Below are 72,089 nucleotides of genomic sequence, written 5' to 3'. Positions count from 1 at the left end.
GAAAATGCTTGTTTGATGTGCACAAGTGACACAAGGATGTAAGAATTGAACAAGAAGTTTTGATAATTTCAAATCGGATCTGAAAAATGTACCAAATTGACTTAGAAAAAACTGTATTTAAAGTGGGTGGGGGTACTTTTGGGGCAGTTTTGTTTCACCCAAGTGTCCCATTTCCACCCCTCTCAAACTGATGCATGGATGCATATAGCCAGAAACAATTCGTTTGATGCATGCAAAGAAGCAACACTGTGTGTCTCAAGAAGCATTTATTCATGATTACGTAGACATGCTAAAATTTCAAGGCCACACACTACACATTACACATGACATTACACATTTCATAAAATTTACATTTAGTCATTTAGCAGACGTTTTTATCCAAAGCGACTTACAGACGAGAAAACATTGGAAGCAATTATAGCAATATAGGCAACAAAATGCATAAGTTAATTAAATCCAGTCCATTAAAGCCTAGCACAGTATACAAAGCTAAGAATAGTGAGGTAACTAAAAAAAAAATTTTTAAGAAGACAGAAAAGAATTAGAGGTTAAAATCGGTCATCTACATTTTGACGGAAGATATGCATTTTCACACACTACACCGGCATGTAGTGTTCTAGCAGTGTAAGGTTGAGAGCGGGTTTCTTCAGAAGCGGTGTGATGCAGGCCTCTTTGAACGCAGTGGGAAATGTCCCAGTGGTGAGCAAAGAGTTGATGATGTGGGTCAGACCAGGCACAACTGCTGGAGAGATGGCATGGAGGAGATGGGTGGGGATGGAATCCAGTGGGCAGGTGGTAGAGTGGTTGGAACCAATGACCTTGGAAACATCATTTTCAGACAGAGGAGAAAAGGCGGGTGATGGTGGTGTAGAAATCTGGCTGTTGATGGCGGTAGTTTTCTTAACGAAGAACGATGCAAAATCATTAGCCGTTAACTCCGATGAAGGTGTGGGAGCAGGCAGACAGAGGAGAGCAGAGAAGGTTTTTAAGAGTGTGAGAGTCAGGAGAGTTGCTGATCTTCGAGTGGTTATAATCAGTTTTTGCAGAGGTGACGTCAACGGAGAAAGTAGAGAGAAGAGACTGGTAGAGAGAGAGGTCAGTATGGTCTTTTGACTTGGGCCATTTTCTCTCAGCTGACTGGAGGCTGGTGCGATGCTCACGTGGTACATCCGATAACCAGGGGGCAGACAGGGATGCACGGGCTGGTCCAGATGTAGGAGGGCATAGAATGTCCAAGCAGGATTTAAGCGTGGAACACAGAGTGTCTGTGGCACTGTTGGTATTCAAAAGAGAGAGCTCCTCAGAGGGGGGGAGTGCAGACAAGACAGCAGAGGAAAAGCAGGAGGGAGGGAATCCTGATAAGATCCCTGTAGAGAGTGCCAAAAGACTGTTTAGGTGTGAAAAGGGCCATCTGCAACACATTGAAGTTGTCTTGCAATCCTATGTTGAAAAAATTTAGTAATGCAAAACACTAAATTGATTAAAATAAAATGCCACTGTTTACTTAAAGTATACTTACTGTATAGTGTAAAACTAGTGCTTAAATGTCATGGGGGATTATACTATTCAACAGAGACCCATTATAATGCATTTTGATCAACATGACATAAGCAATTGATAATGTAGGAATCTGCACAGAATTGTGTCATATTCACTTGCATGGATGTACCAAAGCATTTGCAACTTGTTCAAAGAAATGAGAAAATGCTTGTTTGATGTGCACAAGTGACACAAGGATGTAAGGATTGAACAAGAAGTTTTAAGAATTTCAAATCGGATCTGAGAAATGTACCCAATTGACTTAGAAAAAACTGTATTTAAAGTGGGTGGGGGTACTTTTGGGGCAGTTTTGTTTCACCCAAGTGTCCCATTTCCACCCCTCTCAAACTGATGCATGGATGCATATAGCCAGAAACAATTTGTTTGATGCATGCAAAGAAGCAACACTGTGTGTCTCAAGAAGCATTTATTCAAGATTACGTAGACATGCTAAAATTTCAAGGCCACACACTACACATTACACATGACATTACACATTTCATAAAATTTACATTTAGTCATTTAGCAGATGTTTTTATCCAAAGCGACTTACAGACGAGGAAACATTGGAAGCAATTATAACAATATAGGCAACAAAATGCATAAGTTAATTAAATCCAGTCCATTAAAGCCTAGCACAGTATACAAAGCTAAGAATAGTGAGGTAAGTAAAAAAAATATTTTTTTAAGAAGACAGAAAAGAATTAGAGGTTAAAATCAGTCATCTACATTTTGACTGAAGATATGCATTTTCACACACTACACCTGCCTGTAGTGTTCTAGCAGTGTAAGGTTGAGAGTGGGTTTCTTCAGTAGCGGTGTGATGCAGGCCTCTTTGAACGCAGTGGGAAATGTCCCAGTGGTGAGCAAAGAGTTGATGATGTGGGTCAGACCAGGCACAACTGCTGGAGAGATGGCATGGAGGAGATGGGTGGGGATGGAATCCAGTGGGCAGGCGGTTGGGTGGTTGGAACCAATGACCTTGGAAACATCATTTCCAGACAGAGGAGAAAAGGCGGGTGATGGTGGTGTAGAAATCTGGCTGTTGATGGCGGTAGTTTTCTTTACGAAGAACGGTGCAAAATCATTAGCCGTTAACTCAGATGAAGGTGTGGGAGCAGGCGGACAGAGGAGAGCAGAGAAGGTTTTTAAGAGTGTGTGAGAGTCAGGAGAGAGGTCAGTATGGTCTTTTGACTTGGGCCATTTTCTCTCAACTGACTGGAGGCTGGTGCGATGCTCACGTGGTACATCCGATAACCAGGGGGCAGACAGGGATGCACGGGCTGGTCCAGATGTAGGAGGGCATAGGTTGTCCAAGCAGGATGTAAGCGTGGAACACAGAGTGTCTGTGGCACTGTTGGTATTCAAAAGAGAGCGCTCCTCAGAGGGGGGGAGTGCAGACAAGACAGCAGAGGAAAAGCAGGAGGGAGGGAATCCTGATAAGATCCCTGTAGAGAGTGCCAAAAGACTGTTTAGGTGTGAAAAGGGGCCGTCTGCAACATATTGAAGTTGTCTTGCAATCCTATGTGGAAAGAATTTAGTAATGCAAAACACTAAATTGAGTAAAATAAAATGCCACTGTTTACTTAAAGTATACTTACTGTATATTGTAAAACTAGTGCTTAAATGTCATGGGGGATTATACTATTCAACAGAGACCCATTATAATGCATTTTGATCAACATGACATAAGCAATTGATAATGTAGGAATCTGCACAGAATTGTGTCATATTCACTTGCATGGATGTACCAAAGCATTTGCAACTTGTTCAAAGAAATGAGAAAATGCTTGTTTGATGTGCACAAGTGACACAAGGATGTAAGGATTGAACAAGAAGTTTTGAGAATTTCAAATCGGATCTGAGAAATGTACCCAATTGACTTAGAAAAAACTGTATTTAAAAAGGGTGGGGGTACTTTTGGGGCAGTTTTGTTTCACCCAAGTGTCCCATTTCCACCCCTCTCAAACTGATGCATGGATGCATATAGCCAGAAACAATTTGTTTGATGCATGCAAAGAAGCAACACTGTGTGTCTCAAGAAGCATTTATTCAAGATTACGTAGACATGCTAAAATTTCAAGGCCACACACTACACATTACACATGACATTACACATTTCATAAAATTTACATTTAGTCATTTAGCAGACGTTTTTATCCAAAGCGACTTACAGACGAGGAAACATTGGAAGCAATGATAACAATATAGGCAACAAAATGCATAAGTTAATTAAATCCAGTCCATTAAAGCCTAGCACAGTATACAAAGCTAAGAATAGTGAGGTAAGTAAAAAAAATATTTTTTTAAGAAGACAGAAAAGAATTAGAGGTTAAAATCAGTCATCTACATTTTGACTGAAGATATGCATTTTCACACACTACACCTGCCTGTAGTGTTCTAGCAGTGTAAGGTTGAGAGTGGGTTTCTTCAGTAGCGGTGTGATGCAGGCCTCTTTGAACGCAGTGGGAAATGTCCCAGAGGTGAGCAAAGAGTTGATGATGTGGGTCAGACCAGGCACAACTGCTGGAGAGATGGCATGGAGGAGATGGGTGGGGATGGAATCCAGTGGGCAGGTGGTAGGGTGGTTGGAACCAATGACCTTGGAAACATCATTTTCAGACAGAGGAGAAAAGGCGGGTGATGGTGGTGTAGAAATCTGGCTGTTGATGGCGGTAGTTTTCTTTACGAAGAACGATGCAAAATCATTAGCCGTTAACTCCGATGAAGGTGTGGGAGCAGGTGGACAGAGGAGAGCAGAGAAGGTTTTTAAGAGTGTGTGAGAGTCGGGAGAGAGGTCAGTATGGTCTTTTGACTTGGGCCATTTTCTCTCAGCTGACTGGAGGCTGGTGCGATGCTCACGTGGTACATCCGATAACCAGGGGGCAGACAGGGATGCACGGGCTGGTCCAGATGTAGGAGGGCATAGGTTGTCCAAGCAGGATGTAAGCGTGGAACACAGAGTGTCTGTGGCACTGTTGGTATTCAAAAGAGAGAGCTCCTCAGAGGGGGGGAGTGCAGACAAGACAGCAGAGGAAAAGCAGGAGGGAGGGAATCCTGATGAGATTCCTGTAGAGAGTGCCAAAAGACTGTTTAGGTGTGAAAAGGGGCCGTCTGCAACACATTGAAGTTGTCTTGCAATCCTATGTGGAAAGAATTTAGTAATGCAAAACACTAAATTGAGTAAAATAAAATGCCACTGTTTACTTAAAGTATACTTACTGTATATTGTAAAACTAGTGCTTAAATGTCATGGGGGATTATACTATTCAACAGAGACACATTATAATGCATTTTGATCAACATGACATAGGCAATTGATAATGTAGGAAGCTGCACAGAATTGTGTCATATTCACTTGCATGGATGTACCAAAGCATTTGCAACTTGTTCAAAGAAATGAGAACATGCTTGTTTGATGTGCACAAGTGACACAAGGATGTAAGGATTGAACAAGAAGTTTTGATAATTTCAAATCGGATCTGAGAAATGTACCAAATTGACTTAGATAAAACTGTATTTAAAGTGGGTGGGGGTACTTTTGGGGCAGTTTTGTTTCACCCAAGTGTCCCATTTCCACCCCTCTCAAACTGATGCATGGATGCATATAGTCAGAAACAATTTGTTTGATGCATGCAAAGAAGCAACACTGTGTGTCTCAAGAAGCATTTATTCATGATTACGTAGACATGCTAAAATTTCAAGGCCACACACTACACATGATATTGAACATTTCATAAAATTTACATTTAGTCATTTAGCAGACGTTTTTATCCAAAGCGACTTACAGACGAGGAAACATTGGAAGCAATTATAACAATATAGGCAACAAAATGCATAAGTTAATTAAATCCAGTCCATTAAAGCCTAGCACAGTAGACAAAGCTAAGAATAGTGAGGTAAGTAAAAAAATATTTTTTTAAGAAGACAGAAAAGAATTAGAGGTTAAAATCAGTCATCTACATTTTGACAGAAGATATGCATTTTCACACACTACACCTGCCTGTAGTGTTCTAGCAGTGTAAGGTTGAGAGTGGGTTTCTTCAGTAGCGGTGTGATGCAGGCCTCTTTGAACGCAGTGGGAAATGTCCCAGTGGTGAGCAAAGAGTTGATGATGTGGGTCAGACCAGGCACAACTGCTGGAGAGATGGCATGGAGGAGATGGGTGGGGATGGAATCCAGTGGGCAGGTGGTAGGGTGGTTGGAACCAATGACCTTGGAAACATAATTTTCAGACAGAGGAGAAAAGGCGGGTGATGGTGGTGTAGAAATCTGGCTGTTGATGGCGGTAGTTTTCTTTACGAAGAACCATGCAAAATCATTAGCCGTTAACTCCGATGAAGGTGTGGGAGCAGGCAGACAGAGGAGAGCAGAGAAGGTTTTTAAGAGTGTGAGAGTCAGGAGAGTTGCTGATCTTCGAGTGGTTATAATCAGTTTTTGCAGAGGTGACGTCAACGGAGAAAGTAGAGAGAAGAGACTGGTAGAGAGAGAGGTCAGTATGGTCATTTGACTTGGGCCATTTTCTCTCAGCTGACTGGACGCTGGTGCGATGCTCACGTGGTACATCCGATAACCAGGGGGCAGACAGGGATGCACGGGCTGGTCCAGATGTAGGAGGGCATAGGTTGTCCAAGCAGGATGTAAGCGTGGACCACAGAGTGTCTGTGGCACTGTTGGTATTCAAAAGAGAGAGCTCCTCAGAGGGGGGGAGTGCAGACAAGACAGCAGAGGAAAAGCAGGAGGGAGGGAATCCTGATGAGATTCCTGTAGAGAGTGCCAAAAGACTGTTTAGGTGTGAAAAGGGGCCGTCTGCAACACATTGAAGTTGTCTTGCAATCCTATGTGGAAAGAATTTAGTAATGCAAAACACTAAATTGAGTAAAATAAAATGCCACTGTTTACTTAAAGTATACTTACTGTATATTGTAAAACTAGTGCTTAAATGTCATGGGGGATTATACTATTCAACAGAGACCCATTATAATGCATTTTGATCAACATGACATAAGCAATTGATAATGTAGGAATCTGCACAGAATTGTGTCATATTCACTTGCATGGATGTACCAAAGCATTTGCAACTTGTTCAAAGAAATTAGAAAATGCTTGTTTGATGTGCACAAGTGACACAAGGATGTAAGGATTGAACAATAAGTTTTGAGAATTTCAAATCGGATCTGAGAAATGTACCAAATTGACTTAGAAAAAACTGTATTTAAAGTGGGTGGGGGTACTTTTGGGGCAGTTTTGTTTCACCCAAGTGTCCCATTTCCACCCCTCTCAAACTGATGCATGGATGCATATAGCCAGAAACAATTTGTTTGATGCATGCAAAGAAGCAACACTGTGTGTCTCAAGAAGCATTTATTCAAGATTACGTAGACATGCTAAAATTTCAAGGCCACACACTACACATTACACATGACATTACACATTTCATAAAATTTACATTTAGTCATTTAGCAGACGTTTTTATCCAAAGCGACTTACAGACGAGGAAACATTGGAAGCAATTATAACAATATAGGCAACAAAATGCATAAGTTAATTAAATCCAGTCCATTAAAGCCTAGCACAGTATACAAAGCTAAGAATAGTGAGGTAAGTAAAAAAAATATTTTTTTAAGAAGACAGAAAAGAACTAGAGGTTAAAATCAGTCATCTACATTTTGACTGAAGATATGCATTTTCACACACTACACCTGCCTGTAGTGTTCTAGCAGTGTAAGGTTGAGAGTGGGTTTCTTCAGTAGCGGTGTGATGCAGGCCTCTTTGAACGCAGTGGGAAATGTCCCAGTGGTGAGCAAAGAGTTGATGATGTGGGTCAGACCAGGCACAACTGCTGGAGAGATGGCATGGAGGAGATGGGTGGGGATGGAATCCAGTGGGCAGGTGGTAGGGTGGTTGGAACCAATGACCTTGGAAACATCATTTTCAGACAGAGGAGAAAAGGCGGGTGATGGTGGTGTAGAAATCTGGCTGTTGATGGCGGTAGTTTTCTTTACGAAGAACGGTGCAAAATCATTAGCCGTTAACTCCGATGAAGGTGTGGGAGCAGGCGGACAGAGGAGAGCAGAGAAGGTTTTTAAGAGTGTGTGAGAGTCAGGAGAGAGGTCAGTATGGTCTTTTGACTTGGGCCATTTTCTCTCAACTGACTGGAGGCTGGTGCGATGCTCACGTGGTACATCCGATAACCAGGGGGCAGACAGGGATGCACGGGCTGGTCCAGATGTAGGAGGGCATAGGTTGTCCAAGCAGGATGTAAGCGTGGAACACAGAGTGTCTGTGGCACTGTTGGTATTCAAAAGAGAGAGCTCCTCAGAGGGGGGAGTGCAGACAAGACAGCAGAGGAAAAGCAGGAGGGAGGGAATCCTGATGAGATTCCTGTAGAGAGTGCCAAAAGACTGTTTAGGTGTGAGAAGGGGCCGTCTGCAACACATTGAAGTTGTCTTGCAATCCTATGTGGAAAGAATTTAGTAATGCAAAACACTAAATTGAGTAAAATAAAATGCCACTGTTTACTTAAAGTATACTTACTGTATATTGTAAAACTAGTGCTTAAATGTCATGGGGGATTATACTATTCAACAGAGACCCATTATAATGCATTTTGATCAACATGACATAAGCAATTGATAATGTAGGAATCTGCACAGAATTGTGTCAAATTCACTTGCATGGATGTACCAAAGCATTTGCAACTTGTTCAAAGAAATGAGAAAATGCTTGTTTGATGTGCACAAGTGACACAAGGATGTAAGGATTTAACAAGAAGTTTTGAGAATTTCAAATCGGATCTGAGAAATGTACCAAATTGACTTAGAAAAAACTGTATTTAAAGTGGGTGGGGGTACTTTTGGGGCAGTTTTGTTTCACCCAAGTGTCCCATTTCCACCCCTCTCAAACTGATGCATGGATGCATATAGCCAGAAACAATTTGTTTGATGCATGCAAAGAAGCAACACTGTGTGTCTCAAGAAGCATTTATTCATGATTACGTAGACATGCTAAAATTTCAAGGCCACACACTACACATGACATTACACATTTCATAAAATTTACATTTAGTCATTTAGCAGACGTTTTTATCCAAAGCGACTTACAGACGAGGAAACATTGGAAGCAATGATAACAATATAGGCAACAAAATGCATAAGTTAATTAAATCCAGTCCATTAAAGCCTAGCACAGAATACAAAGCTAAGAATAGTGAGGTAAGTAAAAAAAATATTTTTTTAAGAAGACAGAAAAGAATTAGAGGTTAAAATCAGTCATTTACATTTTGACTGAAGATATGCATTTTCACACACTACACCTGCCTGTAGTGTTCTAGCAGTGTAAGGTTGAGAGTGGGTTTCTTCAGTAGCGGTGTGATGCAGGCCTCTTTGAACGCAGTGGGAAATGTCCCAGAGGTGAGCAAAGAGTTGATGATGTGGGTCAGACCAGGCACAACTGCTGGAGAGATGGCATGGAGGAGATGGGTGGGGATGGAATCCAGTGGGCAGGTGGTAGGGTGGTTGGAACCAATGACCTTGGAAACATCATTTTCAGACAGAGGAGAAAAGGCGGGTGATGGTGGTGTAGAAATCTGGCTGTTGATGGCGGTAGTTTTCTTTACGAAGAACGATGCAAAATCATTAGCCGTTAACTCCGATGAAGGTGTGGGAGCAGGTGGACAGAGGAGAGCAGAGAAGGTTTTTAAGAGTGTGTGAGAGTCGGGAGAGAGGTCAGTATGGTCTTTTGACTTGGGCCATTTTCTCTCAGCTGACTGGAGGCTGGTGCGATGCTCACGTGGTACATCCGATAACCAGGGGGCAGACAGGGATGCACGGGCTGGTCCAGATGTAGGAGGGCATAGGTTGTCCAAGCAGGATGTAAGCGTGGAACACAGAGTGTCTGTGGCACTGTTGGTATTCAAAAGAGAGAGCTCCTCAGAGGAGGGAAGTGCAGACAAGACAGCAGAGGAAAAGCAGGAGGGAGGGAATCCTGATGAGATCCCTGTAGAGAGTGCCAAAAGACTGTTTAGGTGTGAAAAGGGGCCGTATGCAACACATTGAAGTTGTCTTGCAATCCTATGTGGAAAGAATTTAGTAATGCAAAACACTAAATTGATTAAAATAAAATGCCACTGTTTACTTAAAGTATACCTACTGTATATTGTAAAACTAGTGCTTAAATGTCATGGGGGATTATACTATTCAACAGAGACCCATTATAATGCATTTTGATCAACATGACATAGGCAATTGATAATGTAGGAAGCTGCACAGAATTGTGTCATATTCACTTGCATGGATGTACCAAAGCATTTGCAACTTGTTCAAAGAAATGAGAAAATGCTTGTTTGATGTGCACAAGTGACACAAGGATGTAAGAATTGAACAAGAAGTTTTGATAATTTCAAATCGGATCTGAAAAATGTACCAAATTGACTTAGAAAAAACTGTATTTAAAGTGGGTGGGGGTACTTTTGGGGCAGTTTTGTTTCACCCAAGTGTCCCATTTCCACCCCTCTCAAACTGATGCATGGATGCATATAGCCAGAAACAATTCGTTTGATGCATGCAAAGAAGCAACACTGTGTGTCTCAAGAAGCATTTATTCATGATTACGTAGACATGCTAAAATTTCAAGGCCACACACTACACATTACACATGACATTACACATTTCATAAAATTTACATTTAGTCATTTAGCAGACGTTTTTATCCAAAGCGACTTACAGACGAGAAAACATTGGAAGCAATTATAGCAATATAGGCAACAAAATGCATAAGTTAATTAAATCCAGTCCATTAAAGCCTAGCACAGTATACAAAGCTAAGAATAGTGAGGTAACTAAAAAAAAAATTTTTAAGAAGACAGAAAAGAATTAGAGGTTAAAATCGGTCATCTACATTTTGACGGAAGATATGCATTTTCACACACTACACCGGCATGTAGTGTTCTAGCAGTGTAAGGTTGAGAGCGGGTTTCTTCAGAAGCGGTGTGATGCAGGCCTCTTTGAACGCAGTGGGAAATGTCCCAGTGGTGAGCAAAGAGTTGATGATGTGGGTCAGACCAGGCACAACTGCTGGAGAGATGGCATGGAGGAGATGGGTGGGGATGGAATCCAGTGGGCAGGTGGTAGAGTGGTTGGAACCAATGACCTTGGAAACATCATTTTCAGACAGAGGAGAAAAGGCGGGTGATGGTGGTGTAGAAATCTGGCTGTTGATGGCGGTAGTTTTCTTAACGAAGAACGATGCAAAATCATTAGCCGTTAACTCCGATGAAGGTGTGGGAGCAGGCAGACAGAGGAGAGCAGAGAAGGTTTTTAAGAGTGTGAGAGTCAGGAGAGTTGCTGATCTTCGAGTGGTTATAATCAGTTTTTGCAGAGGTGACGTCAACGGAGAAAGTAGAGAGAAGAGACTGGTAGAGAGAGAGGTCAGTATGGTCTTTTGACTTGGGCCATTTTCTCTCAGCTGACTGGAGGCTGGTGCGATGCTCACGTGGTACATCCGATAACCAGGGGGCAGACAGGGATGCACGGGCTGGTCCAGATGTAGGAGGGCATAGAATGTCCAAGCAGGATTTAAGCGTGGAACACAGAGTGTCTGTGGCACTGTTGGTATTCAAAAGAGAGAGCTCCTCAGAGGGGGGGAGTGCAGACAAGACAGCAGAGGAAAAGCAGGAGGGAGGGAATCCTGATAAGATCCCTGTAGAGAGTGCCAAAAGACTGTTTAGGTGTGAAAAGGGCCATCTGCAACACATTGAAGTTGTCTTGCAATCCTATGTTGAAAAAATTTAGTAATGCAAAACACTAAATTGATTAAAATAAAATGCCACTGTTTACTTAAAGTATACTTACTGTATAGTGTAAAACTAGTGCTTAAATGTCATGGGGGATTATACTATTCAACAGAGACCCATTATAATGCATTTTGATCAACATGACATAAGCAATTGATAATGTAGGAATCTGCACAGAATTGTGTCATATTCACTTGCATGGATGTACCAAAGCATTTGCAACTTGTTCAAAGAAATGAGAAAATGCTTGTTTGATGTGCACAAGTGACACAAGGATGTAAGGATTGAACAAGAAGTTTTAAGAATTTCAAATCGGATCTGAGAAATGTACCCAATTGACTTAGAAAAAACTGTATTTAAAGTGGGTGGGGGTACTTTTGGGGCAGTTTTGTTTCACCCAAGTGTCCCATTTCCACCCCTCTCAAACTGATGCATGGATGCATATAGCCAGAAACAATTTGTTTGATGCATGCAAAGAAGCAACACTGTGTGTCTCAAGAAGCATTTATTCAAGATTACGTAGACATGCTAAAATTTCAAGGCCACACACTACACATTACACATGACATTACACATTTCATAAAATTTACATTTAGTCATTTAGCAGATGTTTTTATCCAAAGCGACTTACAGACGAGGAAACATTGGAAGCAATTATAACAATATAGGCAACAAAATGCATAAGTTAATTAAATCCAGTCCATTAAAGCCTAGCACAGTATACAAAGCTAAGAATAGTGAGGTAAGTAAAAAAAATATTTTTTTAAGAAGACAGAAAAGAATTAGAGGTTAAAATCAGTCATCTACATTTTGACTGAAGATATGCATTTTCACACACTACACCTGCCTGTAGTGTTCTAGCAGTGTAAGGTTGAGAGTGGGTTTCTTCAGTAGCGGTGTGATGCAGGCCTCTTTGAACGCAGTGGGAAATGTCCCAGTGGTGAGCAAAGAGTTGATGATGTGGGTCAGACCAGGCACAACTGCTGGAGAGATGGCATGGAGGAGATGGGTGGGGATGGAATCCAGTGGGCAGGCGGTTGGGTGGTTGGAACCAATGACCTTGGAAACATCATTTCCAGACAGAGGAGAAAAGGCGGGTGATGGTGGTGTAGAAATCTGGCTGTTGATGGCGGTAGTTTTCTTTACGAAGAACGGTGCAAAATCATTAGCCGTTAACTCAGATGAAGGTGTGGGAGCAGGCGGACAGAGGAGAGCAGAGAAGGTTTTTAAGAGTGTGTGAGAGTCAGGAGAGAGGTCAGTATGGTCTTTTGACTTGGGCCATTTTCTCTCAACTGACTGGAGGCTGGTGCGATGCTCACGTGGTACATCCGATAACCAGGGGGCAGACAGGGATGCACGGGCTGGTCCAGATGTAGGAGGGCATAGGTTGTCCAAGCAGCATGTAAGCGTGGAACACAGAGTGTCTGTGGCACTGTTGGTATTCAAAAGAGAGAGCTCCTCAGAGGGGGGAGTGCAGACAAGACAGCAGAGGAAAAGCAGGAGGGAGGGAATCCTGATGAGATTCCTGTAGAGAGTGCCAAAAGACTGTTTAGGTGTGAAAAGGGGCCGTCTGCAACACATTGAAGTTGTCTTGCAATCCTATGTGGAAAGAATTTAGTAATGCAAAACACTAAATTGAGTAAAATAAAATGCCACTGTTTACTTAAAGTATACTTACTGTATATTGTAAAACTAGTGCTTAAATGTCATGGGGGATTATACTATTCAACAGAGACCCATTATAATGCATTTTGATCAACATGACATAAGCAATTGATAATGTAGGAATCTGCACAGAATTGTGTCATATTCACTTGCATGGATGTACCAAAGCATTTGCAACTTGTTCAAAGAAATGAGAAAATGCTTGTTTGATGTGCACAAGTGACACAAGGATGTAAGGATTGAACAAGAAGTTTTGAGAATTTCAAATCGGATCTGAGAAATGTACTAAATTGACTTAGAAAAAACTGTATTTAAAGTGGGTGGGGGTACTTTTGGGGCAGTTTTGTTTCACCCAAGTGTCCCATTTCCACCCCTCTCAAACTGATGCTTGGATGCATATAGCCAGAAACAATTCGTTTGATGCATGCAAAGAAGCAACACTGTGTGTCTCAAGAAGCATTTATTCATGATTACGTAGACATGCTTAAATTTCAAGGCCACACACTACACATTACACATGACATTACACATTTCATTAAATTTACATTTAGTCATTTAGCAGACGTTTTTATCCAAAGCGACTTACAGACGAGGAAACACTGGAAGCAATTATAGCAATATAGGCAACAAAATGCATAAGTTAATTAAATCCAGTCCATTAAAGCCTAGCACAGTATACAAAGCTAAGAATAGTGAGGTAACTAAAAAAAATCTTTTTTAAGAAGACAGAAAAGAATTAGAGGTTAAAATCGGTCATCTACATTTTGACGGAAGATATGCATTTTCACACACTACACCGGCCTGTAGTGTTCTAGCAGTGTAAGGTTGAGAGCGGGTTTCTTCAGTAGCAGTGTGATGCAGGAATCTTTGAAGGCAGTGGGAAATGTCCCAGTGGTGAGCAAAGAGTTGATGATGTGGGTCAGACCAGGCACAACTGGTGGAGAGATGGCATGGAGGAGATGGGTGGGGATGGAATCCAGTGGGCAGGTGGTAGGCTGGTTGGAACCAGGGACCTTGGAAACATCATTTTCAGACAGAGGAGAAAAGGCAGGTGATGTTGGTGTAGAAATCTGGCTGTTGATGGCGGTATTTTCTTTACGAAGAACGATGCAAAATCATTAGCCGTTAACTCCGATGAAGGTGTGGGAGCAGGCGGACAGAGGAGAGCAGAGAATGTTTTTAAGAGTGTGTGAGAGTCAGGAGAGAGGTCAGTATGGTCTTTTGACTTGGGCCATTTTCTCTCAACTGACTGGAGGCTGGTGCGATGCTCACGTGGTACATCCGATAACCAGGGGGCAGACAGGGATGCACGGGCTGGTCCAGATGTAGGAGGGCATAGGTTGTCCAAGCAGGATGTAAGCGTGGAACACAGAGTGTCTGTGGCACTGTTGGTATTCAAAAGAGAGCGCTCCTCAGAGGGGGGGAGTGCAGACAAGACAGCAGAGGAAAAGCAGGAGGGAGGGAATCCTGATAAGATCCCTGTAGAGAGTGCCAAAAGACTGTTTAGGTGTGAAAAGGGGCCGTCTGCAACATATTGAAGTTGTCTTGCAATCCTATGTGGAAAGAATTTAGTAATGCAAAACACTAAATTGAGTAAAATAAAATGCCACTGTTTACTTAAAGTATACTTACTGTATATTGTAAAACTAGTGCTTAAATGTCATGGGGGATTATACTATTCAACAGAGACCCATTATAATGCATTTTGATCAACATGACATAAGCAATTGATAATGTAGGAATCTGCACAGAATTGTGTCATATTCACTTGCATGGATGTACCAAAGCATTTGCAACTTGTTCAAAGAAATGAGAAAATGCTTGTTTGATGTGCACAAGTGACACAAGGATGTAAGGATTGAACAAGAAGTTTTGAGAATTTCAAATCGGATCTGAGAAATGTACCCAATTGACTTAGAAAAAACTGTATTTAAAAAGGGTGGGGGTACTTTTGGGGCAGTTTTGTTTCACCCAAGTGTCCCATTTCCACCCCTCTCAAACTGATGCATGGATGCATATAGCCAGAAACAATTTGTTTGATGCATGCAAAGAAGCAACACTGTGTGTCTCAAGAAGCATTTATTCAAGATTACGTAGACATGCTAAAATTTCAAGGCCACACACTACACATTACACATGACATTACACATTTCATAAAATTTACATTTAGTCATTTAGCAGACGTTTTTATCCAAAGCGACTTACAGACGAGGAAACATTGGAAGCAATGATAACAATATAGGCAACAAAATGCATAAGTTAATTAAATCCAGTCCATTAAAGCCTAGCACAGTATACAAAGCTAAGAATAGTGAGGTAAGTAAAAAAAATATTTTTTTAAGAAGACAGAAAAGAATTAGAGGTTAAAATCAGTCATCTACATTTTGACTGAAGATATGCATTTTCACACACTACACCTGCCTGTAGTGTTCTAGCAGTGTAAGGTTGAGAGTGGGTTTCTTCAGTAGCGGTGTGATGCAGGCCTCTTTGAACGCAGTGGGAAATGTCCCAGAGGTGAGCAAAGAGTTGATGATGTGGGTCAGACCAGGCACAACTGCTGGAGAGATGGCATGGAGGAGATGGGTGGGGATGGAATCCAGTGGGCAGGTGGTAGGGTGGTTGGAACCAATGACCTTGGAAACATCATTTTCAGACAGAGGAGAAAAGGCGGGTGATGGTGGTGTAGAAATCTGGCTGTTGATGGCGGTAGTTTTCTTTACGAAGAACGATGCAAAATCATTAGCCGTTAACTCCGATGAAGGTGTGGGAGCAGGTGGACAGAGGAGAGCAGAGAAGGTTTTTAAGAGTGTGTGAGAGTCGGGAGAGAGGTCAGTATGGTCTTTTGACTTGGGCCATTTTCTCTCAGCTGACTGGAGGCTGGTGCGATGCTCACGTGGTACATCCGATAACCAGGGGGCAGACAGGGATGCACGGGCTGGTCCAGATGTAGGAGGGCATAGGTTGTCCAAGCAGGATGTAAGCGTGGAACACAGAGTGTCTGTGGCACTGTTGGTATTCAAAAGAGAGAGCTCCTCAGAGGGGGGGAGTGCAGACAAGACAGCAGAGGAAAAGCAGGAGGGAGGGAATCCTGATGAGATTCCTGTAGAGAGTGCCAAAAGACTGTTTAGGTGTGAAAAGGGGCCGTCTGCAACACATTGAAGTTGTCTTGCAATCCTATGTGGAAAGAATTTAGTAATGCAAAACACTAAATTGAGTAAAATAAAATGCCACTGTTTACTTAAAGTATACTTACTGTATATTGTAAAACTAGTGCTTAAATGTCATGGGGGATTATACTATTCAACAGAGACACATTATAATGCATTTTGATCAACATGACATAGGCAATTGATAATGTAGGAAGCTGCACAGAATTGTGTCATATTCACTTGCATGGATGTACCAAAGCATTTGCAACTTGTTCAAAGAAATGAGAACATGCTTGTTTGATGTGCACAAGTGACACAAGGATGTAAGGATTGAACAAGAAGTTTTGATAATTTCAAATCGAATCTGAGAAATGTACCAAATTGACTTAGATAAAACTGTATTTAAAGTGGGTGGGGGTACTTTTGGGGCAGTTTTGTTTCACCCAAGTGTCCCATTTCCACCCCTCTCAAACTGATGCATGGATGCATATAGTCAGAAACAATTTGTTTGATGCATGCAAAGAAGCAACACTGTGTGTCTCAAGAAGCATTTATTCATGATTACGTAGACATGCTAAAATTTCAAGGCCACACACTACACATGATATTGAACATTTCATAAAATTTACATTTAGTCATTTAGCAGACGTTTTTATCCAAAGCGACTTACAGACGAGGAAACATTGGAAGCAATTATAGCAATATAGGCAACAAAATGCATAAGTTAATTAAATCCAGTCCATTAAAGCCTAGCACAGTAGACAAAGCTAAGAATAGTGAGGTAAGTAAAAAAATATTTTTTTAAGAAGACAGAAAAGAATTAGAGGTTAAAATCAGTCATCTACATTTTGACAGAAGATATGCATTTTCACACACTACACCTGCCTGTAGTGTTCTAGCAGTGTAAGGTTGAGAGTGGGTTTCTTCAGTAGCGGTGTGATGCAGGCCTCTTTGAACGCAGTGGGAAATGTCCCAGTGGTGAGCAAAGAGTTGATGATGTGGGTCAGACCAGGCACAACTGCTGGAGAGATGGCATGGAGGAGATGGGTGGGGATGGAATCCAGTGGGCAGGTGGTAGGGTGGTTGGAACCAATGACCTTGGAAACATAATTTTCAGACAGAGGAGAAAAGGCGGGTGATGGTGGTGTAGAAATCTGGCTGTTGATGGCGGTAGTTTTCTTTACGAAGAACGATGCAAAATCATTAGCCGTTAACTCCGATGAAGGTGTGGGAGCAGGCGGACAGAGGAGAGCAGAGAAGGTTTTTAAGAGTGTGTGAGAGTCAGGAGAGAGGTCAGTATGGTCTTTTGACTTGGGCCATTTTCTCTCAACTGACTGGAGGCTGGTGCGATGCTCACGTGGTACATCCGATAACCAGGGGGCAGACAGGGATGCACGGGCTGGTCCAGATGTAGGAGGGCATAGGTTGTCCAAGCAGGATGTAAGCGTGGAACACAGAGTGTCTGTGGCACTGTTGGTATTCAAAAGAGAGAGCTCCTCAGAGGGGGGGAGTGCAGACAAGACAGCAGAGGAAAAGCAGGAGGGAGGGAATCCTGATGAGATTCCTGTAGAGAGTGCCAAAAGACTGTTTAGGTGTGAAAAGGGGCCGTCTGCAACACATTGAAGTTGTCTTGCAATCCTATGTGGAAAGAATTTAGTAATGCAAAACACTAAATTGAGTAAAATAAAATGCCACTGTTTACTTAAAGTATACTTACTGTATATTGTAAAACTAGTGCTTAAATGTCATGGGGGATTATACTATTCAACAGAGACCCATTATAATGCATTTTGATCAACATGACATAAGCAATTGATAATGTAGGAATCTGCACAGAATTGTGTCATATTCACTTGCATGGATGTACCAAAGCATTTGCAACTTGTTCAAAGAAATGAGAAAATGCTTGTTTGATGTGCACAAGTGACACAAGGATGTAAGGATTGAACAAGAAGTTTTGAGAATTTCAAATCGAATCTGAGAAATGTACCCAATTGACTTAGAAAAAACTGTATTTAAAAAGGGTGGGGGTACTTTTGGGGCAGTTTTGTTTCACCCAAGTGTCCCATTTCCACCCCTCTCAAACTGATGCATGGATGCATATAGCCAGAAACAATTTGTTTGATGCATGCAAAGAAGCAACACTGTGTGTCTCAAGAAGCATTTATTCATGATTACGTAGACATGCTAAAATTTCAAGGCCACACACTACACATGACATTACACATTTCATAAAATTTACATTTAGTCATTTAGCAGACGTTTTTATCCAAAGCGACATACAGACGAGGAAACATTGGAAGCAATGATAACAATATAGGCAACAAAATGCATAAGTTAATTAAATCCAGTCCATTAAAGCCTAGCACAGAATACAAAGCTAAGAATAGTGAGGTAAGTAAAAAAAATATTTTTTTAAGAAGACAGAAAAGAATTAGAGGTTAAAATCAGTCATTTACATTTTGACTGAAGATATGCATTTTCACACACTACACCTGCCTGTAGTGTTCTAGCAGTGTAAGGTTGAGAGTGGGTTTCTTCAGTAGCGGTGTGATGCAGGCCTCTTTGAACGCAGTGGGAAATGTCCCAGAGGTGAGCAAAGAGTTGATGATGTGGGTCAGACCAGGCACAACTGCTGGAGTGATGGCATGGAGGAGATGGGTGGGGATGGAATCCAGTGGGCAGGTGGTAGAGTGGTTGGAACCAATGACCTTGGAAACATCATTTTCAGACAGAGGAGAAAAGGCGGGTGATGGTGGTGTAGAAATCTGGCTGTTGATGGCGGTAGTTTTCTTTACGAAGAACCATGCAAAATCATTAGCCGTTAACTCCGATGAAGGTGTGGGAGCAGGTGGACAGAGGAGAGCAGAGAAGGTTTTTAAGAGTGTGTGAGAGTCGGGAGAGAGGTCAGTATGGTCTTTTGACTTGGGCCATTTTCTCTCAGCTGACTGGAGGCTGGTGCGATGCTCACGTGGTACATCCGATAACCAGGGGGCAGACAGGGCTGCACGGGCTGGTCCAGATGTAGGAGGGCATAGGTTGTCCAAGCAGGATGTAAGCGTGGAACACAGAGTGTCTGTGGCACTGTTGGTATTCAAAAGAGAGAGCTCCTCAGAGGGGGGGAGTGCAGACAAGACAGCAGAGGAAAAGCAGGAGGGAGGGACCGTAGGTAGCGCCGGAAAGTGACCAGCGGTAAGACATTTGCGTTGTCTGGAGCAGTGAGGTCGGGGGTGACAAAGAAGTGATCAGACGTGTGCAGCAGAGTGACCTGAGAGTGATGAGTGGAGCATTTCTCGAATCATCCTTGACATTTCCGCCCGGCACCCTACACGGCCGGGCAGAAGTGCTCGTCGGCAGCGTCGAGATCGTCAACAAAGGCGGGGGAAGCGCGGAGGTCTAGGAGCTAGGCTAAAGCTAACACCACACCGGCTCTCTTTACCCAGCATTTTCCTTGCTAATGTTCGATCATTAGTGAACAAAATGGATGAGATTCGACTCCGCATCATCAACAGCAAAAGACTTTTAAACTGCAATGTCATAATCTTCACGGAAACATGGCTACAAAGCGGTAAACTGGACAACGCTATTGAGTTAGCGGGCTACAACACACCGGGTGGATAGAACGGCAGAGGAATCCGGTAAGACAAGAGGAGGTGGATTGTGCATTTACATCAACAAAGCTTGGTGCACGAACTCTGTTTTTGTCAGGAGACACTGCTAGGCTAACCTTGAGTTTCTCATGGTTAAATGTAGACCGTTTTATCTGCCACGGGAATTCACTTCCACCATTATAACGGCAGCTTATATTCTACCGGATGCTGATGCCAAGCTTGCTATGAAAGAACTTCATGCAGCCATCAGTAAACAACAGACTGCTCACCCGGAGGCTGCATTTATTGTTGCGGGAGATTTTAATCACTCAAACTTAAAGACAGTGCTCCCTAAATTTCATCAGCATGTTTCCTGCCACACAAGAGGAAACGTCTCGGTTAAGTGTGTAACCTCCGTTCCCTGATGGAGGGAACGAGACGTTGTGTCGACAGAATGGGGTTTGACTTGAGAACCTACCTTCTCTGACTGACTTGAACAGGCCAATGAAAATTGGCGAAATTAAATTTGCATGCCGGACTCCGCCTCCGGATATCCGGGTATAAAAGGGAGCCGGCGTGCCGCATTCATTCACCTTTTGTGCTGAGGAGCCTGATGATCTTGCCCCGACTGCTGCAGCGGGCGGCCAGTGTTGTGGCATGAAGGACACAACGTCTCATTCCCTCCATCAGGGAACGGAGGTTACATACGTAACCGAGACGTTCCCTTTCTGTCGGTCTCTCGACGTTGTGTCGACAGAATGGGGTTCCTCGGAAAACGCCACAGCGCTGTGCCGCGTCACAATTCCTCGCGAAGCGACGCTGACTGGCCTGGGCGTGTCAGACGTGAGCGCTTAGCATGAATTGCAACCTTCCAGCGGAAGGGAAGGAGTCCAGAGCTTTCTAAAAAGATGGGAGCCCCTTCCACCGGCCGTCACGGACGGCGGCCTAGTTCTCTTAACACCGAGAAGCCGCCCGGCACCGTAAGGCCACTGGGAAGCGTCATTCCCCCCTGAGGGAACGCGCTACGGAGACCACTTCTTACCGCAGGGAGGAGCCTTAGTGGAGATTCACACACGGTCTCACCGGATAGGGGAGAGCACGTGGGAGACATGCAGACACGAGATGGTGTCGCGAGCAGGTGAAGTACACCTGGGAGAGGTCATGGGCCATCGATTGAGAGCCATTCATGAGAAGACAACAGACGGAACCGCCCTGTGGGGGGGTTACTACGTGTGGAGCACTAGGCCTTGTTTGAGTCACTGCTAGAGCTCAGAAACAGGCCAAGGGAGGCAGGGCCGCTCCGCCGGAGGCTGTAGAACCTCGCGAAGGTGCTGGGCGTAGCCCAACCCGCAGCTCTACATACGTCTGCCAGAGGGGCACTCTGAGCCAGTGCCCACGAGGAGGCCACACCCCTGGTGGAGTGTGCCCTCACTGCCAGCGGGCACGGGAGATCCTGTGATCGGTAAGCCATTGATGGCGTCCACGATCCAGTGCGCCAACCTCTGTTTGGAGACAGCCCTCCCCTTGTGCTGACCTCCCAAAACAGACAAAAAAGCTGCTCAAGAATAAGGACACTTACGCACGCATGTTGTTTGTAGACTTCAGCTCTGTTTTTAATACCGTCATCCCTTCCAAGCTAATCGTCAAACTTGGAAACCTAGGCATCAACAACCCGACCTGCAACTGGATTATGGACTTCCTGACGAACAGGCCTCAGCTTGTTAGGTAAGGCCACATCTGCTCCACCACCACCACCCTCAACACTGGTGTACCACAGGGCTGCGTACTGAGCCCCTTTCTCTACTCCCTTTTCACCCTCGACTGCAGGCCTGTGAACGGATCTAACTCCTTCATCAAGTTTGCAGACGATACAACGGTGATTGGCCTCATCAGCAACAACGATGAGACTGCATACAGCTAGGAGGTCCGGCACCTAGCCACATGGTGCTCAGACAACAACCTGCTCCTTAACACCTCCAAGACAAAGGAGATCATCGTGGACTTCAGGAAGGCGAAAGGAGGCACACACGACCCCATCAACATTAATGGGATGGCTGTTGAACGTGTTTCCAGTTTTAAGTTCCTGGGGACTCACATTTCGGAGGACCTGTCCTGGACCACCAACACCTCATGCCTGGTCAAGAAGGCTCACCAGCGTCTCTTCTTTCTGAGGACACTGAAGAAGAACCAACTGTCTTCAACTATCCTGGTGAACTTATATCGCTGCACGATAGAGAGCATCCTAACCAACTGTGTCAATGTCTGGTACGGGATCTGTTCTGTTGCTGAGCACAAGGCACTGCAGCGGGTGGTGACAACAGCCCAGCTCATCACAGGGACTACACTTTCTCCCATTGAGGACATCCAGAAGAAACGCTGTCTGCGTCGAGCTCGCAGCATTCTCAAGGACTCCTCTCACCCTGCTCATAGACTGTTTACTCTCCTGCCTTCCGGTAGGCGCTTCCGGTGCCTCCGGACAAGAACCAGCAGACTAATAAACAGCTTTTTTTCCAGAGCTGTTTCATTATTGAACTCTGCCCCCCCACCGATTCCACTAACTCTCTTACCTTGAACTCCAAGCTGCTATAACATTGTTTACACTGCACTACAGGGCTGCATGCATGACTGAACTCTACACACCAGTACTTCATGTTATCTGCTCTACTGGACTGTTTACACATGCACAGCATCATTTGCACTCTATACTGCTCACTTGCACATCTGAAATATGCTCATTTGCACTAATGGACCACTTTCATAACTGCACTAACTTATCTACTGTCTGTAACTCTATTAACTGCATCTACTCATCTATTGCACTGTAACCTCAATAACTGCATTAACTAATCTACTGGACTGTAACCAAATTAACTGCATCAACTCATCTTCTGGACTGCAACCTATTATTAACTCTTATACTGCACCGTAACTTTAATAGCTGTATAACTCATCCAAGCACTGTTACTTCAACAACTGTATTAACTCACCTATTGCATTGCAACTGTAACTGCTAATGTCAATAATCTATGCACACTTAATCACTTGCACTATTGTTTAGTCTAAATTATTATCTGCTCATATCCACCTGTACATTAATGTTCATAGTGTTAATGTTCATAGTATATAGTCATCTCTATATATTGTTCATAGTACATACCTACTGTAAAATATTTTCATAACTGTATAATATTTTATCAATATTGTATTCTGTATTTATTCTAACTGTATATCCTGCACTTGCTAATTACACTTCTGGTTAGACCTAAACTACATTTCGTTACACTGTACTTGTATATGTGTAATGACAATAAGGTTAAATCTAATCTAATCTAAACATTTGCAAAACAGTAAGTGCATTTCTGGTTTTGATTGTTTGATTGCAAGAGACGGCACATGATTCACGTCAACGCTTTTACTGTTTGTACAATAATTTATTGACAGACAGTGTCATTGCGATGCAGACAGGAAAAGACAGCACTGCATAGCACAAACAAATGTAGAAATCTGAACATAAGACAATCTCCTTAGGGAAAACTGTACATGCAGTCTTCCTACACCTCCTGACGTTTCTGTCTTTTGGGCAACGGATTCTCATCCACATCACAACAAATATCTTCTCTTGCGATACAGCGTGAAAATCATCTTTCAGAGTGTCTAATCCAGCCTCTGCAGGCATCAGCTGTGATGTCATCACACGTTACATCCATGGCAGCCAGAAGGGTCATCTGTGTATGCGGCTGGTGATCATATACTTTTAATCTTCATGCTGAGAAAAATTCCTCAATGGGGTTAAGGAATGGAGAGTAGGGTGAGAGGAACTTCCCAGCATCCTGTTGTGGCACGCAAACCATTGCCTGATGATGTTGGAGCGATGGAAACTGACATTGTCCCAAACTAACACGTACTTTGGCAGGTCATCTCCAATCTGCCCCCTCTGTTGTTCAGGGATGAGATCCCTGTAGAGAGTGTCAAAAGACTGTTTAGGTGTGAAAAGAGGCCGTCTGCAACCCAGTGAAGTTGTCTTGCAGTCCTATGTGGAGGAAACGTCACAGGCGACAGACGTGCTTCACCTCTCCCCTCTAATACAACACGGAATCAGGTTGTTTTATCACTTAACTTGCACTTCTTTCATATTAGTGTATTTTATTCATAGCATACATTGTTAATTATCACTGTCGTTGCTAACTTATCCTGATATCTCAATAACCCCTTGAAAATCTTAAACCAAAACACTCAGCGCCGTTAGCATAGCACAAGCGTGCTAGCGGGCTTTCTGTTTACACTGCTAAATATCATCTCGCCTTCTAGCTGTCTTGTGTGTTAACGGTTTCTCTCTAAAGCGTATATACTAAGATTCATCAAGCAACCTTGGTAAGTTGGAATTACTCTTCAAACCCGGTGAGTTATGGCTTCTTCTCTTATTATTGTCACTTGCACCTCATGTCATATGTTTAGCTTAGCCTTCTCTGTCAGCGGCGAGGGCTTTACATGCGATAAAAGCAGGGAAATAGCTAGGCTGACAGAGAAGATCTCAGAATTAGAGTCTCGCATCCAATCTTTATCTGAGGATAGTAAGAATGTAAAGAGCTTAGAAAACACTTTGGATGCGAGCAATACTAGCGCGCACAGTTCGGTTCCGGTTGAACTACCCCCGCAGCTGGGAAGCTTTGTGACTGTGAGACGGTGTAGTCGCAGGTCAAAACATCACTCAACCGTTCCGACTACAGTTTCGAACAGGTTTGCCCCGCTCAGCGACGCACCGACTGAGAAACCTGCTGAAAGTGCCCTAGTTATCGGTGATTCTAATGCTCGGAACGTTAACATAGAGGCACCAGCCACCATAGTCAAATGTTTACCGGGAGCCAGAGCGCCTGACATCAAGTCAAATTTAAATGTGCTGGCTAAGGCTAATCGTAAATTCAGTAAGATTGCTATTCACGTCGGCACAAATGATGTTCGACTCCGTCAATCGGAGATCACTAAAGATAATATTAAAGAGGTGTGTGAGCTCGCAAGCACAATGTCAGAAACTGTAATATTCTCTGGCCCCCTCCCCACTTATCGTGGTGATGAGATACATAGCAGAGTATCATCACTAAATGGCTGGTTGTCTGAGTGGTGCCTGCAGAATGATATTGTTTTTATAAATAACTGGAAGAGTTTTGAGGGCAGACCTGACCTGTTGAAAAGAGATGGTCTCCACCCCTCCTGGGCTGGAGCTTCTCTACTCTCTAGAAATATGGCACATAGTCTTAATGCTAAAACTTGACTCACTGGGGCCCAGGTCAGGAAGCAGACTGAATGGCTTAACCAACGGTCTGCTTGCCGTCTCACGTTGCAGAACACACATAATACACAACATGCGATAATACTTTCTCCCAAACATCATAAAATAGAGACTGTGTCTGTCCCCCGGATTAGTAAACATAAAATAAAGCGTAAACCTCTCAAAGGTCATTTAATTAACGTTAAACTAACTAAACATGAACATAATACAGATAATCAACTGTTACGACTCGGATTGCTAAATATTAGATCTCTCTCGAATAAAGCACTTTTTGTTAATGATATGATAACAGATCATAAAATAGACATGCTCTGTCTCACAGAAACATGGCTAAAGCCAGATGATTATATTGCGTTAAATGAGTCTGTCCCCCAAGATTACTATTATACACACGAGCCTCGCCTAAAAAGCAGAGGGGGAGGTGTTGCTGCACTATACCGTAACTCTTTTAGCATTTCCCAGAAGTCTAATCCTAAATACAATTCTTTCAAAGTCATGGTACTTGATGCATCAATACCTAATACTAAGGACAAAACATCTTTAAAATTTAAAAGATGCGTTTCTTGATAATTTGCCTGAATTGTCTCAAATCTCTAGCATGAGTAATAACGTTGAAGATCTTGACTTTACCATTGAAAATATTAATGCCACCTTCTCGGAAACGCTAGACATAGTTGCTCCCTTGCGCTTAAAGAAGAGTAAAAATGACAGACCGACACCGTGGAAAAATGAACACACTCAGGCTCTAAAGAAAGCGGCACGAAAAATGGAGCACAACTTTAAGAAGACTAAATTAGAGGTATTTCGTACTGCCTGGAAGGATAGTACAAAAAAATACAGGAAAGCCCTAAAAACGTCTCGATCCGCCTACATTTCATCATTAATAGAAGAAAACCAAAATAACCCTAGGTTTTTATTTGATACAGTGGCTAAATTAACCAAAAATAAATCGTCAGCGACTTCTGATGCTGTATACCAGCATAGCAGTGATGATTTTATGAACTATTTCACCAATAAAATCCAAGATATTCGAGAGAAAATTATAACTATGCAACCAGATGCGAAACCCACTGAACATATGAATAACTACAGCACCCCTAAGGAGAAATTATGTTTATTTTCTACTATAGATCACGATGAACTATCAAAAATCATTAGATCATCTAAATCGACTACATGCATGCTAGACCCTATACCTACAAATCTTCTGAAAGAGATGCTCCCAGAAATTATAGATCCTCTACTTAGCATTATTAACTCATCTCTGACATTAGGACATGTGCCTAAAGCATATAAGGTGGCTGTTATAAGGCCCCTTGTCAAAAAACCCCATCTGGACCCTGGAGAACTAGTTAACTATAGACCTATTTCGAATCTACCTTTCTTATCTAAAGTTCTGGAAAAAGTAGTCTCAACTCAAATATGTTCCTTCCTCCAAAGGAATGAGATTAATGAAGATTTCCAGTCTGGATTTAGAGCACATCACAGTACAGAGACTGCTCTGATTAGAGTTACAAATGATCTGCTTATGGCGTCTGACCGAGGTTGTATCTCCTTATTGGTGCTGCTAGATCTTAGTGCTGCATTCGACACCATTGACCACAGCATGCTCCTACATAGACTTGAAAATGATGTCGGTATTAAGGAAATAGCTTTGAAATGGCTTAGATCTTATTTATGCGACCGTTTCCAATATGTAAAAATAAACAATGAGGTATCACGCAAATCGCAAGTCCAGTACGGTGTACCACAGGGCTCAGTACTAGGGCCTATGCTCTTCGCATTATACATGTTACCTCTAGGAGATATAATAAAGCGACACGGAATAAGCTTTCACTGCTATGCTGATGATACGCAACTTTATATTTCCTCGAAGCCTCACGAAACACAGCAATTCCATCGAATAGTGGAATGCATAGTCGATATAAAAAAGTGGATGAGTAGCAATTTTTTATTACTGAACTCGGACAAAACTGAAGTGTTACTTATCGGACCGAAAACCGCCCTACGTAACAACCAAGAAAACTGCTTAACTATTGATGGATGTTCCATAAAACCCTCATCTTCAGCTAAGAATCTTGGCTTTATATTCGATAGTACTCTGTCATTTGAGAACCAGGTCGCCGACACCTGTAAGATTGCGTTTTTCCATCTTAAAAATATATCTAAATTACGTCATATGCTGTCATCATCAGATGCGGAGAAGCTTATACATGCCTTTATGACATCAAGACTAGATTACTGTAATGCACTATTAGGTGGTTGCCCTGCAGGCCTATTACAAAAACTCCAACTGGTCCAAAATGCGGCAGCTCGAGTTCTTACACGTACAAAAAAGTATGAGCATATTAGCCGGTTCTGTCAACCTTGCACTGGTTACCTATAAAGCATCGCATAAATTTTAAAATCTTGCTTATTACCTATAAAGCCTTGCATGGTTTAGCTCCTCACTACTTGAGAGAACTTCTTACGTATTATAGTCCGTCACGTGCACTACGCTCTCAGGCGTCAGGTCAGTTGGTAATACCTAGAATTTCAAAATCAAGTGCAGGCGGCAGATCCTTTTCTTATCTAGCGCCTAAACTTTGGAACAGTCTTCCCTGCAATGTCCGGGAGGCGGACACACTCTGTCAGTTTAAATCTAGACTAAAGACGCATCTTTTTAATCTTGCATACCATACATTATCATAATATATGTCTTTCAAAGATCTAGGCTGCACTAGTTAGATCAACCGGAACCAGGGACACTTCCAATATCAAATGATGCATTTGTTGCATCAAAGATTCCAGAACAGTACTCTACTCTCAGCCAGTCTTGTCTCATTGTTCCAAGGTTACAAGAGTGGAGCGGGCAGGGCGCAATCTATTCCTAGACCTGACAAATGCTGGACGAAGGAAGTGACGTCCCTACAAAACCTCAGCCACTATTAGATTATTAATGATAATTTTAAACCTCATTTTTTATTTTTGCCTTGTTGTGCAAGCACTGTTGAGCTTGTGCAGAGGCTGCAGTCTTTACCAGAGGGGAACTGGAATCACCTGGTTAGGCCTGGTTTCCCTCCGAGGTTTTTTTTCTCCTCCAATGGAGTTTTGGGTTCCTCGCCACCGTTTGCATACTGTTTTGCACTGTTTTGCCTGGCCAGGGGGGCTGCTAGAATTTGGTAGTCTTATTTAATTAACACTATATATAGGAATTTATTGTGTGTCTGAAATATGTCCTGTGTTTTGAATTCCATAACCTTTTATGTTTTACTTATTGTCATTTTTTCTTGTACAGCTGCTTTGTAACAATGAAAATTGTAAAAAGCGCTATATAAATAAAGCTGACTTGACTTGACTTGACTTGACTTGACTTGACTTGACTTGACTTGACTTGACTTGACTTGACTTGACTTGACTTGACTTGACTTGACTTGACTTGACTTGACTTGACTTGACTTGACTTGACTTGACTTGACTTGACTTGACTTGACTTGACTTGACTTGACTTGCTGGATGAGAGATCACATGATATCCAATGGAGAGTTGTTGACAAAGATTCAGGCAGGTGTCTGTGATATACGAACATGCAAATGGATTTAAGGAAATCACTTTTTCCATGAAGCAGTCCACATTAAAAAAATAAAGATTGAAAATACGTAGCATTGAATTGATAACATTTTTGTATTTATGTTTAGTCTTGAACTTTGTAAGAATGTAAAATGTAATCACAAATTCAACCCAATTAAATTGACATGTCTTGTTTTACATGTTAAAAAAATATTGTTCATTTTATAATGGTATGGTCTCGCATGCGATGTTTTAAAAGAATACTTGAGAATGTTTTTACAAAAGAACTTAGCATTACCAACATGTGAATTCTATTTTGCATTGATGTTTATTGCAATCTTATATATATACTGTTTCTCAGTATATATGTCACTTTGAAGTTATGCTTTCAAATGTTTTGAATGGAAAATTGCAATGTGTTGAATACATGTCTTGGATTTCTGAAATGCATGTTCTTTATAACAAACTTTAAAAAAAATCATATATCAGGAATAAAAAAAACATTTCTACATATGTTTGTTTCATCATTGTGTATATATTACTACATACATTTTAATTAATTAAAATTAATAATTCATATGTAGTCATTCATATTAACACATTGCTGGTGTCTATTTAATCTTACAAGGGTGTACATTTTAACACTAGTGGGAAAAGAAAATACTGTGGCAGGCTATACATACACTTCTGTTGGGTGTACAAATAAACTCTTACGGTGTACAAATCTATTCTGAGAGTAATGTACATATTTAACACTTTCAAAAGTGTTATTTTAACTCCAAAACGGAGGGAGTCATATGTACATTTTTGGAGTGTTGAATTTGACTCAATTTGAGTAAAATGTACACTGCTGTTTTTGCTGTGTTCTAAACAGTTAAACACTTTTTTGAAAAAGGATGTGGGGAGTGTGTCCAGGTTGCATGTTTAGGACTTAAGATGCCAAAGTTTTCTGATCAAACTTGACTAATTTCTTAGATTGTTGTAATAAAGTCAGACTGACCCGAGTGCCATGTAGGGCTTTGCTGACTGCCATTCTGAAATTATTTATCTTCTCAAGGAAAAAAGTTGCAAACTTGTCATCAGAAAGCATTTAGAAGGGGACTTGACTTGGGGGTTTGTTAGTCTCTCTACAGTAGCAAAAAGCATATGACTGTTGTTGCAGTTAATAGAAATAATGTCTAGCTTTGCCTAATTCGTTAAAGACATGCAGGCTGTCTTTATAGATATTATCGTGAACTTCAAGTTTTGTTTTTCGCCAAATATGTTCAGCATAAGTTTTTTTCAGTTTGGACAGTTATTTTATTTATTTTAGTAAATAATTTCAGAATGGCAGTCAGCATCAGGTCAGTATTATCAATTTGCCTTATCAATTTGGTATTTTAAATAGTTTGCGTGTAATGAATTAATATAATTTACAAGTTTCACTTTTTTAATGGAAATAGTTAAATGCATCAACTTTTTGATGATATTCTTATGATATGACCAGCACCTATGGTTTCCGTAATCCTGCCATCTAGTGGTAGTTCTTATTTTCTGCACGGTTGCGCATGGATCTGCAGTTGCGTGTGTGTGGATTGTCCAATGCAAAACCGCGTAAAGAAAGTCTCAAAATCCAAATGAACCGAACAGGATGTATGAACGCGCGTCACATGATCCACAAATGCACAACTTCTCATTGGTATGCGCAAAATCAATATACATTAACACAAAATAAAACATTGCGATCACAAATCTGCCTCTATTAGTACAAATCGCTTGGTGTTTATTCAAATCTAAATTTCACAGAATCAAATCATAAGGCATTTGTTTGTGACTCGTAAAATACAAATGAAACGTGTATCACGTTTACGGATGACTGTGCGTGCCTTTGTTAATCATTTTGAGTCGAAATTCATCCCATACTGGTCCATGCCTGTTTTGTTTGTTTCTTTGTTGGCTTGTTTCTTTGTTTGGACTGCCTGTCTGTGTATGACCCTTGCCAATTATTTGGATTACGCCTTTGGATTGCCCACAAATAAAGCTGCATCTGGATCTCACCTTCGAGCAGTTTCGTGACACCTGTGGTGACAGGTATACAATAGGCTATTTATTACGAAATTTATAATAAGCAAACAAGTAACCATTTTTATTCATAAATTTGAGAAACAAAAATAATATTTTTGTTACAGTTTTTTTCAGTCTATTTCAAAAGCGTACAACAAAAGCAAACCATTGCGTCCTTGCCAATCGAATAAACAAGCCTTGTCTGTCTAAGTTTGTTTCTAGTCATTAGCTAATGTGCGACCGTAATGAGTATATCTCATGTTTTGACTGCGCTGTAGTCTTAACATCCAGACGACATGAATGTTAAAAATTAGCCTTGTTGTTTTTCTAACGCTTGCTCTTTTAAAAGTCGTCGTCTTTTGTATTTATAGCCTGATAGTTTAATTCGTTTTGACGGTTTTATATTCATTAACGTATTTTGCAGGTAGACTAATTGATGCCGCTGTAAATATGTGGGGCGGGAAGGAGTGGCAGTAGACACTAAACAGAATGATGGAAATGTAATTATTATAATCCCAAAATACAAAAAGCTCCTCGTGAAGAAATCTAGAAAAGAAGTGTTTTAAAAGTCAAAGTTTCTCACTCTCTAGCTCCGCGATCTTTCTCTCGGTCACTTGGCGCTCTAGGCGGCTGTCTAGTTCGCCTACGTGTGTGCCAGCCCTGATTTACAATGCACTTGATTTTAGAGTTTTATTAGCTCATTTTTATATGGTGATGGGTTCATATTTCAATAAAAATAGCCTTGCAGCAATAGGCTGCTATAATGATCTGATTTGATTTTTTCAGCAAATAAACTCCCTGTTATAAGAAACAATCTGAACATGTATTGGCTCCCGTATCGTAATGAACGAAAAATAGGCGTGGACAATGAAAAACACTTTCTGGATGACATTGTTTTGATCCAATCAACGTCTATGTGATTTGCATTACAGCTCACTAATTGGCTGTTGGATTCCGGGGCGTGTCGCGAGTGTAGATAGTAGTGGTGTGTGTGTGTGTATCATGACAATCTGAAAATGGCGGATGAAAGCGGATTGATTTAACTTTATCGTACAAAAATAAGAATATCAAGTAAGACGTGATACCATTTCACATGATGAATTTTCAGTTCAACGGGAATGAATGAGCCCAATTCCACTCAGTGAAACGACACTATCAGCGAAAAGCGAAAGTTGAAGGCTAGGTATTGTTTAAAGGTCTTTTTGTTTTGTTTCTAGCAGGCTAGTGGGCTAACACGGGTTGTCAATGGAAATGCTAGCGGATTAGCTGGTTAGCCTTGAATATCAGGGACTCAACTGTGGTACCGTATGCCCAGTAAATGCATTTTTATTGACCAAATTTGAACAGAGCAGTTGAATCCAAGTCTTGTGACAAAAATTCGCTTATGTTTAAGACGAATTTTGTTTACATGTATTGTTTGCGGACATAGTAGTTGAGCGTTTCTTTAGGCTAGCAGCATCAGACCAGAGGAGCTTGAGCTGTAATAAATGTCAGTTATCTGTCACATATGTTGCTCTTCGCCGATTATTTACCTATGTGGTGGTAAAATTCGTAGGGTTGAAAATCATTGTCGTTTTTAAACATTTGGTTTCTTGAACTGGAAGTTGGGGGTATATACATTTATGTTATGGATTTGATCTTACTGCTGGTTGTAATGTTCGTCTCAACTGGTCGGTTGCCTAGATAGTCAACATTTAAGACGTATGGCTGTAAAACTCGTAAATGCAGTCTTGTTGGATAGTTCTCTACGGTATGAGTCGCAGACAGTTATGTTACACATCGATTACATTGCACTACAAACTGTGGAGAATATTAATTCAATAATAAGTGAACTCTTTTCGAATCAACCAGGTTTAAGCTGTTTTGGGTGCTGTTTGTATTCTCGAGTGCATGTGTATTGGCTGCACCTGTAGACCTTAATCACAAGACTTAACCGAAGCCTTTTCCTTCTTCTTTTAGGACATGGAAGAGGAAAGTTCCCGCTATAGCAAACGCCTGGTAAGTTTCTCTTTTACATAAATTGATGTTACAGTGAACGAACCCTGTGGAGGTGTGTCAAAACTTTATTCTTGTGTGTTTGCAAGCTATTTATAGAAGATAGAGAAGGCAGGTTGACATTTCACATTACTTTAAATGGGCATCCGCCCCTGCTATAACTCAAATGTCCCTGTACCACCTGATGTTGGTAGCGTGCATTTATGCTCAATTTGTATTATACACAATTTGTATTATACATTTGTCTCCGCAATGATGTGCTTGAACAGGTTTCGTTTCCATGTAATGTAGAAGCTTTGACTCTTTGCTGCATTTTTGTGTACAAGTGATTATAAATAAATGTATGGATCGAACATCGAAAAATGTAAAAATAAGCTTGCCCTCTATATTGAAACTTTAACATTTAAGAAAAAACCAGTGGGATTCTTTAGTTGTGAAACTACTTGCTGATGTTGTTGTTTTTAAAGAAGGTCTGATAGCAACAGATCTAACCCTTGCCATTCCACTGTATATTATATTCAAGATCAATTCAATGTAAAGAGCCATTGCATTTGTAGGCTAAAATAATTATGGTCTCTAATTTGCTCAACTGCTTCGTCTTCAGCGGTCAGGCACGCGGCGACGGTACCAGGATGATGGCATTTCAGATGATGAGATTGAGGGAAAGAGGTCTTTCAATGTGGAAGAAAAACTCCAGAGTAATCGATACAACTGGAACCTGGTCAAAATTATGGAAGGAAAGGGTATGTGTGTGTGACACTGACATGTCTAGCAAGTTAATATTTGGCATAAAGGCATTTGTATAAACATGTTATGTCTAGCCACAAGAGATTGATGTCTGGGAAGTAAGCGCCGTATGAAATTATCTGGTCTCTACGGATATATTGAGAGCTGAGAATCTTTACTTTTCTTATAATTCTACAGCGTCTTGTCCTCCAATTTCTGTTATTATCACCCACATTCCCAAATCTGTTTTGAAAATATTTTTTTTACATAATTTAAGATAAAGCAACTGATTTACAATAAAAACACTTATGCTGTTTATTTGACTATGCATTTTTTTTATCTGCAATGCATCATAAAAATATGCAGCTGAATATATCTAGTATACCGAATAAACGTTATCTGTGTATTGCGTTCTGGGCAGACTTCACCTTGGAGTACATCCAACGGGAGGGACTCCGGGACCCCATTATCTTTAAGAAAGCAGATGGCCTTGGCATCAAGTACGGCTCATTTCATCATGATATTTAATCACCAATTGTCCCTATGTCAAACTACACTTAACTCATCATCTGTCACTTGTAGGATGCCTGATCCAGACTTCAGCGTCAGTGATGTCAAATTGTTTGTGGGTAAGTTTAACTTAATAGTTCTTACTCCGTGTCATGCTTTGGACATCACTACCACCAGTGGTGTAGCAAGTCAGGTCCGGATCCATATGCAAAAACTTTAAACAGGCCCTTCAGTCTGTTCGTGACAGCGCACTACTGGACATAGCTAGTTTACTCAGGTGTGTTAAATGTTGATGCACATCAGTCGTTCTTAAATAGTTTTGCACATGTGAACGGCCCTAATCTTTCTATGATAAAACAGTTGTCAAACATAAAACATTTAGCTACTTAGCGCTGGCTCTTTCACAATAACCTTTGCTTCCGTCAGTAACAAATCCCACCTTCTTTCATTTGATTGGACATTAATCCTCGCCTTCCTTCATTTGTTTGGCCACCTCAATCAGATTGACAGTGACTAATCTATAGAGTGCATATAAATTAAACTTCATTCTGTTTCGACACAGAAGGGTAAATAAAGTAACAATAATGTTGTTTTTATTACACATTATTAAATAACAATAGTGTGTAAATTATTAAATGTATTAAATAACTAAATGGATGTAAACTAATTGGGATAATAAAGACCTCTCTACTACCCCTAACCTTACTATATAATTTATTATTAAACACCTGTTAGCCATTTTTCAAATATTTTCTTAATTTTGCTGAAAATAAATGCCTGTATGATCTAAAATGTGAAAATGTAGTTGGCAAAAGTCAGATTCGATCTTACATCCATGTATAGCGTCAGAACTTCATGTCATGTGTCTAAAGCGTAAAATATAGTGGTGGGAAGGACCTACGCCGTAGACAGGCACGGATTAATTTAGCTGTTGCCGCAGTTTGCTCATCATGTAATCTGTATTATTTCAGGGAGTTATTCCACAATGACACGCATATTGTACAGGTTGGCTGTGTCCATCGAGGTGCTTTTATGCGGCTGAAAATGCCTGCTGCAGGCGTAGCGTTCTGTCCCAAGTTGAGCATTTTCTACTCCGTATGCCCGGTCAAAGGTTTGGTACACCTGAGTTCGCTTGACAGCATTAGCGATTTTTCATGCAAACCGTGCTCCGTTCCGAACTAAACAGCAAGCTTGACAGACACTTGGAAGCCACCTAAATTTATCCTGAGGGAGGTGTTCAAACAGACCAATCACAATGGCCCCCCTGACAGGTTATTTGAGAGGTGGTCTTATTGAAAACATGAACAAGTTAATGAGATGATGAAGTGATGAACACCTGCTGTTAACAAACACAATCGCTGAAAAAAAAACATCAACAATAAGAAGTCACCATAATGGTACTGAATGGTTCCTTAAGTAGGTATCTCACCTCTCTCAATAACTTGTTCATGTGTTTAATAGGGAGACATCTAAAATGTTCTGTCTGGGGCCCTGATGACTGGAGTTGGGAACCACTGCTCTAGACACTTACTGCATTGTACAGGCTTGAATAAGACTTAGATGGGGGCCCTTAATCCCCTGGGCCAATATGCACCTGCATACCCAGATGCTACGCCACTGACTACGACATTTCAGTTTCACCATCTACAGAATGTTACAGATATCTCCCCCTGTGTTTGCTTTGACAGGCAGTCGCAGGATGATTGATGTCATGGACGTGACCACTCAGAAAGGCATCGAGATGTCAATGGGTCAGTGGAGGAGATACTATGAAACGCCTCCATCTGAAAGGGAAAAGCTGTATAATGTCATCAGCTTGGAGTTTAGCCATACGAAACTAGAGAATCTGGTCAAGAGACCCGCCTCGGTACATGCACACATAAACACAAGTCTTTATTTGGCCTGCAAAGACTATTTGTAAGTTTAATTTTGTGTTTGCATTAGGTTGACATGATTGACTGGGTGGACAACATGTGGCCACGACACCTTAAAGAGCTCCAGAGAGATTCCACCAATGCCATCAATGATATGCAGTACCCTAAAGTGCAGAAGTGAGTCTTGTGTTTTTCTCAAGCAGCTTTTCTATTTGTATAAATGTTTGGGCGGTGGCTCTGTGGAGGTTGTTAATGCAGTCGTCTATGTTGCAGGTATTGTCTGATGAGTGTCGAGGGATGCTTTACAGATTTCCACATAGACTTTGGTGGCACATCAGTCTGGTATCACATCCTCAGGGGAGGGAAGGTGAGTCCTGTCTTAAAGGTACAACACAATGGAGACTATGGGGAGACCGTGATCATAGTTCAATACTGTATAATTTCCTCCATATTAGTTTATTTTTAATAGTATGTGAATTAGTGATAGTTCGTCAGTTTTTTACACTTCCTACACTCTACATAATATATGCGGTAGAGCATTTGAGATTTTATTCAAATCATAGCTTTAAGCTTTAAACCGTTAAACTTCAGGTCATACTACATAATTTCTGTTGAGTATGGTAAAATTTGCCTCTCCCTCTCAAATCATGTTGTAATTTAAGGATTAATCTTTTAATCATTAGTTATAGTCTCTGTTACTTTGGTATTTTCTAATTGTTTTTTTTTTCACCAAATTAACTCAGGTGTTCTGGCTCATCCCTCCCACACCTCAGAACCTGGAGCTCTATGAGAACTGGGTGTTATCAGGAAAACAGGGTGACATTTTTCTGGGCGATAAAGTCAAGGAATGCCAACGGATTGAGTTGAAGCAAGGCTACACATTTATGATCCCATCAGGTCAGCAATATGGCATGCACAAATTGAAATTTTTGTAATTCGTGATCTGTTTTCTGGAACGAAAGTATTGTGTCTATTTATGTAGGGTGGATCCATGCCGTGTACACCCCAATGGACACTCTGGTGTTCGGGGGTAATTTTCTGCACAGCTTTAACATTCCCATGCAGCTCAACATTTACAACATTGAGGACCGCACACGGGTGAGAGAACTCGCACAAATGCACATTCACACACACACTGCGGCAATTTCGAATGTTAAACATCTGTGAATTTTTTTAAATCTGTGCAGGTCCCTCCTAAGTTCCGCTACCCTTTCTTCTTTGAGATGTGCTGGTACGTGCTGGAGCGTTACTTGTACTGTATGACCAACACTTCTCACCTCACACCTGAGTTCCAGAAACACTCGCTGGGCATCGGTCAGTGCACACCAGCAGCCTGTTTAAAAACGTGAAGAAACATTACTTGTTGCGACTGAATTCACATCATAGCTTTTGTTGTGTGATTCATAGGGCTGAAGAAGGAGGATGTGTTGAAACAAGAATATAATGGTCATTCAGGAAATGGAGAAGAGGAGGAGGATATAAAGCAGGAGGAGGAGGATGAAGAGGTTTCACCTACCCCTCCTGCTCGTCCAGGGGTAAAGGTTCACCTGACACCCTTTGAGCTGGAGGGACTTTGGCAGTTACTGCACAAGTTGGAGGAGTTGCCAGCACACAAGAAATGTGTCCCGGCAGGCATCAGAAACGCCCCAGCACTGCTTAGTGACATACGGGTACATACGTAAACACCATGTGACCGTAGGAATATCATTACCTTTTATAAGCGGTGCTCGCTAAATTAAGTGTCTGTATTAGTACTTAGCCATAAAATTTTATTTTTCTGCAGAAACTGCTGGCGGAACATGCCAGTGATAACTCCAAATTGTCTTACACTGGAAGACCAATTGTCAGATGGCCCAAAAGGGTAGGTACACATTCTGTGACTACAAAGCATACGTAATATGCAAACTGAAGTTAAAAATGCTTTCTCTTCGCAGCCCTCGTGGTACCAGCCGCCTCCTCCTCCCCCATCTCTGCTGTACAGCCCCCGCTCTCCCGGTTCAGCTCCCATTCTGCCGCCGGTCCCGCGGCCTGTGAAGCCGTCTTCCTCCATCTCAGCTCTTAGACGCAGGCGCGTCCGCTGCAAGCGCTGCGAGGCCTGTCTGCGTACCGAGTGTGGCAACTGCAACTACTGTCGGGACATGAGGAAGTTCGGAGGACCAGGCAGGCTCAAGAAGAGCTGTGTGCTCAGACAATGTCTAGCAGTGAGTGTCCGCTTGCCAGTTTTTATGAACTTTGGTTTGTGTGTTTGTGATGTGCCTGACTCTTATGTTCTGTCCCTAGCCGGCCTTGCCTCTTACGGCTGTATGTGCCGTATGCAAGGAAGGCTATCAAGAGTCGGAAGACTCGGAGTCCATCCAAACTCTTATGGAATGTTCGGAGTGCGCTCAGATCACTCATCCTGAATGTATAAAGGTGCACATGCATATCTCTCCACCAAACCAGCATTTGTGAAGTTAGTTGTGGTGTGTTATCATAATTGTGTGTGTATGTTTTAGGTGCCAGGGGAGGGTGTTATCAATAAGGACCTTCCTAGTTGTTGGGAGTGTCCAAAATGTGTCCAGGGCAAGAAGAACAAGGTTAGTATTTTATAGATAATTATGAATATTTGAGAGCTACTTGACCCTCTATTTTTTCAGCCATGTTGAATTTGAATTAATATGTTAAAAGGCACAAAATTAATTAATAAATCAGCTGTTCTTTAGCTTGGATTCCTTGACCATTCTTTTTACTAATTAATTTTTCCATTCTCCAGTCTTCCAGTAGTAGTGAGGATGAGTCTGAGAGCAGCGTGTCCAACGGAAGTCTCTCGTCCCGTCCTCCGGCCAAGCGAGCATACAGGGAGGGAATCGGAGTGGGGGGCTTGCGCTTAGGACGCAGACGACGGCCGCCCCTCTCCCCCTCCTCTCTGCCTCTGACCCGATCCAGACGTCTTCCGCCCCCTTCTCAAAGACTCCTGCTCCAACACCAACAGAACAGGAAGAGAGCCGGAGCACTGGAGTTACAGCTCAGGAAAAGGGTGAGGATATGTACATGTTTTTTCATTATTTTATGAACTAGTCACTGAATTTGCCAGAGTTAGTGAGGTTTATTGTTTTCTGTTGCAGATCAAATTGGAAAGAAACAAAATCCTCCAGTCGGTGAGTGTTTTCAGCTTGTAACATCTACTTCCCTCATCGCGGCGTATCTGTAATCATGCTCTCATCACGGCTCTTTTCTGTCGCTCTCGACTGTGCTGTTGTTCTCTTCGCTTCTGTCTTCCTCTTTATTTCTGTCTCTCAGCCCTGTTCAGCTGTCTCTCTTTCTCCAAAGCTCCTGCGTCAGCGGAGTCTGGAGAGAGGTGGCATAGTCAGACCAGCGCCTACTAGGAGCCCCTCCCGCGGCAGGGGCGCATCCCTGTGTCGTGGAAGAGGAGTACGGCTGCGAGGCGGCAGCCGAGGTGGTGGCCTCAGGGAAAGGATGGAGATGGAGATGGAGGTAGAAAGGGACGATTCCGTCGAAGAGGAACCAGTTGAGAGAAAGGAGAATGGACAATGTGATGGTAAAGAGAACCGTCCGCAGAGAAGAGGGGCAAAAGCAGGGGAGGAGAATGGTGACGATCATCAAAACGGGGAGAGTGAGGGCAGTAGTGAGGGTGGAGAGCCCACTCAATCCGACACTTCTGCTGTACTATCCGATGACGCCAGAGGTCAGGGGTCATGCGTCACGGTAACTTTGCAACCGTCAAGGGGTAGACGTGACCCTAGCGCCATTGTGCCCAAATTGGAAGCCAACCTGTCCTCTAGAAGCCTTCCGCCAAACTCCAAAGCCCTGCTGCGCCCCCCTCTGCGCAATGGTGCACGTCGCTCGGACAGTCCACATTCGCTGTCAGAGAGATCCCATTTGAGCAAACCACATGTTCTTTCATCAACACACACTTTGACGAGAAGCACATCAAAAAACAAAAACTTGGTGCGTAACTTGCGATCTAACTTGAAAGATTCCCATCATCGCTTGACTCGTGAGAGAATCGGGAAAAAGCCTCGATCGGAAAGGGAAAAGTCCTCCGACTCCTGTCCAAGTTCAACCTTGCGGCTCTCACCCGAGCAGAACGGCGGGAATGAGCCCGGCTGGGAGAGAGAGGTGTGGGTGTCAGTGTTCCGCTACCTGACTCGGGCTGAGTTGTGCGTCTGTATGGCGGTTTGCAAGACCTGGTACAAATGGTGAGAACACAATTTGCATCTGTTCCATGAGGTGACATGACTACATGGACAGTTAGTTTCTAAGTCGGGAGTATAAACTTCATTTGTTTTACATTTAATTTTGATTCTGTAATATAGGGGCTGCGACAAGCGTCTGTGGACGCGGATCAGTCTGAGCCGATGCCGTTCAATAAGTCCACAGGCCCTAACAGGCATCATCAAACGGCAGCCTGTCACTCTTGACCTCTCCTGGGCCAGCATTTCCAAGAAACAGCTCAGCTGGCTCATCAACCGACTTCCAGGTGCATATTGTCACTGTCAATGTTTTCACTTTATACCGGTCAAGTATCATGTCACTTACTGGTGGATCTCTCACAGGGCTTAAAGATCTGGTGCTATCAGGGTGCAGTTGGATGTCAATATCAGCACTGAGCTCTCCAAGCTGTCCTTTACTTCGCTCTTTAGACCTGCGCTGGGCTGATGGGATCAAAGACCAACAAATCAGGGAGCTGCTCAACCCACCAGGTAAAAATTGATCAGTCATGTACAGCCTTTTGGGGTTCTGCTTCTCCAAAGAGGTGGACACAATTGACTTCAAGCATGAAAACTTGTTCAGCACCCACAGTGAATGGGAAGTTGGCAGAAAATGTTAAGTTCTAGGGCTACTTGTTTTGAATGATCATATGTAATAGATTGTTATGTTTAGATCTTGAATAGCTAAACCTCTTCGTTATGAAAAGCAGGTTACAGTTCACCAAACATCTGCATGCAGTGAAGAACTACAGTGGTTTGCATATGCTTGCATGTACGCTCTACAGATCTACAGGAAATATGCCATCTGGCCACTTTTTGCATTATTCAACATGTGCTACGATTTGGAATGCACTATCCAAACGGTTGCATTCTAAACATTGTGGAGTATTCCCCAGTTACATTCTTTGAAAAATCATCATGCACAAACTTTTGTTTTGAGATTTCATTTTTTATTAAACTTATGTAAAACGGTTTTCAACAAGCCCAAGATCCGCCCATAAATCATGCACAAACTTTTGAAGGTCTGGTTATTAGCACCTATTGGGTTCTAAAATGTTTTCTGAACTTTGATTATATGTTACTTTTTTTTAATCTGTATGCATGTGTCTGCAGGCAGCGATAACCGTTCCCAGCTAAAGAACGTGCAGTGCTTGTGGCTGTGCGGTTTAGAGGTGACTGAAGCGACCCTCAGGCTGATCATTAGACACATGCCTCTGCTCACCCGCCTGGAGCTCTCACATTGTCCCATCACAGACGGTGCTCTCAACCTCCTCAGCGCTGTGGGCTCCTCCACACGCAACACACTTACCCACCTCAACTTGGAAGGTAAACATATAAATACACTAAGAAACTTATTTGGTGAGAAGCAACTTTTGAAAATCGGATCAATGTTTTCCTCAGGTTGTAGTCGCCTAACAGACCGGTGTTTGGTGTACCTGCGGCGTTTGTCCTGTCTCTCCGTTCTGGACCTCCGTGACTGCAAAGGGGTTTCGCGGCAGGCGTGCGAAAGCTTTATCTCCGAGCTATCTGTCAACGGCCTCTACTGCCTATCAGATGACAAGCTCATCCAGAGGATATCATAAACCCCCCTCCTCAGGGAGAAAGAGACTTGTGAATATTCGTGTGTGAGAGAGAATGTGAGTGTGACGGGCTCTGACTGTAGGGGGGTTCTTCTGTTTGACAGAGTATCTTGTATAGAACCATAGATGGGAGGAGCTCAAAGCATCCAGGGTGGGGCTTATGTATAAATAGATCTGGGTGATGAGTATCCTTTGTTTTTGTAGATGGCTGTTTCCCTTTGTTTTACATACACACACACACCAATAATACACTGCAGTTGGCAATCAGATCTCAGGCCTGTATTGCTGCAGGCTCTTCTATTGAGAGATCAACAGGTGCTATTGCTCGACAGTTTGTTTTCTATTTCAGAGCAGTCTACTGTCTGCCTTTAAAAATCTTTGCTCCTACTCTTGTTCATTACTCGAATCCATCCTCCAAATCCAGTCATTGTGAGAGAGATTCAGTGGTGTGGAGATATTGCATTACATTTAATTTCACTCATCTCCTTACTTTGAACCTTGTTTTACCAGAGGAATACCTTTTTGTTCCGTCCTTAATATCTGAAAGAGTATAGATATATATAAATGTATAAGCACCCTTGTGTAAATGTATTCCTCTCCTGTAGTAAACCAGAACAGTCTGTAGCATTATAATTATTTTCGGATCCTTTTTCACTTTTTTGTTTGTTTTTCAAAGAAAATAAAAAAGGAATACAAATCTGATTTAGTTTGTTTAATTTGTATGGTGTCTATTGTGTAACCATACAATCTGAAGAAAATGTATTTAGGTGTAATATATGATTTACACGTGTAAGGATGTTTTGGCAGGCAGTCCTTGAGAGCATGTATCCATTTAACAACAACTGTAATAATTCTAAATCCAGCACGTTCTGATTTGATGTCTTGAGTTAAAAAATTAAACTATGGTGCGAGATCTTTTCATATTAGACAACATGGATGAGTTTATAAAGTGTGCACGTGATGCTGTGTGATCACAGACGAGTTTATAAATGAAGTTCATCCCTGTCTGATCTCGGATGAGTTTATACATTCAGCCTACACACTGAAGGCGCACGAGACGGGCATCAACGCAGCCAAGCCTGAATCCAGCGCGCTATTACATTGACATTGATGGGAATTAGGCCTTCGCGTGCCTGGAGTATATGTATTTCCCCATTGCTTATTTACAGGCTGATCCTAATATGATGGAAAGACTTCGTTTCTATCAGATATACATTTTGTACATGTGTCTGCGGGTTCCAGCAGCACTAGCCTGATGCTGAGGATGATGGAAAGCTATCTGCTAACTCAAGGATGCTTCGCCGCAAATAATCCGCTAACTCATCTCGTTTTTACCTCGTTTAACGTAAAGCCGTTCTGTTTCACTGTGCGATGCTTGTCTGTTTTAGCGTGAAAGGGGGACATAAATAAAAACAGTCACGTATATAGACTTAGCGTGGCTAGCTAGGCAGATGTTTGGTTGCATGACACTGGATGTTTTCGGCAAAGGGAGGCGTTTGCAGCTAAATATTACACTAACCAGGCTGGTCAACGGTGTAAGGGAAACACCCGGAGTCCCGAGGGAATGATTTCACAAAGAAGAGTAAACGACACGTCTCGACTTTGCTATACGAGCAAATGAAAGAACGGTACGTAAATAAACGGCTGTGTATCTGATCGCTCGGACGCAAAGGTGCGCGGGACTGGACAACAAGCATTTACTACACAACGACTCGAATCAAATCACAAACAACTTTATTTAAAAGACAAACATTGCTTAGATCCAACATTGCTGAAATGGCTAAAGAGGCGTTTCCTTTACATTATCTGGTGTGGAACAATCAGTATCAAGAACTGGACCGAGAACTTCAGACGAAGCAGGTAAAGGATGCTATAACATTATCGCTTCCTTGAGTGACGTTTGCTCGATTAAAGGCGCGTGTTCATTCATATGACGTGTGTTACAGCATGACGTGGAGCGGCTGGACCCGCGCGCGCGGACGCCGCTCGAGCTGTCAGTGTGTCTCGGGCACCTAGAGTCCACGCGCGTTCTGCTGAGACACAACGCGGATCCCACACACGGCAACGCACGGGGCTGGACAGGTGTATTATAAATCGCGTGTTATTTGTTTTGTGGAACACAGATCGAGGCTGAATGTGTTGATCCTGAAGTGGAAGTGATTTGGGAGGGAGGCTGTCCGGGTCCTAAAATGAATGAAAGTACCATATCGCTGCTGCCTTTCTGAAACCTTGTGTCTCCACAATTCGTGGTTTTTATTATTAGTCCCCCTTGGTGTTTGCCATTGGGTTTTGCAAATACATAACCAAAAAGAGCTTTTAAACTTTGACAACACAGTATTTATTTATTTTGAAACAGGTCTGTAGCCAGCCTATTGAAAGGGGGGGTTCTTTTTTTCAAAAAGTGGACCTTTTGCAGATTTCTTCCCTCCTTTTGTATTTAATTATGAGGTTCAATTACTTCATTTTGGTGACATTTTATCCACTAATTTGTGCTGGATTAGTTTGTCTGCTGGTATCTTAACGAGCGCTTTTTGATGCACCTAAAAATCTTATTGAATTTTGTCAACTTGCTTCCTCGCGGGCTTCGAACCGATGTCGGCTAAAGAGATTTAATGAACTTTACTGAAATATTAATAATAATTCTTCTCATCATCATTTCTTGACTCTCTGTCAATGCCTCTTTGCTATGTTTTATTATTATAATTACGCTACGTTTATATGGCTATTATATTGTAGACTTTGAGTGGATAAATCCTTTTAATAAAAAAAAAATATATATATATATACAGAGGCGATGCTTCTTCACCGATGCTTTGAAAAGTGTATTGCGAGAACTCTATGTCTGCGCGCGCGCGCGCACACACACACACACACACACACACAATAATAATTTTAATTTGAAACAGCAACCCAGAAATTTATTACAAGCATTGATTAAAACAATGATGACCGACTTAAATTCTGGACCTTTGGCGGCCGAGGGGGGGGTTCGATCGAACCCGAACCCCCCCTGCCTACGGGCTTGTGAAAGTACAGGGTTTTTTCCATTTCCAGAAAAACTGAATTTGCACATCCAAGGTTTCGGAAGGACAGCGATGAAATATGAGTCCGCACACAGCTGTAGGTTGGTGTTGGCTTTTAGTATGAACATGTTAGCTTTAAGGATATCTATGGACTTAAAGATATAAGCTGCATACAACACTTACAGTGTCGCATTTTTGTTTCATAACATTATCCTGTACTTAGGCTTCACATCAAATTCCTGGCTGGGAGGTTAACCGAATTCGTTTGGCTATTTAAAAAGGAGAAGCAGCTATTCAAAAGACCACTTTGCAAGACTTAAACACCGCTACTGCAGCACTTCCACTTTAATATTTTGTTTATTCATTTATTTATTATCTTACACATGTAGTTAAATCTTAAAAATATTCACTCAATTGATCGATTCAGTTATAATTATATTGTAAACGCTGGTGATGGGTAACAAAACTGAAACAGGAAGTTCTCACAAATCCCAGTCGTTTACGTCTTCTGAAGTGGTCTATATGCCCCGCCCTAACTTCGAGTTTCACTGGATATTACATCATCAAACAAAGCGTCTCCGGTTACTTTCGTAACCTCGGTTCCCTGAGAAGCGGGAACGAGACCGCATATGAAACTCCTCCTCTTTTTCACTTTTCCTGAAGTCCTATAGGATAACGCCAGTAAAAAAACTGGCCAATTGTCGCAAGACATGCACAGTATGCAAATACTGACGAATCTAGACAGTATAAATACAGTGCATGTGACGACAATCCTCAGAATCTACGAGAGAACGCCCGCCCGGTGATAAGCGGCGAACACGGCGATCTACGCAATGTCTCGTTCCCGCTTCTCAGGGACCCGAGTTTACGAATGTAACCGGAGACGTTCCCTTTCGAGAGCGGTCACTTCGACATTGCGGAGACCGCATATGGAACGGTAGTACAATCCCGCCGTGAGAGCTAGCAAAACAGCCCGACAACTGGGATAACACACAAAGTATGTGGAGCATACAAATCAACCATTTGCATAACCAAACCCAACGAAGCAGACAGGGTAGACAGCACGGAATCCCGGGCGATATAATAGCGAACATAAGTACACCAAGCACAGTGTAAACAGCAATGCGGCAACAACTGTGTAGCATAAGAAATACAAGGTAGAAGATAAAGCTTAATCAGCACTCACCGAGAGGACTTGAGAAGCCAACGAAGACACATCTCAGAAAGTATTCTGAGAAGACCAGCCAGCTGCACAGCATATGTCCTGAATAGATGTGCCCTTAGACCAGGCCCACGAAGAGGCGATAGCCCTAGTCGAATGAGCTCTGATACCGAAGGGGCAGTTCCGTCCCTGACTCTCGTACGCCAAGGTAATAGCGTCCACCACCCTGTGAGAGAGCCTCTGTTTTGAGACAGCCCGGCTTTTAGTACCCCCACCAAAACAAATAAAGAGCTGCTCAGACTGCCAAAACCTGGCCGTGATCAATGTAAGCCCGCAAGACCCTTACCGGGCAGACCGCTCTCTGAGCGTTAGCCTTCTGCGAGTCTGACGACTCGGAAGACAAAGCGGGCAAAGAAATGACCTGAGCTCTAAAAGGGGTAGACATGGACTTTGGCACTAACCCGATTTTGGCCGGAGAGTGACGCTGCAGTCGCCGGGTCCAAAAGGAATGAAATCAGCGCCGACTGAGAGCGCTTGTAAATCCCCTATGCGCTTAGCCGAAGCAAGGGTGAGACGGAGAACGGTTTTTAGAGTGAGCTCTCTTACAGAAGCGTCCAAAGGCTCGAAAGGGGGAGAAGAGAGTGTCTTTAACACCAGCGCTAAGTCCCAAGGTGGCACCGAAGGGGTTCGCGGGGGGAAAAGTTTCCTCGCCCCTCTGAGGTATCTGACCACCAGCATGTGCCTACCAATCGATTGCCCATCAACCAGGGAACGAAATGAGGCGATAGTAGCCACATAAAACTTCAGTGTTGAAGGGAGGCCGCCGTTGTCCAGCCTGTGCTGTAGAAAAGATAAAATATCAGACACGGGGCAGGACATCGGGTCGATATTGTTACTGCTGCACCATTTAGCAAACACCCCCCATTTTAGAGCGTATAAACGTCTGGTAGATGGCGCATGAGACTCCAAAATAGTATCCAGTACACGCTGAGGGAGTGCAGTTAGAATCCCCGAAGTGGCCAGGAATGGAGGTTCCACAACTCTGGGCTGGGGTGCCATATCATGCTGTTCACTTGGGACAACAGGTCTCTCCTGAGGGGAATCCGCCACGGCAGTGCCGTCAACAACTCCCTCAGGTCCGGAAACCATGGTTGATTCGGCCAAAACGGAGAGACGAGAATCACCGACGCCGTCTCCTCTCTGATTTTGCGAGAAATACAACGGGCAGTGTGCATTCTCGCTTGTCGCGAATAGATCCTCTTCCGCATTCCCGAAGCGTTCCCAAATTAACAGGACTGTGTCAGGATGAAGCCTCCATTCCCCGTGCGGAAGACCCTCCCTCGAATGCATGTCCGCTCCGCGGTTCAGATGACCGGGGATATGCTCTGCTCTGATAGAGAGTATATGCTGATCTGCCCACAGTAGGAGACCCGCCACCTGTTTGAAAAGAGCTCCGGAAAGGATCCCTCCCTGGCGATTTATGTACGAAACCACAGACATGTTGTCGGTGCGAATCAGAACATGTTTCTGGTCCAGCCTCGACTGGAAAGTATGAAGAGCTAGACACACCGCCTTTAGCTCCAAGCGATTTATGTGCCATTTCCTCAGAGACTGTGACCAAAGGCCGGATGCCAGCATGCCCTCACACACCGCGCCCCATCCCAAGGACGACGCATCCGTCGTAACGACTGTGCGTCTCGTCACCAGCCCCAGGGGAACTCCCCGACAGAACATGCTCGGGTCGCCCCACGGACTCAGGGCGCCGAGGCAGCTGAGTGTAACCGGGACTCGCGCCCAACCCGAGGACCATGCTCTCCATTGAACCCGAGCCTTCAGCCAGAACTGTAGTGGTCGCATGTGCAGAAGACCTTGGTGGCAGACGCTGACGCCATGAGACCCAAAAGCCTCTGGAACTCCCTCAGGGGAACAGACCGGCCCGGCCTGAGCAAATGTAGAGCTGAAGAGATGGACTCCGTCCACTCTGGGGAGAGGCGAGCGCGCATCTCCACTAAGTCGAAACATATCCCCAGATACGTTATAGACTAACTCGGCGTGAGTTTGCTCTTCTGCATGTTCACGCGCAGCCCCAGGGATGTCAAGTGACAAAGCAGCATCCGCGTGTGACCGATTAGCGCCTTCCGAGAGTGGGCTAAAATCAGCCAATCGTCCAGATAATTGAGAATGCGCATTCCGCTCGCTCTGAGAGGGGAAAGCGCCGCGTCCACGGACTTCGAGAATGTGCGCGGAGCTAATGCCAGCTCGAATGGGAGGACAGCAAATTGGTACGCTGAATCCTCGAATGCGAATCGCGGGAACCTTCGGTGGCGCTTGGCTATCTGAACATGAAAGTACGCATCCTTCATATCTACGGATACAAACCAGTCCCCGGGACGCACTTGTGCCATGATCTGTTTTAGAGTTGTCATTCTGAACGCTCGCTTGTGAAGTGCTCCGTTGACGGGTCTCAAGTCCAGAATCGGACGCAGACCACCATCTCTCTTGGGCACTACAAAATACCGGCTGTAAAACCCACTCTCCCGCTCGTTCGGGGGGACACGCTCGATCGCTCCTTTCGCGAGCAGGCTGCAGATTTCCTGCCTCAATACAGGCGCGTTTTGCGCTGACGTAAGCGACGGGACCACACCGCTGAAGCGGGGAGGTTTGCCAATGAACTGCAGGGCGTACCCGTGTTCTATCACGTTAAGTAGCCAAAAAGAGATGCCTGGAATGGCTTTCCACGCGTCCAGAAACAGACATAATGGCCGAATCTGATCGGGGGTTACCGTCAGCGGACTGTTTAGGGGAGCGCGCTGGCCCAGCGAGGCTAAATGCACTGGCGGGAAAATAGCTTGCTCGTGAGAATCCAGCGGTTTCTCGTCCACGGGAGCGTCCGTGGACGAGGGAAGGCTGGTTATAGTTGTGACTAACTGCGGCTTCGCACTGCACCGTGTCAGGGCAAGGGACGCAGCATTGTGTGGGTGAGGGGGAAAGAGCTCCACTTGTGTACAGGTATGTGTTTTTATTGCATTCACACAAACAACACTTACAACATTGCAATAATCGCCCGCAATCGCGGGGGAAAACTGTTGCAAACAGCGGGGGCCGCCGGCACGCTCACGGATTCTCTCCTCCTCTTCCCAGGTCTGTCAGGACGGAGGCTTGGCAGCCGAAGACGCTCCGCCGTTGTGGCGCGGACCTCTCGGGGCAGCCCGTGACTCATGGCCTTGGCGCGCTTTTGCGCCTCACCAAAACGCTCTACTACCGACTCCATGACGTCACCAAAGAGGCCGGAGGGAGTGATCGGTGCGTTCAGAAGGGACTTACGATCAGCGTCCTTTAGATCCACCAACGTAAGCCACAGATGACGGTTGAGGACGACCATGAACCCCATAGACCTGCCGATAGCTTGTGCGGTGCGCTTGTAGCCATCAGAGCAAAGTCGGTCGCCGCCCTCAGATCCTTCGTGGCGTCCGCCTCCAGGCTGCCGCTATCCAGCGATGGAAGGATCTTAGCCTGGAACACCTGCAGCACCGCCATAGAGTGCAAGGCGCAGGCGGCCTCGCCTGCGGCCGCGTAGGCTTTACCGGCAAGATGGGCGGTAAACCTGCACGGTTTCGAGGGCAGGCCTGGGTCCGAGCCCAACGAGGTGGTGGAAGGGCACAGATGAGCAGTGAGGGTCTCCTCGGCGGGTGGCATGCGCACGTAAACGTGGGCTTCAGTCCCGACCACGTGGGCGAATAGGCTGGCGTAGCAGTGTGAACGCACGCCGACCGAGGTGCAGACCAGGATTTCACCACGTGCTCGTGGACGTCTGGGAAAAACGGCGCACTCCTCTTCGACGTGGTCTGGCGGCGGCACGCCTGAAAGTACCAGGAGTCAAGCCTACTTTTTGCCGGCTCTTCAGGTGAATCCCAGGCAATGTTGAGCTCGCTTACGGCCTTCTCGAGAACCCTTACGAACTCCTCGTGGAGGTCCGGGTGGCTCTCTGGATCGGGACGATCCCGCTCCGATCCTGCCCAGTCCTTGTCCGAGATGGACATGGAGTCATCATCCTCCTCGACGCCGAAGGAAACGGCGTCCGCGATGGAAGGCGGGGGACGAAGGCTCTCGTCCACGTAGAGGACTGGGGAATGAGGTGACGGCAGAGGAGGAGGGCCCGGACTCTCACCAGCGGCTCGTTGGCGGCGGTGAGCCTCGACCCTATGAGTCCACGAGCGATGTTCCTGCGAGTCCTCAAGACACGCGCCGGCAGGTCCATACAGTGCGCACAATCAGACTCGCAGAATGCATCCTTCCGCGTGAGCGAGGCCCAGGCAGGCAATACAGTGCTCGTGAGTATCCTGCGGGCCAATGGGGCCCGCGCAATGACGATAGAATGAAGCCATTGGATGCGGTGAAAGAAGTTCTAGTTGCGTCTTCAACGATGGCAGCGTGAAAAAGAAAATTCTGAGGATTGTCTTCACATGCACTGTATTTATACTGTCTAGATTCGTCAGTATTTGCATACTGTGCATGTCTTGCGACAATTGGCCAGTTTTTTACTGGCGTTATCCTATAGGACTTCAGGAAAAGTGAAAAAGAAGAGGAGTTTCATATGCGGTCTCCGAAATGTCGAAGTGACCGCTCTCGAAAGGGAACAGTGCGTTTCAAGAAGCCTGACTGAGTTTTTAAGTAATAGTTTGCTGAAAATCTTACCTAATCGCATGCTTTTTTACATTCAAACTTGATATGTCAAGACCAGGTTTACATCAGTAGCAATCGGTCTGTTCCTCACGCAAACATGTACGTCTTCAGACAACTTTGACTCTTGCACTTTATAGAGACTACTTTGGTTGTGATTAATTTCTAAATCATTTTTTGAGCTTGGATGCAAGAGTCTCATTGTTAAAAACAACTACCAGGACGATTCATTTATTTTCAGCGTGAGCACGTGCAGGTGATAATGGGAGTGTTAAATTATGTGGGCAGTTTTGCAGGAGGCAGTGAGCACTGGAGATCCTGAGCTAGTGCAGCTGATCCTTCAGTACAGAGACTACAAAAGAGCAACAGAGAGATTGGCTGGTATTCCTGAGCTACTGAGCAAACTGAGACAGGTGATCCACCGAGACACCATTTTTGTCTGGTAACAAAAATCCATAAAGACATGTACTTACGGCATTTTTTGTAGGCACGTGATTTCTACGTGGAGATGAAATGGGAATTTACTAGCTGGGGTAAGTTGAAGACCTACATCGATTGGTAAGACCCCAGAACATTTAATACCAGGACTGCAGAACATTGCTTGCTTACTTTTGACAACCTGAAGTGATGTTTTAACCATTTCAGCACCGCTGGCCTGGACAGCTCCTGAAAATCAATACTTTCTATCTCTCCTCTCTCTAAGTGCCTCTAGTATCAAAGGTTTGTCCAAGTGACGTATACCGCGTATGGAAAAGTGGCTCGTGTTTAAGGGTCGACACCACTTTACTGGGTTTTGAACATATGACCTGGCTCAAGGGACGCCGCAGCTACATCTTTAAAGGTGGAGGTGAGTTTTCCAACCGCACGTGCAAAATTTATATTTTATATTTAAAGTGATCCTACGATGTTATGGTTCACAGAAAATGGGGCCATAGTGATGGAGGTGGACCATGAGAAGCAGGTGGTGTATACGGAACCACTGTCTCTGTCACCACGAGATGCCCCCTCCCTGCTCGCCGCCATGCAGCCCTCACAGGAGAACACGGCTCAGAGGCTCACTTCACCCATAGTGTCCACTCATCTGAATACACGCAACATTGCCTTCGAGAGGTACGGACTTCGAGAAAGCACAGATTACTTAATGCCTGCCACATTGCACGGAAACACATTTTGTACTTAACAAAAGCCTGATTCTCCTGACCACCATATTGACAGATGCGATACAGACAGGCTCACAGAAAAGGCTTTCAGAGATATATCATTAATTACTCTGTAGGTCTGTATGGAACCACGCTTCTAATTCCCCGTTCTCTCTGACTGTAGAAATAAGTCTGGGATTTGGGGATGGCGCTCAGAGAAGAATGAGGTTGTCAGTGGATATGAAGCAAAGGTGAGTCTGCTGGTTCTTTTGAGAGTTCTTTTCCTTCTAGTATGAAAATATATATATATTGTGAACATGGACAACATATGTCTTATAACCATTAAAGGGAAAGTTCACCCAAAAGAAAAATTCTGTCATCATTTACTCACCTCGAGTTGTTTCAAATCTGTCTACATTTCTTTGTTCTGTTGAACACAGACAAAAAGAAAATATTTTTATTTAGAAGAATGTCAGACAGCAAATAGTTCTGGGGCTCGTTTAACTACCATCATCATTATCGTGATTTTTCCTACTATGGTAGTTAATGGGGTCCAAGAACTGTTTGGTTACGAATTGTATTCATTATGGCTCTTTGGGCAAAATGTTAAAACGATGCAGTACCACCGACTGCTATTATATAGGGCCATTCACATACTTCAGCTGAATTATTCACAATATTGTCAATAGGCATGGTTGTCATGGCTAATCTCAATAGCGGTTTGTTGCTACACCTCTAATTCACTGTAAATATAAAGTATTGTATTTATTCTTGATGTACTTTGGGTGTGTAGGTTTACAGTGCTAGTAATGTTGAGTTAGTAACTTGTTCTCGGACTGAACACCTTTCTGATCAGGACAAGTCCAGGAGTAAAGGTACATACACATACACATACAGACATAAATAATGTACAGAACTTACAATCATATGTTATTGCCCTTTTTGCTTCTTTACACTCCTGGTGTCCTCTGCATTGTCAGGGTCCAGAACACCTCTTCAGTCTTTTCTGGGTATAGCTGAGCAGCACATCTCTAGTACCGGGGTGAGTGTGATTAGACAAAATGCTCATTGTGATGTTTATTACAGATCAGAAAATAAACAGAAATGTTTTTTCATCATCATTAGCAGATTAATCTATCCTGTTTGTTCCCAGGGGTGTTCTGTTTGTTAAAAAATAAAACATTTTCATCAGCTAAACTGAAACTAAACTTAATAGGAATACAAACTATATTACCCTATACTAAAACGATATTAGCCTAACACATTAAACATAGACAAAAAAGTAATTTTAAACACACTGAATAATACGTTTGATATAAGTTTAAATTTTTATAAAATCAAGTCAATACTTACTATTTTTTATTTTAAATTGTTAAAATTTTATAGTTTTAGTTTTTTGTAGTCATAATAATATTTTGAATTAGCTCTTATTTTTATATTTTGTCATTTACTATCAGTTTGTTTATCTTTTTAATTGCTGTATATAAGTTAATATGCTAATATTGCTTAAGTTTTACTTTAGTTTTTATTTATTCTCAGTTAATAATTTTAGAGCCTCAACTTAAACTAATTTCAATTTGTTGCAAAAGCAACCTTTCACATTTTCATTTAGTTGGGCCAATATTTATTTAATTTCAGTGAACAGAAATGTTTTTATAGCTTTTGTTTCAGTAAACATAACCCTGCAAGTGACTGAGTTGATGTAACTTATAAAAAATAAATTGAAATTATTAACCTGATTATCAATTGTACTTTTTCTACGTTACATTTTTACAATGTATAAAAAACTTCAATAGAAAACTTTATTAGTCATAGAGCGACATAACTAAACTAAATGTAAAACTTTACTTAAGTAAAACATTAACCGAAATGTGCACAAACTTCTATTTATTTGTGTGCCCACAATGCAGCATTTCTGACTTGATAAAGAATTGATTGTTGACTGTATTAATTGGTAACACTTATTTGTTTATTTATTGTGTCTTTAGAGTCAGGTATCTCAGTGTGCTAGTCCCCATAATCCGACAGCTATCACAGCAGAAGAATACTTTGATGCTGAGTTCAATCTGAATGACAGAGATATTGGACGACCCATTGAACTTACCAGCAAAGTGCAAAAGTAAAGTCTGCACCATCCTTCAAATGCTACAATCCCAACATGAACTAATCAAGAAATATGTGTTTCTTGCCTTCACATCTCTGTGTGTCTTTTAGGTTTAAAGCCACTTTGTGGTTAAGTGAAGCTCATCCTCTCTCACTGGCTGAGCAAGTAACGCCCATCATCGACCTCATGGCTATATCAAACGCCCACTTTGCCAAGCTGCGTGACTTCATCACTTTGCGTCTACCGCCTGGCTTTCCTATTAAGATAGGTGAAAAAAGTGACATCACATAGATTGAAAGAGTGTTTCATATATCATTTTACTAACCCTTTGAAAATCATCATCTTTCTAATCGTCCTTATGTAATTTTAGAAATTCCTCTCTTCCACGTGTTGAACGCTCGTGTGACCTTCAGCAATCTTTGTGGTTGTGATGAACCAGTCAGTTCTGTTACTGTACTATATCCACAGTCTCCACAAGCAGCTTCAGAGGCCGGTATGGACCCAAACTTGTTCACGGTCAGTAAAGTTTTAACCATACAGCTGTTTTATTCATATCTCACTGCTCTCAGGCGATCCCCTGCCTCCCCTGCAGTGTGAGGTGGACCCGTCGGTGTTTGAGCCTCCCGCAGAATACACAACGCTTGGACCAGGCCGCAGTGAACCGATGAGAGATGAGGATGATAATTTACTCCAGTTTGCCATACAACAGAGTCTGCTGGATGCAGGAACAGAAAGCGACCAGGTAATGAACCCCTATCTGTGGTACACAATAGTAAAAAAATCTCAGCTTTCCTTTCTCTTGCTCATGATCTCTTTTCCTGTTTTTACCTTAGGTGACCATATGGGAGGCTCTTACTAACACTCGTCCAGCTTCTCAGCCTCCACTGTATGAGGAGGACTCTCAGCTTGAGAGGTGTGTGTACACCAACCTCAGAGTTGGGTAGTGATTATCAGTTGTTTTGTGATTGATCTCTATATGTCTGTATCTGACAGGGCCATTCAGGAATCTTTGTCTTTGTCGTTGAATGGAGGGGACGGTGAAGATTCAGATCCGGGCCAGCCGATATCCCCATCTGATCCCACCCTTAACTCCCCTCCATGTTACAGCTCATTGGCCGAGCCTCGGGTGCCGGGAGCGTTTGCCGTCGCCAGCAGTTTTGATGAACAGCTACTCATTGCTATGGAGCTCTCGTGCAGAGAGCAAGAAGAGTTAGATCGGTAAAACTTTTTCCTAGTAGTGTTTGAAACAGAGCTTTAGTGTCGCCAGCAAGTATAACATTTGTGTATTTGTTCCCAAAAGGAAGTGGAGGGAAGAAGAGGAAGAGCTGGAGAGGATACTGCAACTGTCTCTCACAGAGAAGTAACCGTAGAAACTTGACAAGGGTTTAAAGGGATATTTATTGTTTTTTTCTGCAATGTTAAATTCTTCTTCTTCTAGATTCTTCTTTTCTATTTCACAATAATAAACATTGAAGAGGAATCTGAGCGAGAGAGCGTGTGTGCGCCAAGACTAAAGCAGTTCATTGGAGACAAATGTAAAAAGAATATGAAACACAGAGCAGAGCATGAAATTATGAATGATATCCTCTCAGTTCCAATGTCTTTTGAGTGAAGGTCTTGAAAACTTTAATTGCATTATATAATGAAAATGTGAATATGAATTATGAATATTGATGACTATCATAATGTGTAAAGGTAAAGTATTGACTATATTATGGCTCTGAAATGAGTTTAATTATGGTGGATGATAATGATATGACAGTATACGTAAGTATTAAATGTTGCTCCTACACTTTCACGACAGTAAGGGTGTCTTTAATATGTCTTTTTGGTGTTTTGACACTGTTGTCATGAAGTGACTTGTAACAGCTGGGACAAAGCAAAACTCCCATTCTTGTTTTGAAAAACATGAGGGTGAATAAATCATTACAAAATTGTTATTTTTGGATAGAGTGTTTTTGTCATAATTTCATGTTGCATTTTTAGACTGGAAAAGATTCTCAATTAAAAGTACAATAGAATTGAAACCAATAAGCCTGTCAAATTTAAGGATGTAAATATGAAGATACCTGATTGTTTTGATCCTAATATCTAAAAAGGAAATTTGAAACTAGGTAGAACTATCTTAAGTATAACATTTACAAAGCCATCTTTTAAAAAAATCTAACAAAACTGTGCGCCTCAAATCCTTGATAAGTCACCCGAAATACCATTTCAACTGTAGGACTAATAATTTTTGATTGCATTGAAAAATCGATCACAGCAGATATATTTTGCTGGTTCGGGTCACTTCAGTCTGGACGAGTCCAGGTAAGGTGTCATCTATTCTAGATATTATAACACAAACAACAGAACAGAAAATGTTATATTTGAACGTTCTTTACTTTCAGAGCATTTGTTTTGTCACGGACTGTGACTTACTCCAATTCACAGAAGTCCACATAGCCTGAGTATTTTGTAGATTTTCTACACCTCAAACTGTCTTTTATTTACTGATTTATCATTATGGACTGGCAGTGTTGGCTCACTTCAAGCTTCCAGACTCGGGCCAGTGTACTTGGGCCGATTCTGGGGCATCATTCATCCCAGATTTGGCATGAGTCTGGCAACTGCAACTGGGCCGAGTTATTTTCTCTGGTCTGCGGGTTTTGGGCCATTTTTAGGCCAAACTGTTTTGGCTACCTGGGTGATATTGTGCACAATTGTAGTTTTGAGCTAGCAATGTATTGCTAGGGTACACTTAATTTATAAGCAATAATACTTGTCTCCTTTGTGAAATCATTCCAAACATGTTGCACATGCTGGGAAAACTCATAGAAGGTAAAGTTAGCATTACTGATGTTAATGCACGTGACTCTCGTAACTTGTTGCTCTTGTTTAGATACTCTAGTGTTTTTAACATTACTGTAGTTTACTACAGTGTGTTTACTACATTTACTACAAGGCTACTAGAATTTCTTTGAGCAAATACTACAGTACACTGCAGTCGTTTTTGTCGAGGTGATTCAACGCTTTATCGGGCTAAAGGTCATTTAATGCACTTCTAAACTGATTAAGCTAAAGTGTTAAATGCCTATGAGGGACATGCAGTAAGCATTGTGCTTCTGCAGTTGAAGCTTCCCCAAGTGTCCAGTAGAGGGCGCACTCAGCTTGAGCCTTTGCGCCCTCGGATGCTGCTCTCAGGTCTGGAGACATCCAGAGGTGAGTGAGCTTCACATACTGTAGGAGAGATAATAGGATCAATAAACCTTTCACATCACAGAACCTCGAATGATCTAAAGTCTTCACGTCAAGTCTTCATGCACTCTTTAGAAGTCTAATGCTCGCTTGCTGCAAATAGACATTTTATTTAATTGTCTTGTTCTGGCTTGTTTGCAGTGTCACTTCCCAATCTGCAGTGTTTCCAACCGTCCAGACCTGCTCAACCTCGTCCACCAAAGGCAGCGCCGAGGAGACCCCTCAGGACTGAAGTATGTACCTCTAGGTGCCCAAAAACCTGCGCATGTCACTATCAATGTTCATTTGGATTGGATTCAATTTATTGTCATTACACACATACAAGTACAGTGTAACGAAATATATTTGATTTCAGTTTGTCTCTGAGGTTTCAGATCTGAATGTAACGGTTGTTCATGTTTTCACTGCTATAACAGCGACAGTGTTTCATATCTTTTTCATATTTGTGTCTGCAGACAGGCATGGACTTTGGGATTTGGGAACAGCCGGGGTTTCCCAAGAAATGGTGCCAGATGAAGTAAGACCCAACTAATTTAATGTGCAACAATAAATGAAATATGTGCAACAGAAAAAGAAATATGTGCAACAAAAAAATGAAATATGTGCAACAGAAAAAGAAATATGTGAAACAGAAAAAGAAATATGTGAAACAGAAAAAGAAATATGTGCAACAGAAAATGAAATATGTGCAACAGAAAAAGAAATATGTGCAACAGAAAAAAGAAATATGTGCAACAGAAAAATGAAATATGTGCAACAGAAAAATGAAATATGTGCAACAGAAAAATGAAATATGTGCAACAGAAAAATGAAATATGTGCAACAGAAAAATAAATATGTGCAACAGAAAAATAAATATGTGTAACAGAAAAATGAAATATGTGTAACAGAAAAATGAAATATGTGCAACAGAAAAATGAAATATGTGTAACAGAAAAGGAAATATGTGTAACAGAAAAATGAAATATGTGTAACAGAAAATGAAATATGTGTAACAGAAAAGGAAATATGTGTAACAGAAAAAGAAATATGTGAAACAGAAAAATGAAATATGTGCAACAGAAAAATGAAATATGTGTAACAGAAAAATGAAATATGTGTAACAGAAAAATGAAATATGTGTAACAGAAAAGGAAATATGTGTAACAGAAAAATGAAATATGTGCAACAGAAAAATAAATATGTGTAACAGAAAAATGAAATATGTGAAACAGAAAAATGAAATATGTGCAACAGAAAAATGAAATATGTGTAACAGAAAAATGAAACATGTGCAACAGAAAAATGAAATATGTGTAACAGAAAAGGAAATATGTGTAACAGAAAAATGAAATATGTGCAACAGAAAAATAAATATGTGTAACAGAAAAATGAAATATGTGTAACAGATAAATGAAATATGTGTAACAGAAAAGGAAATATGTGTAACAGAAAAATGAAATATGTGCAACAGAAAAATAAATATGTGTAACAGAAAAATGAAATATGTGTAACAGAAAAATGAAATATGTGCAACAGAAAAATAAATATGTGCAACAGAAAAATAAATATGTGCAACAGAAAAAGAAATATGTGCAACAGAAAAATGAAATATGTGAAACAGAAAAAGAAATATGTGTAACAGAAAAATAAATATGAGTAACAGAAAAATGAAATATGTGCAACAGAAAAAGAAATATGTGTAACAGAAAAATGAAATATGTGCAACAGAAAATTGAAATATGTGAAACAGAAAAATGACTACAGTATGAGAAACAGGAAACTATTATATGTATTTTTTCAGTTGTTTTTGTTGATTTCTTCCAAATAAAAATGTGACTTATACACTATTAATGTGTTTTATTTAACAATATTGTCTGGTTACCAAGTTCCAACTTCCTTCAATGAAAAAAGAAGAAAGTCATACAGGTTTATAATGACGGAGGAACTTTACACCCTTCAGCACAACAAATAGTTTTCAATAATTTCAAGTTTAATGCTAAGATGCTGCCATGCCTTTTTATATAAATGTAAAAATGATACAAAGTAAGAGAACAGACTGTATTTCTTCATAAGTTTATTCAGTTGACTTGAAAAGGTTGGAGGCAGAACTCGAGCACTTCAGATAAAAACAGGTACACTCTGTTTTTAAGCTTCAAAACACACTCATTTCAACATCACATCAGATCTGTCATCTCTCAGATATACAAAACAAGCCTACACTCCAAAAAGGCTGGAAAAGAAGAAATGGTTCATACAGTATAAGGCCGATACACATTGAGACATTAAGGAGCGGTTAAGGAAGTCTCCACAATAAAAAAGTGTAAATGTTTCACGTATTTTCCATAGTAACAGATTCATATGTGATGACAGCGTGAGGAAGAAATGAACAATTCTTTTAGTCAGATTTTTGTGAAACATGCAATTCAGCTCTTGCATCTATTGGCCGTGTCAAATTTTATTGCAGTTGTCATAAAGCTGAATTGCGTTACTTGTCGATATCAAAGTCAAATCAAGTATCAGTACGATGTGATTGTACCATGAAAAACAATGGACACTAAGTTACTACGATCCACTGAGTCGAGGTGAATTTTAAAGGCAGCCTGATCTTCAGTCACAACATTACAATTTGCAGATCCTTTATCATTGATTCTTTTACAAATACAAATATCTCAAACTCAGGTATGTATGCAATCCCAGATACTTTCACTCTTTCCATATTTCGTCCATACAATTTCCGCTGCACGTTAATCCTTCTCTTTCTGGTAAATAACATGTCGCAGGACTTTTCGACTGACATCTTAAACCCCCAGTCATATGACCATCTTTCAACTTTTAATATAGCACTCTGTATGCTATTGGTCACATGTCTAATGTTTTTCCCTCTTTTTTCCATATAGCACCATCATCTGCATAAAGTGATGACCCAATATCTCTACCAATATTAATAAAAATATAATTTATCATGATATTAAACAGAATAGGGCTTATAGCGCTCCCTTGAGGAATACCATTTACAATATCAAAATACTCTGACACAGCATCACCAACCTTTACATGGAATGTTCGGTTAGACAGGATGTCTAATACCCAGTTGTATAGCCTTCCGCCAATACCCATTTCATGCATTTTTTATCAATAGCCCTTCTCTCCACATTGAATCATAAGCTTTCTCAATATCAAAATATATTATAGCCATGATCACTTTCATACTAACCGCCTTTTCTGCCTCGTTGCTAACTTTAACCAAAGCATCTACTGTAGATCTTCCTTAACGAAATCCACTTTGATAGTTGTTTAGCAATCCTCTTTGCTCTAAATAATATGACAATCTATTAATATTGATCTTTTCCATCCATTTACACAGATGTAATGTTAATGTCAGGAACGTGAATGAAGAACCCAAGCGCAGGCAGCGGGGATAAGGGGTAACAGGATTTTAATATACAAAAACAGAAAGCAAACACCCACGATGGGGTAACAAAACAAGAACAGGGGACACGATAAACTGATAAGAACTAAAGACACTTGACAAGAACACTAACTACAAAATACCAAGACTAAACGAACACTCAAAGACTAGAATAAACTTAAGTATATTACAGGACAAGGCTTCAAGGACACTAGACAAGGCTTCAATGACAAGGTAACCAGTATAGGCATACAAGTACAACGAACGAGCACAAGACAATAGACAAGAGGGCATTAAATAGGGGAACAAACACAGGATAATTACTAAGGGGCAGGTTAAGGTAATGAAACACTAATGGGAAGGCTAACGAGACAAAAGGGCGGGAAACACTGACGAGACACGAGAAAGCACATGGCATGTCAGAATCAAAACATAACCATGTCTTTTTTCACACAAAACCTAAGGCTATGCCATGACTCCGCTGCAAGACCAAGAATAAACATGACATGATAGCGGAATCATGACAGTTAAAGCTATATGTCTATAGTTTCCTGCATTAGTTGTATCTTTACCTGGTTTACCAAAAGGTAACTTTTCAAAGCACTTTTCCAACTATCAGGTATTACTCCTTCTCTCCATATCTTATTAAACAGGGACTTCGTGACTTGCCCAATTGAAAAGCTAAATTCTATATGTGCTGATGTTTCTCTTTGTCTCCCTCTGCCATCAGAAAACCCTACTCATAGTTTTGTTCCAGGACAAAGAGTGTTTCCAAGGTAAGGTAAAGCCTTCCAAGGTTGGAGAACCAAAGTACCACGGACCAGCGACTGTGATTGCCATTACCAGGACAGGAGTTCTGACAGACTACCACACTACTTAAAGTCGTGTTCTTCAGGAGAGCAGGCAAGCTCCAATTTATAATAGAATCTCAAAAGGGGATTCACCTTACTGCATTTTAGAGTGGGTGAAGCACTGACTACGCTAAGGAAAGAACTACCTTTCGTGAGGTGGGGGCCACCCGAAGCAAGAAGATAGATGGCCCATTGAGTCAACAGTGCTGACCCCGTTAATTCCCCTGAAGTGCACTAAGGCCCAAATTGTTGAATCTATACGCACCCGATTTTGAACAATACCGCCAAGGACGGTCCCAAGCCCTGCTGAAAAAGGAGGAGGTTAGCACCCCCACCTGGCAAAAAAAAATAACGCTACAGAAATGTCAACTACAGAAGAAAGAGAAAACCTTATCCAGGGTGAGGAAGGTACTGGGTGCCTGGGTGGTGAGAAGAAGGTACTGGGTGGCTGGGTGGTGAAAGCCGAAAGGGAACCTCAGAGCCAACTACCCTTCTGTCAACCAGGAGAACCACCATCGGCACATGGAATTTTAGGACCATTTACCAGTCAGGAAAGACGGCGCAGGTAGCAGCGGAGATGAGGAACAATGACCTGACTGTGTTAGATCAGTGAGACACGGTGGACCCAAGCTGGACAAAGACGACTGAGGACAGGAGAGCTGTTGCTGTACTCAGGGCATGAAGAAAGCGATGCACCTCACACGCAGGGACTGGGCTTCATGTTGTCTAAAAAGTTGCAGAGGGCACTGACTGGATAGGAGGCGCACAGCCCCAGGATCATCACAGCATCCTTCCGTACCAAGATGAAGAAGATCAAGATAAACCTCATCAAGTGCTACGCTCCAACGAATGATAGTGAAGAAAATGAGAAAGACCAGTTCTATAGCAGACTGCAGAAGATCCTCGAGACCTATCCAGACAAGGACATCACTATCCTCATGGGAGATATCAATGCTAAGATTGGGTCTGACAGCACCGGATACAAACAAGTCATGGACACTCACGCCCTAGGAGTAATGAATGAAAATGGAGAGAGATTTGCAGACCTATGTGCACTCTACAACCTGGTCATCTGAAGCAGCATCTTTCCGCACAAGTGGATCCACAAGAGCACATGGGTATCTCCAGACAGCACCACTTGGTGGTGGCAAGACTGAAGCTGAAGCTGAATAGGAACCAAATAGACGCATCAGGCAGAAAAACAAAGTACAACGTCAGCCTACTAAAAGACCCCATGACAAAATAACAGTTTAGTTTGGCGCTAAAGAATAGGTTCGAAGCGCTTCAGGAACTATTTGAAGAAGAGGAGGACAGTGCACCCACCAGGTGGCAGAAAGTGAAAGAGACACTAAGAGCAACATGCCAAGAAGTAGTGGGGCCAAAGAAACATCAACAGAAAGAGTGGATCACAGCAGAGACCTTGGCCAAGATGGATGAGAGAAAGAAGAGAAAGGGAGCAGTTAACAACAGCTGAACCAGAGCAGCCAAGGCCCAAGGAGACTACACAGCAGCCAATAGATAAGTGAAGAGAAACATCAAGAAGGATAAGAGGGCCTACGTGGACGGACTGGCAGCTGAAGCGGTGCAGGCAGCGTACAGCGGCAATATGAAACAGCTGTACGACACCACCAAGCGACTCTGCAGAAAGTTCAGCAAGCCAGAAAGACCTGTTAAGGACAAGCAGGTGAACACCATTAAAAGTCTAGACCAGCAGTTGAACAGATGGGCTGAACACTTTGAGGTACTTCTGAACAGACCAACACACGGGACCGGACGATATACCAGCAGAAGCGTTAAAAGCATACCTGGACTCAGTGGAGATCCTGTACCCCCTCTTTGAGAGGATCTGGGAGGAAGAATATGTTCCGGTAGCCTGGAAGGTAGGTTACCTGATCAAGCTTCCTAAGAAAGGTGACCTCAGCAACTGTAATAATTACAGGGGCATCACACTCCTATCCGTGCCTGGGAAGGTCTTTAACCGGGTCCTCTTTGAGAGAATGAGGGATACAGTTGATTCACAGTTACTAGACGAGCAGGCTGGCTTTCGGCAGAACAGATCCTGCACGGACCAGATTGCCACGCTCCGCATCATAGTCGAGCAGTCCCTGGAATGGAATTCGCCGTTGTATATAAAATTTGTCGATTATGAGAAGGCGTTCGACAGCGTGGATCGGGAGACCCTCTGGAAGCTCCTCCGGCACTACGGCATCCCAGCCAAGATGGTCAACCTGATCAGACAACTTCCAGGTGCGAACTGCTGTCCGACAAGGGTGCTTGCTGTCGCCTTTCCTCTTCCTCCTCGCCATCGACTGGATCATGAAGGCGTCAAACAGCGATCGTAGGAACGGAATACAGTGGACTTTGTGGAACAAGCTTAATGATCTGGACTTCGCTGACGACATTGCTCTTCTTTCCTGTAGCCGACAGCAGATGCAAGAGAAGACAAGAGTAGTGGCAGCCACATCGTCGGAAGTCGGCCTCAACATCCACAAGGACAAGACAAAGATACTGAAGATAAACTCCTCCAGTACCGAACCAGTCACCCTGAACGGAAGTCCCCTGGAAGGAAGTGCAGTCCTTCACCTACCTCGGTAGCATCATAGACCAGCAGGGCGGCACAGACGTGGACGTAAAGGCAAGGATCAGCAAAGCAAGAGCCGCCTTCATCCAGCTCAAGAAGGTTTGGACCTCGAGAGAAATGTCCTTGACCATCAAGATCCGTTTGTTCAACTCCATTGTGAAGTCGGTCTTGCTGTATGGAGCAGAGACATGGAGGACAACCAAGACCACCATCAGGAAAGTCCAGACCTTCACAAACAGTTGCCTCAGGAGGATTCTCCAGATACGCTGGCCCGACACCATCAGTAACGCCGACCTTTGGGAAAGGACCCGCCAGCTTCCTGCTGAAGAAAAAATCAGGAAGAGGAGATGGGGATTGATAGGGAACGCCCTACGCAAGCCAGCACCTACCGTTACCCGGCAAGCGCTGAATTGGAACCCCCAGGGAAAGAGGAAAAGAGGCAGCCCAAGAAACACCTGGTGACGCGAGATCGAGGCCGACACCACCAAGATGGGCTACAACTGGAGTCAGTTAGAAAAAATGGCCCAGGACAGGGGACTCTGGAGAGCTGTTGTTGGCGGTCCATACCCTGACAGGGGTGACGGGCACTAGTCATCTTTTTTGTAAACTTAGACACAGAAGTGTAGTTCACTCAAAGTCAGTGTCATTCTTGGTCCCCGGATCCGTTTCCTCTGATTGCTCCGTCGACTAGACCCTTCAACTCATAAATGCTGTATACCTAGACACAGTAATAATCTTACAAGTATAATTTCCAAGACTTCATTTGGTTATCGTCTAAACATAGCATAGCATAGTTGATCTTGTCCTGGAGCTGTATATCCTCTTCCCTCTAGGGCCAATCTAAACTCCTGTAATGAAAAGTCCATATCAAGTGACGATTCCTCACTCTCTTTATAATTGGTTACATCACTTTTTGTTCTTAAAATATCCTTTTTCTGTTGTTTAGGTATTTCATCTAAATGACTCCCACTATGTACACTTGCAAACTTCTTGCCTATTAGCTTTTTTCCTTATTTGTAATTGCCAAATGTTCTCCATCTATCAGCACTGGGATTTTAACTCATTTTCTTTTCCCGCTCATCTTTTCGATCATTGCCCAAATGTCACCCAATTTAATTTCTCTACCAATGTAGGAGCAGAATTGTCTCCATGCATTCTTCTTGGATGCCTGAATTATTTTCCGTACCATAGCTCTCTTTCTTTGATAGTCAAATATCTTGATTCAAATTCTTTCGTAAATGTCTGAATGCACGATTTCTGTCTCTTATAGCATTTTTACATTCATCATTCCACCATGGAACTATTTTCTCATTCTTTGTACTTTTGGGGATGCATGTTGTTGCAGCACTAATGATCATGGAAGTCACTGCTATTGCACGACTATTTACATCACCCTATTCTTTCAGTATACTCAATACAAAGTTCTCAGAATTTTTCCCATTCAGCTTTAGGAAAACACCATCTCTCTATCACATAACCCTCCTGAACATACATATGAAAGTTCATGGTACACAATATTGGAAAATGATCACTCCCTAAGTTGGTATCATTCTTTACATTCCATTCACATAAATGACTCGTATGTACAGAGACTAAAGTAAGGTCTATACATGAAACTGAATGACTTGTAACATTAACCCCGGTACCTCTTCCATCATTAAGACAAACAAGTGATCTCTCCTCAATTAGTTCTTCAACCACTTCTCCATTATTGTCTGTATGGTCACTTCCCCACATAGTATTGTGAGCGTTAAAGTCTCCACACCATATTTCTCTTCTATCAATACTTTCTGAGATCTCCTGGAATGTTTACATTGATAATTTCTGGCACGGATTATAATTTTTTTTATATTTCCTCTGGGACTACACATTTCTATTACTACACATTCATTCTCATTAGGGACAGTTACTCTTAAGTATCCTTAATAAATGTTACACATCCTCCACCTTGTTTTCCAATTCTGTCACATCTAACCGAACTATAACCTGGTATGACAAAATCCAAATGTGGTCTTAACCAAGTTTCTTGAATACACATAACATCAGGTCTAGCTTCCATGTCAGTTACAACCTTCTTGAACTCTTGTCCATTTGCAGTTAAACTTCTAGCATTCCAGTGGAGGATTTGAAGTACCATAATGAGGCGAATCACCTTGAGACACTCCATCATAATTAGTCGTGTTCAACATCTCATGAATCAGTTCAGCTGTGACTTCCGTAATCTTCAGTATCTCTATGGCTGCCTGTACTATTGTCTTGATTCTATCACTTTTATTCTTTTGTTGTATTGCCACATTGACAGTCTTACAGATGAAAGCAACAAAGTTGGTTTTACCCACAATCAGCGTTTTTTCATTAATCTCCTTTATCCGAGGATTTATTTCTGTTTGCCTCTGCCGTGATGTTGCAGATGACCCCTCAATTATTCGTCTGTTCTCAGTTTCTTTTGCTCTATTTACTACTTGTGCAACACTGGGTCTGAATATTTCACTTTCCTTCACATACCTGATTAGTTACTTTATATTTCTGTACCTCTATAGCTTGCAAACAGGCCTGTGATCCTGAAACTTAAGGTTTGGAGTTATACGCAACTCGTATGTGTTAATTCACTTATGTTCATTTGTAATTCAAAGTGTATGTTTGCAAAGTATCCAAATACGCTTCTCAAAAGGTTTAGTTGGTAAAAACAGCTGAAAAGTGATTTATGAATATTAACCGTCATGTATCTCTTGCTCAGTAGATGATGGCCAGCTGAGTAAAGTTTCCTCATCCAACAGTCTGAACGGTCGGCACAGCTCTGACTACGGAAAAGACTCAGACGTGCCGGGCAGCAGCTCTCTATCAGGCAGCGAGCGCGGATCTAGAACCAGCTCAGACTCGGGCCGAGAGCCAGCTGTGGCCCGACAGATCTCAGATTCTGTCACAAAGCCTAAAGCAACCAATCAGCCAGACATTGTCTGCAGCTCTCTCACTGAAAAAGAGACCACCGAGCCCCCCAAACCTGTCCTCAACGGATGCTGTTCAGGGTAAGCTCATATTTAACAATCACAGTAGATTGACGAAAGAATTGGGTGAATAACACCTTATATGTTGCAGGGAAGTGAAGGATGGCGTTCCAGAAAAGTGGGCGGGGTCTAACAAGATTACAAGACAAGAAACAAAAACCATGATTTCTACATTTCTTTATTCTAAGTCAACTCATAATTAAATTATAGCAAAAAATTGCATTATTGCAGATTTTGAGAGCAGTTCATTACAAAAACTCACTTTAAATGTACCGTGTCCGGTATCCTTTTGATACTTAACAGGGTGTTTACACATCATTTGTCATAAACTTTACACTTAAAATGAATTTTGAGTTGCTATGAGTTTGGATTCATATTACATTCATAGATTCAGCAGCTGAGCAAACAAGTCAACTTTTAAAGGTGAAGTATTGAAATGCTTTCGTCATCAGATAGATTTAGATTTAAAGCCTTCTGGCTCAAGCGTGATAGGAGTTTGAGGTGAGACTGTCTGTTTATTCGACCAATAAGAGATGAATAATAAATGAAAAACAATATTGCAAAACAATCCAGAGATAGAATCACCCGCATCGCACATCTTGGCACCTTTGCTGTTATACATGAAGGCCTTCGGGATCCAGATTATCCAAATTCACTTAAAGATGCAAGTTAAAGCCACGCATGTGTTTCTTATTGACAAGAAGTTGTTTGTCTGTTCTGTCTATCACTTTAGACACACTCGCCTCTCATGGGATGTAATATTGCACATCCTACAGGTTAGAAAACTATAACATCTTCAAATAACGGAGGGCTACCCAACAACGTCTTCCATCTGTCTCCAAAACATTGCACTGCATGAATGCACTGAACAAACACACGGTTTGGCTTTGAATGAAACAGTTGCGTTATCTTGATTCAGACTGAACTCACTGATGTAATAACATCTGCAAATTGTAATGTTGTGACTGAAGATCAGGCTGCCTTTAAAATTCACCTCGACTCAGTGGATCGTAGTAACTTAGTGTCCATTGTTTTTCATGGTACAATGACATCGTACTGATACTTGATTTGACTTTGATATAGACAAGTAACGCAATTCAGCTTTATGACAACTGCAATAACATTAGACACGGCCAATAGATGCAAGAGCTGAATTGCATGTTTCACAAAAATCTGACTAAAAGAATTGTTCATTTCTTCCTCACGCTGTCACGGTTTAGTCAGGGCAGAAAAATACACGGATTCAATTACAGGGGTAACAGGGGTATTTATTGAACTATGACAGAGAGAAACTGGGATAGACCAACAGAGTTGGAGATGACTAATGGTCCGGACGTTGGGGCTGACTGCAAGGCCAACTGGGAGACCCAGTGTACGGCAGCGCTAGCCGATGGAAAAGCGAACGTCCGTCCAGTTCGAAGGACCACCCAGTGATAGCAGGCAACAGCAGCAGCGAAGACAGAGCCACCAGCCAACGACGTTGGAAGTCTTGTGTGCAGTCTGTTCTCCCGAGTGAAGCAGCTGGGGGACAACAGTGGGCGGCGTAGACCCACGTAGGAAGCGCTCGTCCAAGCAGCCTCAACGAGACCCCGTGTGTGCCGAAGACAGCAGTAGCGAGTGGGGAGACAGCTGAGCGCAGCGTCGGCAATCCTCTCGGAGGCGGCGATGTCCACTATGGGTGACGCAGGGGTGGCAGGAGTAAATCCAGTAGATTAGGGGAAGACTGAGCTAACAAGGGAAAATGAAGATAAAGGTAATCCACAACACGACACGCACACAGTCGACAAGGTATCCAGCACTTCGGGCTTGACGCGATAATCCGAATAGACAGGACAGGAAAAGACAAGAATACATTTAACTGGACTACAGAATCAGGGTTTGTGAACTGAGTACAACGATCGCACAAAGGGAGTGTGAATAGGTGAGGATTAAATAGGGCAGACTAAATGAACACCAGGTGCGAACAATGAACTAAATGCATGCAGTAATGAGGCGGCAGGTGTGGCACATAACACGCAGATAGAATGCGCGGCTGTCAAAGCAATCCTAACAAACATGAACATTCACACACACACCACTAGACGAAACAGACAAGTGCTAGTCCCGAAGCCTGACACACGCTGTCATCACATATGAATCTGTTACTATGGAAAATACGTGAAACATTTACACTTTTTTATTGTGGAGACTTCCTTAACCGCTCCTTAATGTCTCAATGTGTATCGGCCTTATACTGTATGAACCATTTCTTCTTTTCCAGCCTTTTTGGAGTGTAGGCTTGTTTTGTATATCTGAGAGATGACAGATCTGATGTGATGTTGAAATGAGTGTGTTTTGAAGCTTAAAAACAGAGTGTACCTGTTTTTATCTGAAGTGCTCGAGTTCTGCCTCCAACCTTTTCAAGTCAACTGAATAAACTTATGAAGAAATACAGTCTGTTCTCTTACTTTGTATCATTTTTACATTTATATAAAAAGGCATGGCAGCATCTTAGCATTAAACTTGAAATTATTGAAAACTATTTGTTGTGCTGAAGGGTGTAAAGTTCTTCCGTCATTATAAACCTGTATGACTTTCTTCGTTTTTCATTGAGGGAAGTTGGAACTTGGTAACCAGACAATATTGTTAAATAAAACACATTACTAGTGTATAAGTCACATTTTTATTTGGAAGAAATCAACAAAAACAACTGAAAAAATACATATAATAGTTTTCTGTTTCTCATACTGTAGTCGTTTCTCTGTTTCACATATTTCAATTTTCTGCTGCACATATTTCATTTTTCTGTTACACATATTTCATTTTTCTGTTACACATATTTCATTTTTCTGTTTCACATATTTCATTTTCTGTTACACATATATCATTTTTCTGTTACACATATTTCATTTTTCTGTTGCACATATTTCATTTTTCTGGTGCACATATTTCATTTTTCTGTTACACATATTTCTTTTTCTGTTGCACATATTTCTTTTTCTGTTGCACATATTTCATTTTTCTGTTGCACATATTTCTTTTTCTGTTGCACATATTTCATTTTTCTGTTGCACATATTTCTTTTTCTGTTGCACATATTTCTTTTTCTGTTGCACATATTTCATTTTTCTGTTGCACATATTTCTTTTTCTGTTGCACATATTTCTTTTTCTGTTGCACATATTTCTTTTTCTGTTGCACATATTTCATTTTTCTGTTGCACATATTTCATTTTTCTGTTGCACATATTTCATTTTCTGTTGCACATATTTCATTTTCTGTTGCACATATTTCTTTTTCTGTTGCACATATTTCATTTTTCTGTTGCACATATTTCTTTTTCTGTTGCACATATTTCATTTTCTGTTGCACATATTTCATTTTCTGTTGCACATATTTCTTTTTCTGTTGCACATATTTCATTTTCTGTTGCACATATTTCATTTTCTGTTACACATATTTCATTTTCTGTTGCACATATTTCATTTTCTGTTGCACATATTTCATTTTCTGTTGCACATATTTCATTTTCTGTTGCACATATTTCATTTTCTGTTACACATATTTCATTTTCTGTTGCACATATTTCATTTTCTGTTGTACATATTTCATTTTCTGTTGAACTTATTTATTTTTCTGTTGCACATATTTCTTTTTCTGTTGCACATATTTCATTTTCTGTTGCACATATTTCATTTTCTGTTGCACAGATTTCATTTTCTGTTGCACATATTTCATTTATTGTTGCACATTAAATTAGTTGGGTTTTACTTCATCTGGCACCATTTCTTGGGAAACCCCGGCTGTTCCCAAATCCCAAAGTCCATGCCTGTCTGCAGACACAAATATGAAAAAGATATGAAACACTGTCGCTGTTATAGCAGTGAAAACATGAACAACCGTTACATTCAGATCTGAAACCTCAGAGACAAACTGAAATCAAATACATTTCGTTACACTGTACTTGTGTGTGTGTAATGACAATAAATTGAATCCAATCCAAATGAACATTGATAGTGACATGCGCAGGTGTTTGGGCACCTAGAGGTACATACTTCAGTCCTGAGGGGTCGCCTCGGCGCTGCCTTTGGTGGACGAGGTTGAGCAGGTCTGGACGGTTGGAAACACTGCAGATTGGGAAGTGACACTGCAAACAAGCCAGAAAAAGACAATTAAATAAAATGTCTATTTGCAGCAAGCGAGCATTAGACTTCTAAAGAGTCCATGAAGACTTGACGTGAAGACTTTAGATCATTTGAGGTTCTGTGATGTGAAAGGTTTATTGATCCTATTATCTCTCCTACAGTCAGGCCAGCTGACAGTCTTGCCTGGGCCCGGGACAAGATAATCTTAGATGGGCCCCCCCGTGCCCAGATCTCTCCTTTTCCCTTGCTCTTCCTCTCCTCTGCTCTCCCTGTCCTCTGCTCTTCCTCTCATGTTCCTCTCCTCTGCTGTTCCTCTCCTCTGCTGTTCCTCTCCTCTCATGTTCCTCTCCTCTGCTCTTCCTCTCCTGTTCCTCTCCTCTGCCCTTCCTCTCATGTTCCTCTCCTCTGCCCTTCCTCTCATGTTCCTCTCCTCTGCTCTTCCTCTCCTCTGCTCTCCCTCTCATGTTCCTCTCCTCTTCCTCTCTTCTGCTCTTCCTCTCCTCTCCTCACACCTTTCTCTGCAAAAGACAAGTGACAGGCATTGACAATAACGGGTAACATTGACAAACTACACAAGCTGTTGCCAAATACAGTCTTCATATGTATTGGAATTCTGACTCTAGCAGGAAATAAATGAATATTTACCATTGTATTTTAGGGTACTGCTGGTGTGACATGTTTAGATTTGAACTCCAAATGCCATGCGCCGAACTTTCCTTGTGGCAAAATCATCTATGATGTCTTTAAAGTCCAGTTTCTTGGCAAGTTGACGCTCTATGGAGAGCATTGCCAAACCATTGAGCCTCTCCTGTGACATGTTAGAGCGCAAGTAGTTTTTTATTATCTTCATTTTACTGAAGGCCCGCTCACCTCCAGCCACAGTCACAGGCAGAGACAGGAAAATACGCAGCAGGACACACAGGTCTCCATAAATGCTCTGTAGTCCCATTGTGTATATGGCATTAAGTAGGTCCAGAGGTCCAAGACCGTCTTCAAAAGTTGCACCATATATTTTCTTTAAGTGCTGAATTTGGTCTTCAAGGGACTCTGTGAGGTCATTCTTATATTTCTCAGAGAGCTTTGAGCATGATGCACTGATGCTGTCCTGTGGCATATCTCTGAATTTCCACAGGACGCAGAACTCGTCACATATCTGCTGCATTGATGAGAACCGGACATGTAGTTGAGAGATTATGCTGTCCAATGCAACATGAAACACACTATCTCTGAATAGGGTCTCTGGGCTTTGCTCCTCTGTCCCTTGCTTTTCTGACTCATCAA

The 72,089-nt window shown here is 42.3% G+C and overlaps 2 protein-coding genes across 8 annotated transcripts; both read left to right on the top strand.

Moving 5' to 3' along the window:
* The first annotated feature begins 31,578 nt into the window (after positions 1–31,578).
* Positions 31,579–42,436, top strand: kdm2ab (lysine (K)-specific demethylase 2Ab). 7 transcript variants are annotated; one of them, XM_079479776.1, is made up of 23 exons: positions 31,579–31,686; positions 32,575–32,613; positions 33,215–33,353; positions 33,758–33,836; positions 33,919–33,965; positions 35,535–35,713; positions 35,791–35,897; positions 35,994–36,087; positions 36,464–36,617; positions 36,703–36,818; positions 36,908–37,034; positions 37,128–37,390; positions 37,504–37,581; positions 37,655–37,921; positions 38,001–38,132; positions 38,216–38,296; positions 38,473–38,736; positions 38,825–38,857; positions 39,000–39,919; positions 40,037–40,200; positions 40,277–40,423; positions 41,045–41,257; positions 41,333–42,436. In XM_079479776.1, the coding sequence occupies exons 2-23, from the start codon at positions 32,578–32,580 to the stop codon at positions 41,512–41,514; spliced, it is 3,822 nt and encodes a 1,273-aa protein (XP_079335902.1). In that variant the 5' UTR covers positions 31,579–31,686; positions 32,575–32,577; the 3' UTR covers positions 41,515–42,436. The 7 variants fall into 7 exon arrangements, with proteins under 7 accessions (XP_079335902.1, XP_079335904.1, XP_079335903.1 ...); XM_079479778.1 differs by having other exon boundaries at positions 31,582–31,686; positions 39,030–39,919; XM_079479777.1 differs by having other exon boundaries at positions 31,582–31,798.
* Positions 42,437–42,523: 87 nt separating this feature from the next.
* ankrd13d (ankyrin repeat domain 13 family, member D) lies at positions 42,524–55,558 on the top strand. The gene is made up of 16 exons (XM_079479716.1): positions 42,524–43,371; positions 43,458–43,593; positions 50,665–50,789; positions 50,864–50,909; positions 51,080–51,223; positions 51,297–51,486; positions 51,700–51,766; positions 52,309–52,390; positions 52,496–52,557; positions 53,504–53,634; positions 53,730–53,887; positions 53,990–54,112; positions 54,189–54,361; positions 54,453–54,532; positions 54,613–54,837; positions 54,920–55,558. Exons 1-16 carry the CDS (start codon positions 43,288–43,290, stop codon positions 54,981–54,983), a joined length of 1,890 nt encoding a protein of 629 aa, XP_079335842.1. The 5' UTR covers positions 42,524–43,287; the 3' UTR covers positions 54,984–55,558.
* The last annotated feature ends 16,531 nt before the right edge of the window (positions 55,559–72,089 follow it).

This window comes from Barbatula barbatula, assembly GCF_947034865.1.
Source record: "Barbatula barbatula genome assembly, chromosome: 18".
NCBI lineage: Eukaryota > Metazoa > Chordata > Actinopteri > Cypriniformes > Nemacheilidae > Barbatula > Barbatula barbatula.
Note: the sequence above shows the minus strand (reverse complement) of the source record. Positions and strands in the feature narration are given on the sequence as shown.

Bases quoted from the DNA above. Each gene is read 5' to 3' on its own strand.
- ankrd13d (XM_079479716.1), top strand. From the start codon at position 43,288: ATGGCTAAAGAGGCGTTTCCTTTACATTATCTGGTGTGGAACAATCAG. The intron at 50,790-50,863 runs GTGATCCACCGA...CATTTTTTGTAG, and splicing joins TACTGAGCAAACTGAGACAG to GCACGTGATTTCTACGTGGA. The intron at 53,635-53,729 runs GTAAAGTCTGCA...TGTGTCTTTTAG, and splicing joins CTTACCAGCAAAGTGCAAAA to GTTTAAAGCCACTTTGTGGT.
- kdm2ab (XM_079479773.1), top strand. From the start codon at position 32,578: ATGGAAGAGGAAAGTTCCCGCTATAGCAAACGCCTG. The intron at 33,837-33,918 runs GTACGGCTCATT...TGTCACTTGTAG, and splicing joins GCAGATGGCCTTGGCATCAA to GATGCCTGATCCAGACTTCA. The intron at 37,582-37,654 runs GTAGGTACACAT...TTCTCTTCGCAG, and splicing joins TTGTCAGATGGCCCAAAAGG to CCCTCGTGGTACCAGCCGCC.